We start from the raw sequence: 72089 nt of genomic DNA on the forward strand, positions 1-72089 counted from the left end.
TTGTTCAAAGTTAAAAACTGACCTGGCTGAAATTCTGTGACTCCAGGCCCAACACTCTCGACAATGCCGGCCGCCTCATGGCCGAGGACGACTGGGAAAAAATCCTTCTCCACAACCTTCAACAGGCAGTACAGGTCTGAATGGCACAGCGCTGTTGAAACAATCTGTAACCACGGGAATAATAATCAAATCCAAAGTCAGGGTTGTTTCTGGTGCATCTTCTGGTAAAACAGGAACTTTATGGAGGTACTACATCGCGCCAGGATAATTTCAGAGGATGAGAGGGCCTGCAAGTCTTGAAAGTGGATGTCTCACCTTGATGCGGACCTCATTGGCCTGGGGTGGTGCTACCTCTACCTCCTCAATCACCACAGGCTGCTGGGGCTCCCAGGCTACTACAGCCTTGCACTTGATAACCTAAAGGGGAAGTTGGAGGAAGAAGAAAATTCCAAGTCCAATGCATATGATTAAATTAGCCTTTTTCAGCCTTAATTTTGAGAAAAAAAAAAATTATAGAAGGAAATAAAAGAAAGGAAATGTTACACTTACATTACCAGCAGTGGTCATTTCTGTAACAAAAAGGTGGAGAGATGACTTGAAAATTCAAAACCAATCAATAACCCAGTTTTCATATCCGAGATCTTGTGATGCTTTCAAATGTTGTGAACGGTGTTCTTTTGAATGAAACTAGAAACTGGAGGGGGTGGGGCTTGTTTAGAGCTAGACTTTAACTCATTTACCCAACTACTACTATTAACCAGCAAACCAGTTAGGTTAAACAGACGCGGCTTCAAATACAAATGTTCCCCACATATGACATCCAAGCTTTACAATTAACCATTTTGTGTTTTGTAAACTAAACCATGCTGAAGTCAATAATTTGGTTCCAAACTTTAAAATGTGGATTTAAAAACAAAAACTCTTCAAACCATGTTTGCAACATTTGCAAACCAGTTCCATCTAAAGGTGAAATATAGGTGTTAAACCGAAAAGCTGAATTTTAAATGTAAGGTTAAATCTAAACTCTTTTGCGATAACGCGACTATTTGAGGGCCAGTCTGTAAATGAATGGTCTAATTTTAATCTTAAATTGATTTCAAAGATGTTTTGAATCCAGGGTGCAGAAAGGTTGATTTGGAGAGGTACAATATTGTGTCATCAAATCAGTCTAAAGCTTCAGATTTTCCACTGAGGGGTTAAAGGAGGCCTGACTGTGTCTGAACACCACACACGCATAAGTACACTGTAGCTTTGACTCAATCTGCAGTTGCTTTAATCCCAGTTACGTTAAAGGTGATTACATTTAATTTGATTCAATTTCTTTAAACTCAAATGTAATCATCAATCATATGGTTCTTTTATTTGTTAATGAAATTTAAAGTAGGGTAAATTATAACTGGGAAGACAAGGAATAACAAAAAGCTTTCCATTATCCCTCCAATTCTTTAAGTTAAAATGCTACATAGTCCACATTAAAAGGATACCATTTCACTTAGGATGGATTTGCTTTACTTATATCAGGAGGAACACAGGTGTTGAAACTCACTCTGATCAACCTTGCTAGAACAAGGTCACTTTTTTCAGAGTTGCTCGACTCCTCTTACTAGTTTATAATGAAACATGAGCTAGCTTGGGTTACCATGTTGAAACAATGATTCTGAGTTCCCATTGCTCAGAAAACCTCTAACATTACTGGCAGCATTTCAAAAATGCACAACAACACAGCAATGAAGGAGAGATCAGTTAAACGATTTTAAGTTTTGCTATTTCAGGGCAGAAGTGCAGAACGAGACCGTAAACACAATCACAAAGAAAGCAACTTGCACATACCTGGACGAAATAGCGGGTCTGCAACAGGTGGGAAACAGCTGATGCTCCAAGGTGCAGGGTGGTAATTAAGGGCTGGCCAATATTCGCTTTGCAGCTGCATTTTCCTTATAAGGAAAGTGGCTAATGAGGCATGCCTAAATGAGCTGACCTGGAACGTTAAAATGACTCAAAGTCCGACTGCAAATAATGTATAATGTATAATAATAACAACAACAACAACAACAACAACAGCAACAATAATAATAATAATTATAATAACAATAACAATAACATTAATAATAATCATCACCATCATCATAATTGATGGGAGTTTATTCTAAGCTAGGCTATCTATCAAGTACAAAAATAAAAATATAAAAATATAAATATAATATGAATTTAATATGAATCTACAGTGAAAGACAGTTTTGTTTGTTTTGTTTTTTCATCCAACAACCCCAGAAAAATGACTCAGGACAGTATTTCTGAATGCACAGTACGATGGTGGCTCAGTGATTAACTCAATCACCCAACAAGAAGTTGGCCCTGGGTTCAAACCTGTGGAAGACCCTTCTGCACATGTTCTCTTTGTGCTTCCTCTAGAACTCCAGGAACTGTTACTGAAAAGAAGGCTAAGTAATTCTGTCTGTAAATCTAAAGTGACTAGAAAGCTTGTGCCACACTAAAACCAGTGTAATAGTGAACTGAATTACAGCTTCTGTACTGACTTATAAAATAACACAACCAAATCTGATCAGAAGTGAGGAAACCAGTCATCTGTTAAAACCATTTATTTTGCTGCACAAACACTCCTCAGATTTTGATCATGTGAACACTGATGATAATTCTTACAAACACAATCTGCACATAATCTGCTGAATGGTGTTCACTGTAGAGCATGGCTTCAGATTACTGAGGAATGAAGTGGTCTTACTGTGGAGAAACACTCAGAACTGTCCGGATGCTGGGAAACAAATACAAAGCACAAATTAGAAGACTTGCACCTATTAGTTTTTCATTTTTGCATCTAGTTAGTAATAATTGAGAAAGTATGTACCATTTGCCGTGCTTCATCAGTTCAATGGCATCGTTGACCTGGTCCAAAGTCATTTTATGAGTGATGAACTCATCCAGCTTCACCTTCTTGTTCAGGTAGGCTTTAACCATCTCAGGGACGCCATCCTTACTCTTAAATCCTGAGCCCCAGATATAAAAAGCATATTATAACATCAATTAGTCTTTTCTCACTTCAAGCCTTCTGGCCACTGTCACAGCACAGGAGGTACTGTTCTTGGTAATTTGGTGTGTGAAACCAATTATGGAAAATGTGCAGATGTTTGAATGTGCTGAATACAACCTGGTGCTGCACTCAATGTGCTGATGTAAAGCTGAAGAAAGTTAGCTGCATATGGACACAGAAACACCCCCCAAAACTGGAAGCTGTGCTCAGTAATGCTGCGGTGGTGGTTAAATTAAATTACATTAGTTAGTGTGGATGATCACATGTGCCTCACCTCCAAACAAAGAGCCCTTCCATGTACGTCCAGCAATGAGCTGAATGGGTCGGGCTGCAAAGTCGTGGAGATCAGTCCAGCCAACCAGCACGCTGACACCCCAGCCTTTGATACAAGACTCCAAGGCACTGCGCTACATGATAAAACCAGCCAAATGTCAGCTGACTTGTAAACATGGGTTCTTGACTACATTTACAAACTGATCCAGTCTGTATTTGAATTTGTCAGTCTGCCTCACCATGACTGCCACGTTCCCGACACATTCCAGGGAGTAGTCCACACCTCCGTTTGTCATCTCAGCCAAAACTTCATTGATGGGTTTGTTGTGATCCTTTGGGTTCACAAACTCCGTGGCTCCAAACACTTTGGCCTTCTCAAACTTGTCTGGATTGATGTCAACAGCGATAATCCTTTTGGCTCCTGCAGCCTTGCAACCCATGACTGCAGCCAAACCCACAGCTCCCAGACCAAACACGGCACAGGTGGAGCCCGGCTCAACCTGGAGGAAAAAAAAATTAGTCAGTTTGGATACTCTGGACTTGTTAAGACTTCATACAGTAACAAACATCAATCTTCGCCTGCTGTCAAACCTACATACACACCTTAGCGGTATTAACAGCTGCCCCATATCCAGTGCAGACCCCACACCCAAGGAGGCAGACTTTATCCAGAGGAGCAGCCGGGTCGATCTTAGCCACAGCCATCTGGTTCATCACAGTGTACTCAGAGAAGGTGCTGGTCCCCATAAACTGCAGCACCTTCTTCCCCTTACAGGTGAACCTGGATTCTGCTAAAGCCATCACATCATGACTATCAGCAGCCCTGTACAGAAAACATTGGTTAAAAAATATAGTACTTTGTGGCAGAGGGTACATATAAAACAAATTCTACGATTAAGCGAAATTAAGAAAACTATTAACTCACCACCCTTTTTCACACTGATTGGTCTTAGGATTCTTACAGAAGCGACATTCCCGACACTGGGAGATGAACAGAGGGATCACCTTGTCTCCTAAAATTCAAAAACAAGGCTGAGAATGCTGCATCTTACAGAGACCACCTGGTGAACATGACAAGACAGACAAATGAAAGCTTTAACTGACCTGGCTGAAATTCAGTAACGCCGGAGCCAACGCTCTCTACTATGCCGGCTCCCTCATGTCCAAGCACTGCTGGGAAGCCATCTTTGTGCATGCCCTCAAAAAGGTGGTACAGGTCAGTGTGGCACACTCCAGTTGCAACGATCTGCATGAGAACACAGATGCTTGTTTCTTTTGGACACTTGAAGAGTTTGGCTTGTGGTTTTATCTGTGCAGTTTGCTAAGCTTTTTACCTGACATAGCAAGAATGTGAAAGAAATGGAAACGCAAGGGAATGGATAAAACTCTGTCTTTTGCTATACACATACCAGAAATACACCCAAAATGAGGAAGCATTTTGTTAAAGAAGAACATTTCTGGGGTTAAAAATTTCCCCGGATGTTATTAGGTCTTTATCTGAGTCCAGTGGCTAACATCTCTTTTTCATGGACTTTTAGAGATTAAATACAGTGGCTACACCCCATCAAACCTGGTCACACATGGTTATTCTTTGTGGTAAAAGGTGTCCAAGTCCCACAGTTTCTTTTGTCATACTGTGTGGATAGTGTACTGCAATTCCATAATGACTAGTTAAAAAAAACTGCTCACTGTCGCCTACAGCTTTTAGCCTTAGAATCATTTTGAACAGTATTAAATGGTATAGAACCAACAAGTACTACTGAAAGACAATATTTTTCATATCTGCTCCCAACAGAGACTCAGTTTTTAGATAACTAATGGAGATAATGATAGCCTCATTTGCTAGCTAATGATAGCTGATAAAAAGCTGCATTAGTATACTTTATTAGAGCTAAAGGCAAGATATACTGTGTGACATGTAGGTCTCATCTCTGTAACTCGGTGCCTCTTGTCAGTCAACTGGACATGAAATCTTGGAGAAGATGAGCCTGGAATTACTTTAAGATCCTAAAAAGGAGCTAAGAGTTATTTTACAAACAGTCTGCAGAGCACCTGATGGTATTCTGACTGCATTTCACATTGAAATGTGCTGACATGTCACTAAGCAACGTAGTTTCACTGGGTCTGACTGATATCATACGTCCGCAAGTAAACACTGTCTTATTTGTTTGATCTACAGGGTGGGCCATTTATATGGATACACCGCAATAAAATGGGAATGGTTGGTGCTCATGAAAGAAGAAAGTTACGTTGAAACCAAGCACACCATTGTTTTTCTTGTGACATTACCAATAAGTTTGATGTGTCACATGGCCCTCTTCCTATTGAAAAAACAAAAGTTGTATCCAAGATGGCCGACTTCTAAATGGCCACCATGGTCACCACCCATCTTGAGGAGTTTGCCCCCTCACAAATACTAATGTGCTACAAACAGGACTTTAATATCACCAACCATTCCCATGTTATTACGGTGTATCCATATAAATGGCCCACCCTGTATATTTCTTTATGTCTATTTTTGTCACTTGCACTTTGTCCTTGACAGGTTACAGCTGAAGAATTACATTTAAATATCAAATTGAATATTAGCTAAGAAGTGGAGATTCTGCTCTTTAGTTATCCGAGTTTTTATCTTTCAGATTTTTCACTTTTGCCTTATTACCCATTTTTTGTGTTTCACCATGAGAAACAGTTTCCTGCAACTTTTGCTTAGATTAGAACCCACTATTATGATTACTTTCATTCACCAACACAAGTGCACTAAGAGATCTCTGTGAATGTGTGTGTGTCGATTCTCACCTTGATCCGGACCTCATTGGCCTGAGGTGGGGCTACCTCAATCTCCTCAATCACCATAGGCTTGTTTGGCTCCCAGGCCACTGCTGCCTTGCACTTGATGACCTAAAGTTGCAGTGTGAAATGTCACATTTTTGGGGTGCTGCTGAACTATACCAAGATGGGTTTCTGGAGAGTTATGACAAGCACCTACTCATGTAGCATTTGTCATTTGAAGTGCATTAATGCCTGCCTGGCACAGCTCGAGAAATTTCAAACATCTTTAAATTATACTATTCAACTGGTGCAAGCAAGAGTTTGTGCAAAAGAGCCACTGTTTAACAGCAGATTGGTTTTAATAGTTCAGATAAGGCTTTTCCTGCAGAAGGGCAAACATCATATGACAAGGAACAGTCTAAAGTCCATGTCTCATTTAGCAAATGTAGTAAATGTAGACTCTGGAAATTGAATAACACAAAATAAACCATTCACTAAATCACATGTTGTTACATTACATAAATAAAGGGGCTTTTTGGTCATTATTTTTGAATTCCTTGCACTAAATTCTTGGGCATGCGCCACACTTTTCTTTTGGCCTTCCACAGCAGCATCCTTGCCAAAATTTGCAGTTGCACAAAACTGTCTCGATGGCTTGAAAGTGCATTCCAAGTCAAAATAGGAAACGCAATATTTCACAGATGTATTTCATCACAGTTTTATTGCAATCAAAGTAGTAACTCTAGGCTGGGCTTAGTGGAATAAACATGCATGTGTAAAAGGATATAGGTTAACAACTGCTCAATTGCCCTGAAACCCTTATCTGTAACACTTTCGGCTATTACAGTGTTCATGACACACCCACCCACACTTAGACACAGAGGTACAGCAAAATACATTTCAACTAAGTACAATATTTTAATTTGAGGTTTGCAACAAAAACTTTTGAAACATCAAAACAAAAACAAAAAAAACAAACAAAAAACCCCACATTAAAACATTAAAGCTGTAAATGAGGCCTCCCATGTGGAATTATGTACCTACCTTACCAGCGGTGGACATTTCTGCAACTATGACAGAGTCACCAAAAAGTTGAAAGCAACAGGAGCTGCAGGACTGGAGTCAGAGAAACTCGCTTGGACTTGCTGCTAAAATACTACAGCTGGAGAGGGAGTTACGCAACCACCAGATGGGCAGGGAATTTTCAGTGATTGCAAACTGAAAACGGTTTTTCTTCTTCCCTTGCTTAAACTCATATGGAGAATAGATATGGAGGCTGCTGTGTTTTTTATAATTACGCAGTTTATGACACTCAACAACAATCATCACAATTGTTCTATAATTTTGAAAACTTTATATAGTATGTCAAGGAGGTGACAAAGATTTCGGTGGCACTCAGGCTTCGCATTCACAGTTTGGAAATTTGACAGATGAATTCTTAGTCAACTGTACAATCAGAGTAACAGTAAGTTGGCACATTAGAAATGTTAACTTTTGGATTTGTGTACAATGTAACTGGACTTTAGTAACAGTTCTAGACATTGCATCAGACCTTTAGTCTTATATAGATAAAGGTCAATATGCAAGTCTGTGAGAGAACTGCCATCATAAACTTTATAATTATCAACTACCCTTCTCAAGACCATGAAATAAAACTTGCTACAAACTCTCAAGTTCATATGGTTAAAGATTAAGAGTACAAAGAGACCACGTCATGTTGGCTCATCTCTGCTAATATTATTTTGACACATGAACTCAGGACAGCACTTGCAGAATCAGATCAATTCACCAGGGAATTTCTAGCTACTAAAGGATAAGGATAAGCTTTATTTGTCGGTTGCAGTTGCCTGCTGCTGAAATGACAGACCTAGTCGACCATACATACAATACAGGGAGTGCAGAATTATTAGGCAAATGAGTATTTTGTCTACATCATCCTCTTCATGCATGTTGTCTTACTCCAAGCTGTATAGGCTCGAAAGCCTACTACCAATTAAGCATATTAGGTGATGTGCATCTCTGTAATGAGAAGGGGTGTGGTCTAATGACATCAACACCCTATATCAGGTGTGCATAATTATTAGGCAACGTCCTTTCCTTTGGCAAAATGGGTCAAAAGAAGGACTTGACCGTCTCAGAAAAGTCCAAAATAGTGAGATATCTTGCAGAGGGATGCAGCAGTCTCAAAATTGCAAAGCTTCTGAAGTGTGATCATCGAACAATCAAGCGTTTCATTCAAAATAGTCAACAGGGTCGCAAGAAGCATGTGGAAAAACCAAGGCGCAAAATAACTGCCCATGAACTGAGAAAAGTCAAGCGTGCAGCTGCCAAGATGCCACTTGCCACCAGTTTGGCCATATTTCAGAGCTGCAACATCACTGGAGTGCCCAAAAGCACAAGGTGTGCAATACTCAGAGACATGGCCAAGGTAAGAAAGGCTGAAAGACGACCACCACTGAACAAGACACACAAGCTGAAACGTCAAGACTGGGCCAAGAAATATCTCAAGACTGATTTTTCTAAGGTTTTATGGACTGATGAAATGAGAGTGAGTCTTGATGGGCCAGATGGATGGGCCCGTGGCTGGATTGGTAAAGGGCAGAGAGCTCCAGTCCGACTCAGACGCCAGTAAGGTGGAGGTGGAGTACTGGTTTGGGCTGGTATCATCAAAGATGAGCTTGTGGGGCCTTTTCGGGTTGAGGATGGAGTCAAGCTCAACTCCCAGTCCTACTGCCAGTTTCTGGAAGACACCTTCTTCAAGCAGTGGTACAGGAAGAAGTCTGCATCCTTCAAGAAAAACATGATTTTCATGCAGGACAATGCTCCATCACACGCGTCCAAGTACTCCACAGCGTGGCTGGCAAGAAAGGGTATAAAAGAAGAAAAACTAATGACATGGCCTCCTTGTTCACCTGATCTGAACCCCATTGAGAACCTGTGGTCCATCATCAAATGTGAGATTTACAAGGAGGGAAAACAGTACACCTCTCTGAACAGTGTCTGGGAGGCTGTGGTTGCTGCTGCACGCAATGTTGATGGTGAACAGATCAAAACACTGACAGAATCCGTGGATGGCAGGCTTTTGAGTGTCCTTGCAAAGAAAGGTGGCTATATTGGTCGCTGATTTGTTTTTGTTTTGTTTTTGAATGTCAGAAATGTATATTTGTGAATGTGGAGATGTTATATTGGTTTCACTGGTAAAAATAAATAATTGAAATGGGTAAATATTTGTTTTTTGTTAAGTTGCCTAATAATTATGCACAGTAATAGTCACCTGCACACACAGATATCCCCCTAAAATAGCTAAAACTAAAAACTACTTCCAAAAACATTCAGCTTTGATATTAATGAGTTTTTTGGGTTCATTGAGAACATGGTTGTTGTTCAATAATAAAATTATTCCTCAAAAATACAACTTGCCTAATAATTCTGCACTCCCTGTACATACAAAGAGCTGGAATGGGTCAAATATGGGGGGGCATAAAAGATATGTAGTCCTTTACCAACTTCTCGAAGTTCTTCATCATTATGGGAGTTCGTGCAGCAGGGTTGTAGTCATTAAAACATGTGATGGGCACAGGGATGATGGTGGCAGACTTGAAACATGATGGAACCACAGTCTGCTCCAAGGAGTTGTTAAAGATATCTAAGGACGTTTGCTAGCTGGTCACCGCACTCCCTGAGTACTGTTGGGGTTTTTATTATGAGAGACAAGACAAATATGTTCCAATTATAAGTTTTCACAGTTAATTAATAAAACATTTAAAATTTTAAATTAGTTTTACATGGCGTTGTGGACCACCTCTCTCAGGCTCAGAGTCAAAGGCCGCCGCACCCAGGCAGTATACACTTTTTTACTGCTGGTCACAGAAACTGAATGTTGACATGATTGGTCGAAAGAGCTGAGATGGCCTTAGGTCGCATACCAGCTCACGGCCAATCACCAGCACTGCAGCTTTCTGGCCCTCTCTTTATTTGGGCACGCCCTTTTGCAGGCAACACTCCCGTTACGATGAAACCACGTTTTGTCCTCCGGTCAGGCCCGTAGAGTTAAAGAAGGGGTGTAAAGTGCATACCATAACAGCAGATTTATGATCAAGGCGGCATTCCTGTGAGGGGGTTGTGAGGAAGTGTTGTCTCTGTTAGTATCAGAGTAAACAGTGGCGGTCCTAGCCTGTTTGGCGCCCCGGGCGAACGCTCCCTCTGCCCCCCCCCCCTCGTACACACACACACACACACATATGAAGAGAGCGAGAGAGTATGCATAATATGCAAACAGCCATCATAATTCGTCATACAATGAGAACAGGACGGATCAACAATTAACAATGACTAATTAATATTAAAATCTGTAACATAATGTATTATTTGGAGTTTAATCTGTTACTGTTACTATTTTTACCATTTCTTCTTGGAGCAACTGTAACCCACATTATTTCCTTAGGGATTAATAAAGTATTCTGATTATGATAGTTTCAGGATGACCTGCCATTATCCAATCACACATCTGCTTACCTGTATCTTTTGCTCATTTCTCCTCCTCTTCTTTTCTATTTTTTCTAAACTGAGGACCTGATGGTTTTGAACTTTTCTTGTCCATCTTCCATTGGTTTTAATTTTGCACTCCAGTATGAACACAAATCCCCCAACTCTTGGATCACCACAACATAACCTAATAGACCTGCACCTTAGTTCACAGATTCACTTTGTCTAGGGTGTATTTCTGGGATTTCACACAACCCAGGATTCAAATCATGAATAGATAATGGGCTTGGATTTACAACATTATGAATGAAATGTGCTCTATTTGGAAGCAGCCGCCCCCCCCTCCCCTTTCGACGGGTTGTGTGTGAGACTTTAAATCACCAAACTGTAAATTAGGAATTTTAAATTGTTATTGATCCCTTTACCCCCGGTCCTAAAGTGTATATTTATTTTCTTACTCGTCTTATATTTATTGTTTGTTTACTTGCACTGCTGTAACTGGAGCCTCGTCGTCTCGTCTCTCTATATACTGGACTGTAGCGGAGATGACAATAAAGTTTACTTTGACTTCAGCAGCGAGCCGGCGCACCGAGGGCTCTCGCGCTCACTTTTCGCGTATAGAATTTTGAAAAAAACATTGGTGCAAATTATAAGTCTGTATCATAATGTCTGGTGTTTTCGTGTTTGTTGTTTTGTTTTTATTTTTGTTTTATTTTGCACCTCGCAAACGGAGGGCGCCCTTACTCCCAGCAAATGGGCGATAGAAAACCGATCGGTGCCTATGCCATTCCCAATATGCGCTGGCATGATGTCGGGGCAGCATGAGTACGAGCAATTTTTTTTTTGCCGATGCCCGTGATGCCGCCCCGGGCAACCGCCCATGTCGCCGTATCAAAAACCGCTACTGAGAGTAAAAGTCTACTTCCAAAACTCCTACATTACACTGTGTGCAACAAAGGACAAAACACAAATATGTGATACTAATTATAAGATATTAGCCTTAAAGATCAAAATAAATTCCAACAGTACCCATCCTGGAATGTTTTCCGTACATTCACTTTCCCCAGTGTTTTCCAGACATCATCCGCATTGAAATTCGGCGCTTTCTCATCCGTGTGAAGACTGGCTTTTATTGCAGGGGTGTTGTCTGTTGCAAATCTACAGAAAAATTTGTTGAGGTCGTTGAGGAGGTGTGGGTTGTCTTCATACAGTGTAGGAGTAGCCTTATAAGCTATTATTGCTTGAATCTCCTGCCACATGCACCTGGTGTTATAGGGTCACAGAAGAAACTGAACCTTCCAGCATAAATGCACAGTTCAGGCTGGCTCTAGCTGTCTTGAACACAGCCTCATCACTAGACTTAAAAGCAGCATTCTGTACTTTTAGCTTTTTGCGTGCCTCCTGTGTCATCCATGACATCATCCAAAAAAAACCCCAAACAAACCCTAAATTGGACATTATATCTAGAAAAGTTCAGGATCACCTCACAAACAGCTGGCAACTTAAAAAGATACAGTTATGATAAAGTTTAACAGCAAGCAAAATGCAAATAAAGCCATTTCACCCAACAGCATACTGTGGGTTTGGCACAAAGTTTTCCAAATAGTTTCTTTTTGCACCTGAACAGGATCTTTTGTAAATATGAGCTCTAACTGTTCACCTGGTGGAATGAAGAAACAAACAGCAGCTGGTCATTAGGAATCAAACAACAAATACATTACTGTGAGCTAATGTCATTTCGTTATTTCTAATGTGTGACTTGTGATGACCTTCCCACTATCAAGAAAGTCCTGACCTGCTTTTATTGGTGATTGGCCGGCATGAGAGCATAGTCAGCTAATGCAGCTCACATGGGTCTTCCAGGCTATAAAAGCTGGTCTAGATGTACTATCCAGTCTCTACTCTACCCTACCTGGAAGCACCCAAATTGCCACTTGGTTATATTATGATAGGTTTTTATGTGAACTATGGGAAATTGCCCTTTGTCACCCACTTTGAGTGAGGTTGTGACAAATGGGAGATGTTCAATCCATTGGTAAGGTTAAAGTTTGGGTCAGTGCTAACTTGTTTGCTAACATAGCTTAAAGCTGTTCTGCTTTTTGAGTACAGCCTGAATGTATGGTATTCAGCACTGTGACCAATATCTTAATAAGTTCCGCATAAGATAACATTTGGATTGGTTACATTAAGGTTGAGCTGTTATGTGGTTTATGCTGGAGGAGAACAATAGTCTCCATTTTGCATGGCCATTAAACACCTGTATTTTGGGATGAGTTTAGCTTCATGAGCCATGCATCCCCTTTAATAGGCTTAAGTGGCTGACCTCAATAGAGGAGCATGCTTTCTCTTTAGTCTGGCAGAAAATGTGGTTGAAGTCATTTTCTTGTGGTTTGTGGCCTTATGAAACACATGGCTTGAGTTTTCACAATTGGTTGTGGCATAACTGTGCCACAAGTGTAACTGGTATGACTTGAATAATATGTTTTAAATTTGGTAGTTTGGTCTGGCAGCTTTGGTGTAGACAACATTGACTGAGTTTTGAATTAGCGTGAATTTGGTTGGTTCCCTCTTTGTTGGCAGCTTGGATGTTTTGGTTGTTTTGCTACTACGGCTGATTCTCATGCTTTAATTTGATTTTTGATTGCTGACTACTAGAGATTTTGCGAAGCGGTGTGGTGTGTTTGTTGCTGCAGGCCATGTGATGAGGTCGGGTGTACATTTAAGTAACAACACTTTGATTTTTACTTGTTGTAAGGTCAAATGATTTCCTGTTGACCCCATTTGCAAGAATGGATTTGCTATTTGGCGCAGATAATACTTGCATGCGCTGCTTTCTTAGTTGCAGCCTACTGTTATTGATTTGCTGCCAAAGGAAGATCAGCACTTGATGCAGCTTACCTCTTACTTCTTGGCAGTAAAGGCTGCCCCAGATTAACTGCTCCATCTCTGTTTCACTTCACTGGCCACCAACTGATCAGTGATGTTTGTCTCCTGATGGGGTAGTTTTAATAAACTATCTTTTAAGTAAACTTGTCTCCCTTCCTTAAGACTAGCATCTTGACAGCCAACCATCCACTGAGACGATTTCTGATAAGGCTTCAGTCAATAACAGCTTGATCAAATGAAGGATCAGATGCATCAGCTCCTATATCCAGTCTTTGCTTTCAGACTTCCAGATACACTCCATTGACTGGAGGTAATTTTTAACCCTGCCACTACCAACTTCTTCAAATTTGCACTGCAAATCATGCTGAAATACACCAGGATTTGGACTAAAAACACATTGGTAATCACTTTGTTACGGCAAAGAATACTATCGTTATGCCTGTCAAACAGTTGTCTTTGGCATTGTTTTTTGCTGATCTGACAAAAAGAAAAACTGGAATGGGTTAAGTGGCTTAAACAAAATGCTCTTCTGAAAATGGTCAAGCACTAGGACTGAAAATGAGTGAAAAAGCCACCAGTGTCCAAAAGAACAACTTAAAAAGGTTTTCAGGAAACCTGCAGAACTATTGACAAAAACACTTAAAAAAATAAAAAGTCTGCCCTCCAAATGAATCGAGACAAATTAACACACAATCATGACACACTGCATTGGGGTATTTAAAAAAAATGAAGAAAATTCCAAATATTTTAAACTCTTTTATTCATCTACTCGTGTAACTGACAAGGGTGAAACATTACGTTTTAATATTTTACCGATATGTTGAAATAGTGCATTTTCTATGATGAAATGCAGAGAAATTAGTTAACATGGATATCACACAGTGCTAATCATACAGTTGAGTACTGCTGAAGACTAAGTAGTTGAAGAGAACAATTAAGATGGTCAAAGATGAACAACTGAAGTTATGACACGAGAACCAGAATTCTTAGAAAGGAAATCTGCGTCAAAGGCACTACTTTATATCAGAGAACAGCGATCTCTGATGTGTGGTCACACACACACACACACACACACACACACACACACACACACACACGCGCACACACACACACGCACACACACGCTCCATAATAAACAAAATCGTCCCAACAGCTAATTTTTAATGAAACAATATAAACTTTGTAGCGAGCCATCATCCATAACAGCATTTCATGCCGTTTTACCAAAACAAAGAATAAAAACAACGAGGTTATTTTGCTTTTATGTAGTTTTTTTCTAAATAAAGTGGATTTTATGGTTCAAACCAGATACCGTCTTTGCAGAGAACTACTGAGATGAATGAACTGAAGGGAAACTGATCTAATTAATGTTCAGAAACTCCTTAGTAAAATGTCAGGACATAAAATCTTTACATAACATGAACATATGTTTAAATATTTGCTGTGAGTGTAACGGTACAGCTTCTCTCGGTTCATAATTAAAAATACATAGATACATTCTGTATTTGTATGAACAACATTGCAACCAAACTTTCAGCTCACGAACGATCATCTGTGATCCATTTTCTGCAGAAAGAAAGCCAAATGGATTACATAAGACGTGTTACACAAGTATCCCACACTACACATCAGAAGATCCGCAAAGATGGACCAAAAAATAAAAAAATAAAACAACCCAGCAACCCCAGAAAGACATGAAGACAGAACGTAGTAGGTTACAAAAAAACAACAACGTTTCACTTTGAGCACCACCAGCTCTGGTGCAGAGCAGCTTCTGGGATGAATTTTTCCTGTGCGTGCATTAGTATGAAGGACGAGCACTTGCACAGCACTCGTCAGTGTGCACACATGCAAGCGGTAGCATATACACGTGGGACATGAGCTGCCTTCACTAAGGAGTGCTGCTGTCCCAAAGCTCAGTAGTACAATGTAAATGCCCACATTTCCAAATACAGCTGCTGTTTATGTGGAAGAACGTAAAAGCAAAACACACTCGCCGATCCTAAGAAGACTGTTAACATCATTATTGACTCATTAGTCTCACCACAAAGAAAGCATTTTGTTTTTCAAGGCAATAAAACAATTATCAGGCACAAAGCAGCAAAGAGCTGGATCCTGTCCACACTAGTTTACCTGGGCTAATAGATATTCTTCAGTTTGAACCTCGTCACATGACTTAAGAGGAACCCCCCCGTAACAAACAGGAAGACAAACACAGTCCCAGTAACTCTGGTCTTGGTGGGGGAAAAGACGCTGACTTTGTAACAGTATAATGTGTATTATGTCTTAGGGTTAAATTTCCAGTTTTTCTTTCTTTCTTTTTTTTTTCTCCAGTAGCAGCACTCAAGTGTATTTAAATCTCAACATGGCTTTTTAAATGTTTTTTTTCTGAAATAGAAAGTGGTAGTTCTGTCAGTGAAAGAAATCATGTTTATAGTTTTGCAACAGAAACCTGATTATTATAAAAGTGCTATTCACTTAATGCGGCGTGTTTAAGCTTTTCCTTTTTTTTTTGTATATATAAAATAGCTACAGCAGTGGATATTTATAATAATTCTGCCCAAAGTTTCAAATAAAAAGGTCAGTGAATGCAAACGTCATCTCTGTGAGCCAAAACCTCAGCGTTACACTGCTCTGAATGTTCAGTTATCAACAGGATTTTCTACTCCTGGGGCTTGTCTCATTTAGAGAAGATGTCTTTGTTATAATCATCACGAGTGTCGCTCTGAGTGAAGAAACCATGCCCACTTGTTATCAGCAAACACTTAGGGAGGTGTGACCAATCAGAAGAAAGTCAGTTTCAATGAAAGGGTGCTAAAAATGGGTCATTTTCTTTCTTTTTCTTTTTTTGTTGTTGTTGTGTCTCGTTTGGATCTTTAGCCATCAGAATTGTTGTCTTAAGGCCAAGAAAGATGCCAAGCGGATTTATTTTACCAAGTGGATCATCATGGCCTTGCCATATTGGTCATTTGATTGACCTTTATTATAATTATGAATTTATTTTATTTTCGGTTGCTACAAACGGGACAGACATGACTGGGGGATAGGACAGGGAGAAAGAATGAAAGAAAGAGAGGGAGAGAAAGAAAACCAAAGGGGAGAAGAGACGGTGAGAAGGGGGGGAAGAAAGAAAGAAAAACAAACAAAACACCTGGATCACCTGTATGGAGAAAAAAAAAAAAAAAACAGAAGAGAAAGCAAACAAAAAAAGAGCAACATAATAAAAACAGCACCATCACAATAAACTAGCTACGGGTCATTTTCTAACAAATTGAGATGAACTGAGAGGCGGCTCCAAGGCTCAGTATCACACAAATAAAGATTATTTTGAACTCTGAATAATGCAAAGCTACTCTATAAGAGTTTAACAGTAACAATACAGAGAGCAGGTCCTCCTTAAGGAAAATGAAAAACAACATGTAATATCATTGCAATCATTTCATTACTGAAAAAAGATAAAATCAAATGTTTGGAAGGGTAATTAGTTTTTGATTTCTATTTTGACTTGTGATTTTTACTGAAGCCTTGAACAGGATATTAATCATTTATTCTTTTGAGCCATGCGGCCCATTCAGGAACATTTCCTCACACATACAAACATCACAGATAATCTGTTCTGTTCACTTTGGCACTGTTCTACTGACCCAGAGCTGATCTCAGTGGAGGCAAATAAAATTCTCAAACGCGAAATTATGGCAATACCTTCATCTTACTACTGAAGACAGATATTGAACTTTACTGGAGATACATAAAAGACAGTATTTGGGATTTTGGGAAATGTGCTCATCTGCTTTGTTGCTTAAATTCAGATCTATGCCATGCAGCAGGAAAAATATGAAGTGAAAGTTAGCAAACGGTGAGCTTAGCTTTAAGACTTGAGGCTGACTTTGTCCATCTAATCTTCTAAATAATAGCAATAAAGTGATCAAAATGTTCTTCTTTTTTTTTTTTTTTTTTTTTTTTTTTTTTTTTTTTAAATGGAAAGCTGTCAGGTAATTAGCTCTAAACTGACAGATTCCCTGTTACATTACTCGAAAAAAACGGAAGGAACTGGCTGTAAGTCATGTCATGTTTGCACGCTAACAGGCTCCTGGTGGTGACGAATTAGGTCTTGTGGAAATGCATCTAGTGATTTCTACTTATGACAATAACGGCTCCTTTCAAAGGAGTGGAAGAAAGGACCGTTCATTGATAGATGGTAACAATGTTCTCCTTACATTTTCGAAAGATTCATGTCATAAAAGAAGAAAAAACAAAAAGATGACGTGCACACTGGATCTGTAATTACAAGCTTAACAAAGGCCAAAACCACAAATACTAAAGACACAACCAAACAAACAAAAAAATCTTTAAAAAAAAAAAAAAAAAAAGTGAAAAAAGACGCAGGAAGAAGCAGAGGTGCCATTTTCACTGTTCACAATCTCTGCATGTGTAGTAAGGCAAAATAAAATCTGAGGGTATTTTTAAGCGTTTTGCTTTCGTCTGGGGAGGTTACGAGTTGGCAACATGATGGCAGGGGGCACGTACGCACATGTCGCTCCTTAAGGAAGACTTGTGATCCATCTTGACCGACCCGCTCTGTATTTTCCGGGGTTGTTCTGGTTCAAGCCACTTAAGCAGCAGAGTGATTCATCAGTCGTCAATGTCCTCATACACATCATCATCAAAAGGCCGCGCAGAAGACGGCTGCAGTCTGTGACGGGAGTACTTGAGCTGAAGGAGGTCTCCAACCTCACTGATGACGTTCAGCGCCTGTGGAGACATTTATGCAATGAAGAAGAAAAAAAAAAATGCTGTCAGTCTGAAGGCCAACATGAAGAGCGAGGACGTTTACAGATGCAGAGACACCAGCCTCATAAAACCAAATTGCAAACTGGGGCCGAAGCAGGAAAGATCTCTGGTTTGAACTTTTACATTTTTCACTTCTATTACCTGGGTGTTAGAGCAAAGTGATGAGTTCATACAGACACGTCTTCCAAACAGCAGCAAATCGTCATTCTATCTAAAGCTCTTCAACCAAGGGGGACATATTCAGCCTCTGAGTGCATGAGCTCTGGTTAATGCAACTGAAGTGCTACAGTTCAAGCTGTTATAGCATAAGGTCGACAATAATTACACAATGTAGGGATGAGTATATATTGCTGAAATGAGTCCTTAAATTTTAATGTGGTTTTGCTTTGTTGCATCATGCATGTTTGTTTCATCAGTTTTAACTTTAAGCTTCATCTGTAGATTTCTGCTCACTTGAGGTCAGAGCAACAAGCTGCAGAACAAACAACCTTTTAAAAAGTTTTAAGATTCAATACTGTCAGCTCAACAGCACATTAATGGATTTAATTGGCATAGATCTGGACTCCCGTTTTTATGAATCTACAGTTTCCTTTTTAAAATTAATATTTCTCTCTCAAGATTGCAAATGCTACATTTTGTTCACCAGCTATTTGTTAAATCCCTCAGTCCTGCAGCACACAGCTGCTTTTCTGAAATAGGAAATGAGATTTATCGTCGCACATCTCACACTGGTGACATTAACCGGGAATAATAAAGTAACAGGCTGGAAAAGAAATGCAAGAGAAAAAAAAAAAAAAAAAAAAAGAGCGGAGAATTTCCAAAAATTCAGAGTAAAGTTAGGTTTCTCCCAGTGCGTCAAAACCTTATAAAATGTGTTTTTGTTCTGAAATTAGAGCTCTGGAGTAACATGCATGCGTGGAGTACATTGTTCCCGTTACACCAGATGTTTATTCACCAATTCCTGGACTTATGCAACTTTGGATAAGTGACTATTTATGGGGCTTGAGGAGTTTTTCAATGTTTCAATGTGTGTAGGTTGCCAGTAAAGCAATATATACCTTCTGTTTATGGTAAAGCTTTGTGAGGATGACAGATGGGCTTTGTATCACATCTTAAAGTATAAAAGGAACTGAAATGCTTTATTGCAGTCAAATCATGAGTATCTTTCTGTGTCGTTTCGGCCAAATATTAAGTTGGTTCATCTCCTTAATCAAGTAAGGCTTTTCAGGTAGGCTAAAAAAATAAAATGAAAAAAAAAAAAAATATATATATCACTATTCTACCTCTGATGCGTTTAACATTTTGAGCCATCAGATGTCGAAGTAGCTCCTCCAAATCAACACTAGGTGGACAATTTTGTAACCGTCTCCACATTTTCAGATACATTAGTTATAACCTGACATTTAAGGTTGACAGATTATTGCGGTCAGTAGAATGAAATAACGATGGCAATAAAAGGATTTAGGTCGAGATGTAAGTGTGGGTGTGAGAGAGTGAAAAGATAATACTCTGAAAGCTCGCCAGCAGATAAAAGAAACACAAACCAAGATGACACTTCAAAGTGCATGAGAATAATACAGAGAGGAAGGCTAACGGAGACAGATTTTACACCATGACAGATAAAAGCACTACGGTACAGTACTCCCACTCCTTGTCTTCAGCTTATTTTGTTCAATTTTTTGAAGTGCACCGAGAATAATAGGAAGAGATACCATAACCCTGGATATACAAAACTTCCTGGAGACACAGTTTGTATCTGCGCCAACTGAGCTACACACATTAGACAGGAAGCACAGGAGAAAGCTCAACCTCTGTGTGAGAGGATTTACATTAGTGTCAAAATAAGAAAAGAACCGTGGAGGATCTAAGACGGTGGCCCGTAGTGAAGAGCAAACAGGTCTGCAGTGAGCTCATTTCAGCAACGCAGAAGAGCCCTCGCTGTGAAGAGTGGGCGGTTTTAGATGTGTTGTAATCAAAGCTGAACTGTCTGCACTTACACAGGCCAACACAAAGAGCAATGTTGAGGTCTACACTCAAAACACAGGGAACAAACAGTACGTTAACCTGCAGAGTGATACGGCTGACACTTTATTTTTATATGGAGCCTCTTCTGGGAGACTTTTCCTGACACTCTCTAAATCCAAGTGAGGCATTCTTGTCCTTTGATGGATTTCTGGCAATGGGATGTCAGACATTAAGCTGCAAGGGACTCGGCATGCTCTAAGTTACTCAAGGCATCCTGCAAAGGTAGACATTTGAGGTCAAAAGAGATCATATCAGTGTCCCTCAAATTGCAGACAGTGTTTGCCCCTGTTAGACTGCTCCACTTTATTTAATGCCAACTAGATTTCTCCACTTAGTTTCAAACAGCTCGAAGGTCATTACACTGCTGTGAAACAGGAATGAACAAACTTTAGAGAGTATAACTAAACAAATCAGGCCTGGCTAGTAGCAGCCAGCACCACTCACATAAGCCTGCCACTGGTAGACTATTAGTAATTGCACCCTTCTCCTCCTTGTGAACTCCTGCCGGCAAATCTAGCTAACAAGCTACATGCTGGAAAAACTTTGACAAAAACCTGATCTGTGTGCAGGCCCAGTAATTAGCCATAACCCCTGTGGAAGTACACTTAGCAAAACACCAGTGTGAGCTTAGTTCAGAGAGGCTCGGGTCTAACAATTCTGAGTAATTAGAGGAATTCGGGGAATGTTTTTCACTGAAATGTAATGGCTTCAGCCTGACCGTTCGCCTATGTGGACAGTGAGAAGTGGATACGCAAGACTAGTCAACATCAATACATCTGCAGCTGTAGGTGCTGCAGTCTTTCTTTAAAGAGAAAAAAAAAAAAAACCTGACAGCTTTTGCATACTAAGTACAAGCTGCAGAATATTACATCCAATTAACTGCCATCATCAGACATCAGAACAGAGCAGAACAGTATTTTTAGTGGTCATTATTTAGCAGGATTTAATGACACGCAGTGGTGTGTAACAGCTTCTTCTTCTTGGTCTTAAAGACCGAAAAAAAGAAAGAAATTGTCCCATTTTGAGAAATCATTGTCGACTTTTACCTATCAGTATTACCATAAAAGAATATTGTATCTAGAATGTGCTAAATGAGACATGCTGAATACTAAACACGTGTTAAGATATTTTTAAGTGTGTGTTTACCTGGTCGAGCATGTTTTTCGAGTGGCCGGCAGAGATGCAGAAGCGTGCTCGCGACTCGATGATGGGTGTAGCAGGGAAGCCCACGACCACCACGCCAATGTTCCTCTTCAGCATCTCCCTACCAAACGCTCTGGTGGGAGAGACAAAGCTGGCTGGATCAGGTGACCCTGAATCCTCCCTTAGTTATGCTGCTGGGGGAATCCCAGCATTGAGTGTTTCTTCTTCAGTCCCCTTTCTCACTCACTATGTGTTCATAGACCTCTCTGCATTGAATCGTACTGGTTATTAACCTCTGTCTCTCTTCCACAGCATGTCTTTTGTCCTGTCTTCCTTCTCTCACCCAACTGGTCAGGGCAGATGGCCCCGCCCCTCCCTGAGCCTGGTTCTGCCCGAGGTTTCTTCCTGTTAAAAGGGAGTTTTTCCTTCTCACCATCATCGAAGTGCTTGCTCATAGGGGGTCATATGATTATTGGGTTTTTCCTCTGTACGTATTATTGTAGGGTCTACCATATAACATAAAGCGCCTTGAGGCAACTGTTGTGATTTGGTGCAGTATAAATAAAACTGAATTGAAAAAACTGAATAGCAAAAATAACCGCAGAGGTTTAATAAAGAGTATGACAGACAAAAAAAATGGGTAAAGTCTTCTATGAAAACATGTCTGCAGAAGCTTTACGAAGACAGACAAATTCTTCATTAGAAGAAAAAAGGAATGGTCCCAAACCTGCTTTGGTCCCAGTGTTTTGCTTGATATTTACAGCAGGATTAATTAAAGCTGCAGAGATACAGTCATTGTACTGATACTAAAGAAGCATGTGTGCACTGAGACTCAGTTTCTGCAGTCAGTTTAACACCTTGAGCTCTTGTGATGTGACGTTGGGACACTGTCTACGGTCCACTGCTATAACAGAGTTTTTAAACTTTTTACCTTAATAATATTTTAGGGGAAAAAACAAATGATATAATTGATCACACTGTATTGCTCTAAGGCTCCAATTAAGAGTTCCAGCAATCAGCGCAGTAGTAAACAGCAAAGATGGAGGCTCACCCTATCTTGGCGGGCATGTAGAGCATCATGGGTACGACGGGAGAGTCGTTGTTGCCGTAGATAATGAAGCCCATTTCTCGAAGCCTCTTGCGGAAATAGACCGTGTTCTCTGCCAGCTGCTGCACACGCTCACTGCCTAAGGATGATGAAGAAATTTGGAGACAGAGTTGATAGGAAGCACGATGGAAGTTAATCACACGGATGTCCCGCGTTCTAAGATCATCTATATTTAATCATCTAGGTTTTGTTTTTTGCAGTGTGATGACAGCCGTTTGCTTTGCCACTTTAACGTGTTAGACACACAAGTCATCACATGTTGATGTGTTAATGGACAATATGTGAATATTCACAGAGCGCTGTGATATCCACTCATCTCTGCTTAGTGTAATTTGTTACTCACACTCACTGGATATAGCAAACTCATTAATGAAGCCTGGCTTCATTTACTGCTTTATCAGTTAAATGTTTTTGTTTTTATTGTTGTTCTGGGTTTGTTAACAAACAAGTTTATTATTTGTTTATAATAACGAGTTTGTTTGGTGTAAATCTGCATTTGCATTATTTAAATTGTGTCATGCTTGTATCATTCATCTTTAAACTACCCATATTTATTTTCGTCTGCATTGATTTTTTTCTTGTGGGTTTTTAATAATTTTTCTTTACATCCACATTTTGTCAGTCACTGGTTGCAACTGATTGCAACTCAATTTCAGAGCTACACAAAGGTGATTCTCTTACCGAGGGCTGTTTATTCTTTACTAAATCTGACTTTCCTGAAGTGCAAAAAATAAAATGAGCTCTTAATGATGCTTTCCAAAGATGAAAAAGAAACGTTCTGCACATCTACATTTGAATCAAATTGTGTACTGTGGACTTTAGATTTCGCTTAGCGACATCTTGAACTGTTCTAGCAAAATGGTTGAGGTTAGGTCCATGTAGAGGAGATAGAATTGCCTCGTCTATAAACATCATCATAAAATATTCCTTAACCTCTTTAAATCAAGTAACCATTATAAAAAAAAAAAAAAAAAAAAAAAAAATACATACATACATATTTATAACTGGACATCGTTCTTTTTTCCCCTTCTACTCCTTTTCTTTATGTAACATCTGGTGAAAAAGACCAGATGCTGGCTCCAGTCGTACAATTCTTAACTTTGCAGTGACACCTGGTGGCCCATCATAACAATTACTGCTGACATAAAATCATCAGAAGTGGAGACGTCACCAAATTATAAACACAATGCAACAAAACAAATAACCAAGGACCTGCACCATTATGCACTATAGTAAATATGCAAGAATAGCCTGAAGTTTGCTGAAACTGGCTGTTTAACTTTTACATTTTTAATCCAAAACTGTTTAGTAGCTTGACGTTGCTGCAGAGTTTAGCTGTTTATCACTCTGATCGATCTATAGAGGAAATTTTCTGACCTCAACGTAACATCTTTGTGTGCCTATATACCAATCAGATTCAGATGTGGTCATGGACTGCAGTGCATGTGGAATGCACTATATGTAAGTGGAAAGTGAGATTTGTCTCAACATCTAATATAATGACTCCTTAAAAGCAAAACATTTTTACACTTTATCTTGAAATGCAGTTTTCTCACATATAAAAAAGTGAACAATCTGGACTGAGGCTTACCTATTGTTGTGCCATCCTCTCCCATAATGCACTTCATAGAAGTGATGATTTGCTCCACCACAGGAGGAGACATGGAGGTGGCGTAGACCGCACTGTGGGAATGGGAGCGCAGGTATTCGATGAGCTCCTAAACCCAGGAGACACACAGAAGACATAAGCAGATACGCATGAACAGCTGCAGTCTCTCAGTCCCTCAAAACGTTGCTTGTTGCTTCCTTCTTTCATGAATATGTGAAAATGTTTTTATTTTATTTTTAGAAGCACCAGATTTACATTAAAAACCTCAACAGTCTGATAAGCACAAAGTGAGAACTGAATTTCGCTTTGCGCTCTCAAACCTGTCAATCTGCCCGTTACATTTTTAGAAGGATATGAAAGTCATTAAAAGCATAATGTGAGCTACATCCTGTAACCTGTTAACACATTCCTAAGTGATTCATGACCAATTTTCTCCGACTCCTTTGTTCTGCTTGAGGGCTTCGGCAATTCTAAGACGCCACTACATGATGATTTAGACAAAGTGTCTTATCTTGATAAGCAAGCTTTGCTAAGTTTTGATGGATGTCGTGCTGAAATGTCAAGAATGCAACACGCACTGTTGCAATGACTAGCACTCGTTTCTGCAACAAGTGACGCTTAGAGAGTCCATGCATCAGTGCACTCTTGAAAAACTGAGTGAGTTTAAACTGATGTTATGCTGGAAAATGCACTCTTTTCCCCCCTTTTTTTTCCTTCAAAAAATAAAAAATAAACAAAGAGATAAAGCTCACCCTTTTCCCTGCGATGTATCCACCTGCAGCACCAAAGCTTTTGGTAAAAGTGCCCATCATGACATCCACGTCACATGGGTCGAGGCCAAAGTAATCCACCACACCTCTTCCTCTTGGACCCAGGGCCCCTATACTGTGGGCTTCATCCAAGTAAAGGTAGGCCCGGTAGCGCTTCTTTAAGGCAATCACTTCTGGCAGGCGCACTATGCTGCCCTCCATGCTGCAGGGAGGAAACAGGCAGAGTGGAAGGTGCATTACATCTCCTGAGGTGTTACAGCTTTGTTTTTCCCAACAAATTCAGCTTTTGCACCAGAAACTATCCATCAAACAGCTGTCAACATAGAATAAACAGCAGAAATGACTTTTGACTCAAATAAAAAAAGTTAAACTTATTAAAAAACAAAAAAGACAGCAGAAACTGTCTTGCACGTTGCAAATGCTTTTTGTAGCACATGTCAGACAGAATCAGGTTAGCTAACTAAGCACTGACACATTCTCAGTACAGTTTAAAGTACTGAACCTGAATGAACCATCAGAGGAAGCTGAACCTGTTCTTGCATGTGCTTAATGCATGTATGTCTTTGCACCAGAAATACATCAACAATCATTCTTAATAATCCAGCTAGGGGCATTGGCCACAGATGGAATTGCTGCTTATGCAATAAAGTTTTTAGGTCTTGCTCAACCTGAAACTAGGAAGGAAAATAAAGGGAATTTTAAAAGTGGGCAACTCCTTTTTTTTCTACTGCATAAGGCCAAAGACACTTTCAGTACAGTTGCAAAAAATTGTATAAATTCAGCGCTGAGACTTTCTCCTACCAAAGACAAGATTTAAATGTACTCCCAATAGATTAAATACGCACATCTAACAGACTCAAAAGTTCTAAATATTTATTTTCCCCATGAAGTCATGTATGACATAAACGGGAAATCAAAGCAGTACCTGTAAATGCCTTCAACCACTATTAGGATCTTCTTCCATGGTCTGTGAGTCCTGGGTTGGCCATGAACAATGGCTTCTCTCAACAGTTTTTCAAGGCTCTGCATATCTGACAGGAAAAAACAAAAATCTGAAGTGTTAACATTCAAAATGAAAGCTGTGGTTTTAGCAGTGGTCTTCCTTTCTATGCTACATCAAAATGCTTTCTCTTTTGTACTGACGTTGTTTTAAAGCTGGCAAACATTAGATCAGACAATCAAACTAATAAAAAGCGCTATAATTACAGACCTTAAGAAGCAATGGAAGTTTTACGACATGGCTAATGCATGGGAATAAATGCAAATAGGAGGCAGAAGGATAAGAACCAATACGAGACTCACTGTTGTGTTTAAAGACTCTGATGGTGGACCCAGATAGTCTGGCTCCCAGGACCAGAGAGGCATGGTTCAGCTCATCACTCAGGATTAGACAACCCTGCAGAAGATTAATTAGCATTAATATTTCACACATATAGGATTTGTTGCACACAATAGCAGATGGACTGCTATGTTTTTTAGTCAACATTGTTTTTATTGGCTGGTGAGAGGGTGGAGAATCCTTTTTTACAATTATACAGAACAACCTCTGCTGAGAGAATTACACTGAGAATGCAGCTTGCTTTGTAGAACTGCATCGTTTCATACCTCGCTGCTCTGAGTCTAACCCTACGCCTTTATACCAGCAGGTCTGAATCATTTTATTAGAGCAGAAGTCTTTAGCAGTCTCACCACTGTTGGCTTTCACTTCCTTAGTTTGCTCCTTTTTCACTTTAACACACACAACCAGCCAGTCACCAGCAAGTGTTTCTTCCTGATATAAGATAAGGTGCTTGGTGTAACTGGTGACCTACAATAGCGTACTATTAAGTAAACATACTTAGAAAAGACCCATGAACATCCAGGATATCTTGCTAAAAATAAGCTCATCCTTGTCCCATGTGTCACTTGGGGTCTTACCTTGCCAACGAGTGCTGGTATGTTCATTGAGTTAGTTGCAAATCCCATGCCGAACGCCATGGCTGATTCCACACCCAGGAACCTAGCCACCTGTTTCTCCATCTCCTCGTGTCTGTCCAGGTTACCTGAGGAACAAAAAATAAATACATACATGAATTAAAAGAAAAAAAACCCACAAAAAACATGGGAGCTTAAAATAAACGGATACCACTGAACACCTTGAAGTTCTAAAACTGACATAGATTTTTTTAGTATTATTTATTTACTTGCTTCTCCTGGGAGATGATACCACAGAAGATCAATAAAATAAGCATAAAGACTGGAAATGGAGGGAAACAGCTACCCCAGCTTTGTTCAAGTTAAATAAAACAAGAGAACTCAAGGATCCACCGCCAAAGCCAATTCCCTATTTCACGGTTAAGATGGTGAGACAGATATTCACCAAGTAGAACAGCTTCCTCCTTTGCCCATGCTTCTCCTCTCCACCAAGTTTAATCACTTTCACCTTGAGCTTTTTTGCATAATTGTACTGACTGACAAACTGCACTGATCGCATTCTGCTCCAATCAATTTGCGCTTCTGTCTGGGGAGTTAAAAAAGGAAACTTGCCGATACTCAGATACTTAAAGTTCACATGATATATCTTGTTTGTCCAGTTCATATAACATCCAAGTGTAAAGACATCAAGTTGTGGATTTTATCATGATACATGTAGTATTTCCCACATAGGGGCACAGACTTCTTCACATCCTGTGAGGTTATCAAAACTTTAAATATTGTCTGTTTGCTTTTGTATGAATTAAACAAACAGGATACAACATGTTTACAACATTAAACAGTAACTGTTATATTTTGTGTTTCGCTCCATTTCCAGTATTTGTACAAATCCAAGATCCAAGCTCTAATTAAGTGGTCAATTATAACTAAATATTTTTCACCAAACAATATAATATGTTGGACATAAACTCCTATAGTGTACATAAGCATTACAGCCATCTACACTCACCAACCACTTTATTAGGGACGTGTTCAACTATATTAAATCAGTTATTTAAATGGCAACGATAACACATTTAGGCATGTAAACATAGTCAAGATAAAATGAGCATTAGAAAGGGGAAGAAAGGTGAGTTCAGTGACTTTGAATGTGGCATGGTGTCCAATGCATTTCAGAACCTGCTAATCTACTGGGATTTTCCCACACAACAAGAGAAGAGATCTAGTGAGAGCAGCAGTTCACTGGTTGTGGTTTGTAGGAGGTTAGAGGAGCATGCTTCAAGCTGATAAGAAGGCAACAGTAACTCAAATAACTACTCGTTACAACTAAGGGAGAGATTTGCATCATAGATGTGTTTGGATGTTTCCAGCATGTTGCTGAATCTATGCCAAGAAGAATTAAAACCTTTCTTAAGGTTAAAGGTGCTCCAACACCAGACTAATGCCTAAAATGTACTTTACAAAGTGGTCCGTGAGACTTATTTGAAAGCATTTCTAAAGACAGAAAATTCACGGTAATTTGGAATTGGCTCAAACACCGCGCACAGATGATCATCATACTAGTTCCCACAGCTTTACTAAACTAACTGGTTTATGACATTTTGTTTACCGAGGTGAATTCAGCTGTGCTCAGTCTTGCCATTTAAGACCCAGCAGTGATAGCAAAGGTAGCGGGTGTGTCTGTGTTTTGCCATGTGTTTGTACCAATCTCCTGCCTCGTGCTCGCAACTCCAACACCGTACTTCATGGTGACTTCAGCTGCGGAGTCAGCACATGGACCTGTATTCTCAGCGAAGCCGAGGTAATTATACGAGCCCAAGTTAATCACATCCTGCACTACCCGACCTGTGTATCTGCAAGAGAGGATGAGAGAAGATAAACAGACACAGGAAACAATCAATGAGAAGAAACTAATGATTTGGGAAACAGATTGGTATAATTAATAGTAATGATTGGTAGAAGTAATTAAAAACTAGACTGAAAGGTTGGATAGCATCAGCGTGCTCTTTGTTTTTCCAATCTTTCTGGTCTCTGTCTCTCCCACATCTTCTCACTTGTGTGTTTTGTCTGACTTCACAAACATTATAGATCTTAAGTTGGACCGATTTTAATATGAGATAGATTTGGGTCCACTGGGTTTATCAGAGGTTAAATATTAGCCCGATTTGCATTTCAAACCTCGATAAATTTACACCTACACCTCTGAGACTAAATTTACATCAGAAAATATTCTATTCTAGATCTGAATTAGCTTGCAGGATGACTGAACCACAGCATCATTGAAATGCATAAGCAAGATTAAAGAAAAAGACAAAACTGCTACATATACAATTCTGTACTAAAGTCTTAGAGCCATTCAACATGTTTTTATATTTTGCAGCCAAGAACCAGAAAAACTGCAATTTTTAAAGTTGTCTTGAGGAACAATTCTCCAGGCTTCCTGAAAGTCTTTCAGTGGTTTTTATTTCCAGTCCAGTCTTTGTACCTGAACATTTTCAGACACATGCCTTCTTTGTTAAGCCACTTAACACTGAAATATAAACACTTAAGCATAAAAAAGGCACCTAACTCGCTGGATGAGCCAGTGTTGTGTCTCCACAAACAGACAACTTGGCAAAGAGCCAACTTTAAACTATTAAACTGTAGCTTTGTTATTAGCACCGTGCTGCAAAACCACAGAATTTGTTCACATCTCTTTAGTTAAATCTACAAAAAGGTCAAAGGTAACACAGTCTGGCGAGCAGAAAATAGCATTTTTTTTTCTTTTGCATCAACAGGATGATTTCCAAAGCACACCACGAGACAAATTAAAAACGCAATCCAACGTTCCCTGTCCACCTTAACTGTTCATGTGCATGCAACCAAACCCTACTTAAGGATTAGTGATCAATGGAAACTAAACAACAAGCTTCTGGTATCAAGGTCTTGTCTCATGTTATGTCATGTCTGTCTGTTCATAGAATTTACATACTACACACAGAGGTAAACAAGGTGAGAATCGTACCTGCTCTATGCAATATAATGCTGTAATAAATGTGTTCAAGATTTCTCTAGTTTTATTAGGATCTAGAGAAATAAACTTTATTAGGAACAACTCTACACCTTCTCAGTCACTTATCCAATCAGCTATAACAGGACTTTCACCACAACAGCCTTTAGTGTAGTAGTGGCTCAAGAGCTGGGAGTTCGCCTTGTAATCGGAAGGTTCGAGCCCCGGCTTGGACAGTCTCGGTCGTTGTGTCCTTGGGCAAGACACTTCACCCGTTGCCTACTGGTGGTGGTCAGATGGCCTGGTGGCGCCAGTGTTCGGCAGCCTCCCCTCTGTCAGTGCGCCCCAGGGTGGCTGTGGCTACAATGTAGCACACATCACCAGTGTGTGAATGTGTGTGTGAATGGGTGGATGACTGAAGCGCTTTGGGGTCCTTAGGGACCAGTAAAGCGCTATACAAATACAGGCCATTTACCATTTAGTGTAAAACAAAAGTAAAAAACCTCCAGTGAGCAGCTTCTTTTATTACTTGCTGCTGAAAAAAAGAGAAATTCAACAGAAAGCTAAGGCTGGAATGGGCACAGACTCTGTCAAAAGAGGATAGTTCAAAAGGAAAAGCAACCTGGTCTTATAAATCTTGAATTCTGTTTCGAATTAATGCACCAAGTCACAAACCAAAACTCCTATTATAGTCATACAGTCGTATCATATCAGACTTTGGGGATGTGTATTAATATTAACGTCCAGGTGAAAAATTTCTATGAAAACCACGTCAATCTCAAAGGCAGGTTTCCAGCATCTTTTGAATTCCGCAACTCAGTTAAGGTAGTTTTGTGTCTATTATGCAAACACATTAAGCAAATGTCACCTGATATGAGCCTGGCTGATTTATCAGTCTAGTGCTATTGTACTGTACATTAGTTTTCGTGTTTTATTTAATCATGGGTAATGGAAAGGTGTGCCGGAGCTTTTAAAAAGCCGTGTCCAGTGAGAGACGTCTGGAACCTGACCAACTTTGTGTGATGTTGGTAACATAGCAGTTATAAAGCATACTTCCCATTGCTATTGTGTGCCTGAAAACCTTAAGGTTAGCTTAATGATAACAATATTTGTGCTCTTGAATGAAAGCTACATTAATCTCACTCAAAAGTCCAGTTGTAGTCGTAGGTGGCTCGTTCCATCAGATCCATCTTGGCTCCCGGGACGCTGCATATAGGCCTGTTCCAGTTGTCTCTTATCCGCATATAAAGGTTTCTGGTGTAAAAGTTCTCAAAATCCTGGTAGAGCGGTACAAAATCCTACACATGGATGGAAAGGTAGATAATAAAGGAAAGTAAAAAGCAGCACAACATATAGTAATTTTCTCCTACATCACTGGTATTTCCTGTAACGATATCTAGATCTTCACAGTTTCAAGTTTCTTCAAAAGCTCACAAGGAAAGAATTTAATCTCATCCAGTTTAAGCATTACAACAACATTTAAAAGAACACACATGATCATGGAGGAAAACATCCGTCCGATATCGTCGGGCCCATTTAATGATTTCCCCACGAAAGGCTTCCTTTCCTTGACATAACTAAATTCTGAGAACAATGGGCTTTACTTTCACACATTACATAAGATGTTGGAAACAAAGTGAGTGACACAGAAGACATTCTAAACATGTTCCACCTCTAACAAAAATGCAATCTTAAGCATGCACACTAGACTATTTTGGATTAAAGGCAACAAAGAATATTTCTATGTAAAGTTCCCCATAGCTGGACATAATTACAGCTGACAGGTTCATTTCAAACAACTGATGCTTGCTTTCTTTAAAAAACACCAAGCTTCAAGCAATCCTGATTAAAATGTTTGCAATATGACAACCTACATTGCAGATTCTAGTGATTGGGATGGATGCTTGCTTTGTAGTGTGCAAATATCACATTGGCTTACTTTGATTAATGAAACTACAAAAGTCCCCCCCCCCCCCCTCCCCCCTTTTGTTATCATTACTGTTCCCGCACAAACACTGCAACAATTTGGTCACCAGGCAACATGTAATTAGAGCTCAGTCTCCCAGATAAGAACTATTCAACACCTGAAATGCGAGATGAATCCCTGTCAGAAGCAATCATAACGCTACAGCTACTGCGTTTAGGTAAAGGGCAACCAAGTTTCTCAACTGCTGCCTTTATCTGGAATTTCTTAGCATGAGCCATAACTTTGATTACCACCTCTTAGATCAATTGATTTTGTGTTCCTGCAAATTTACTGTTGCATTTGTTTTTCATCTTACCTTTTGCTCCTCTTTTTCTCTGGCGATGTGGCACCTTTCAATCTTCCAGTGACGAAGGAAGTCACGGAGGTAGCCAAAGATGGTCAGGATGCCGTAGCCCATGTATGTGAGCACTGCCACCATCATGGGGGTCTCTTCAAAGTACTCGATGAAGGGCCGGCTGTACAGCCTACTGTTGTATGACGCTGCATAGACCTATGTAAATCAGAAAATGTACAGAATTGAAGCAAGTGGTTTACTTATTTTAATGAAAGACATGAAATAATATCTGCCATGCAAACTAGGAATCACAAAATAACTTAAAACAATACAAACAATACAATCACAACAATTTTCCAACACTAAATTAACTTCAAGACTCATGAAACATTATCATCTGCATTGCTGAACAGAGAAAAATGGTAAAGTAGTACAAAAAAAATGCTGAAATTTTGGTTGAATTATTCCCTTTTTAAATAAAATATATACAAGTTTGGCATAATGATGATTGTGTTGCAAGTGGCAGCAATGTGACTTATCAATATGTAGTACTAGCATGTTTCACATCACGCTGTGTTACTATTTGTGCATAACTGGAGCCAATGCAAAAAACAAAAACAAAAAAACAGCTTAAATTTCTTCACTAAAGTAGTTTATTGTCAGTAAATGTAACAGGACGTTTCTTAAGTCCAAGCTATAGAACAAGGCTCACACTGCGGCCCACAGTGCATCCACGGCTTCCATGGTTTACATTTGGTCATACAAGTTATGCAATGAAATGTGACAACTGATTCAAAACTTTGCTGAATAAAAATAACTTTTAATAATTTAATCTGTTATAATAATCTTGTGGCAAAAAGCATCTTTCAATGTGTATGGGTGCTTAAGAAGCTGTGAAAAATTGTGTTTATACTTGAATCTGTCGCATTCAAACAGCACATTTAAAAAATAACAACTTTAAATATAAGTGGGAGCATGTGCTCAGAGGTGAGTCAAGCAGGAAAAAGAGCTTAAAACGCTTCAGTTTTCAAGAGGAGTTCATACAAGCAAAGCGCAGGTACCGTATACACTACACTTTGTAATTATAGTACAAAGAAAGGTCGCTTCACTTTTAACACTCCATAATGTTGAATGCAGCCATTTCTGTCACTCACGTAGCAGGTTGCTCTCATTGCATGTATATAATGTGTTCCACATTGAGATAACATCTCTTTTTGTTCACTGTGATGTGCTGTGATCTGAGCTTGAAGCCTCCGCTCGGTGTTTCAAAGTCGTAAAATCAAACAAATTCTGAGCAGCTCTGACAGCAGTGAGTCCCTATTTCAGTTTGATTGGTTATTTCTGCAATAAGCCCTGCTTCTCTTAGCTACCATGGTGGAACAGCTTCTCACTGATAAGATATCAGTCTGCATTAATATGGAGAATTACCACTGAATTATTTCAGAATTAGGTTTGCCTGTCATATTGGCTCATCTTTCCCTGCCATGTCACTGTAATTTTATCTTTGAAAGTCTTTTTAACTCAGCTCTGCACAATGTTGTTCATTGTGAATGGTGTTTTTTATCATCAGTTTGTATGGATGCTGGGAAACAGACTTACATTTTTGACAGTTAGTATACGAGACTAGCGTTGCTAGCTTGCAGGGTGTCTACCTGATGATACTCTGAAAGCCAAAGTGTCAGTAAAAAACAAAGTGAAAAGAAATGAGGAAATCAAACTGCAACAATATGTTTGACAAATCTGCTGATCTAGCTGAAATTAACCTGGGAGTGCTCTGATAATCGAAACATATTTTGAGTAGAGATGCACCGATTTATCCACCTTCTTCACTAAAATTAGCTCGCTAGTATCTTAATAATGTCAGTGGCTGATATTTTGTGCTGTGTAACATCAAAAAGCTGAAAATTAAAACAAACAAAAAAAAATACACAAACTTGATTTGCTGCTCTTCAAATATAGTTGTCTTTGTCATATGGTGCTAAACTACATTTTATTCAATTTCTTCACCATTTTCCAATTTATATGAAACCTTTGAGTAAAAAATATCCTTTGATTACTTAAAAAAAGTCAGTAGCTGAAGCCATACTACGCAGGATTATGTTACAGTGATACCCAACCGCTCCTACCTGCATTTATGCAAACCTAGCCTAAAAAGAGATTCACAACATTTCCTAACTAAGACTTTAAAAGGAATAAACTTCCATGTCATTGTGCATACAATATACTTCGCCTCTTCCTTTGTCTTATTTACGAAAAAGTGGTTTAACTTTTGTTTTTATTGGCTGACATTTATATGGTTCACTTAGAGGTACTTATTTAAAGCCAGACTGTATGAAAAAGGAAGATAAGACCAAACTATTACGTTCTGGTTCAGCTCTGTACTCAGGGAAGTAAACAGGGAGAGCGATGATTTGACTGCCAAATAAGGGAGGAGAAGGTTGTGTTGATAAACTTGAGCAGATAGAATTTGCTTTCTAATGTTTTTTCTTCTACATCTTGATAAGTAATCGGATAGACAACGAAACCTAACGGGCACTGTGCAGTTCGCTTCACTATCGCGCTCATGGCTATTAGGGCATTGCATGTGACCGGTCATGCCTTTCCCTCAAATTCCTTACAGAATAGCAACGCTGACATCTGCATGAACCCTAATCAGCTGAGGTTTAGTCAGCAGGCACTCAGTTTCTTAGCCTGAAAAGCAAGTGTGGCAGAAACCCTCTGTGCAATTTGCACCAAATTCTTTAGTGACTAGAATAATCAGATAATAAACAGCAACGAGCTTCACGTTATTTTACTTAAGAACCACACGCTGGAGAAAACTGGGATTACTTTCCTCTCAAGAAATATTAATCTGACTCAAACAACAGGGGGAAAAAATTATCTGCATTTTCAATGCCAATATGTGTAGCAGCACCTAATCAGTCAGAGGAGGCCCATTAATTGGGCCAGCTACAGAAGATGCACCCAAGGGTGGAAATTTCATTAGCCTATTTGGGAAGAGCTGTTTTGCAGCATGCACTCAAGTCTCAGCGGACAGCTTGAAGTGAACAGGTGCACTGGTTCAGTGTCTCCCTAATCACTAACTCATCACAGTTTCAGTGTGGATTGCAGATGGAAGCCAACCGCTTCATGAAAGAGAAATGTTTCCAGACTTTTACTGCCAAACATTTGCAAGTGAGAGAAAAGTGCAGCCAAGATGAACAGAGCCAAAGAACGAGATTTAAAACTAAAACAGAAAGAAAAAGCTGACATATTGCACGAAATAAACACAATCTCCCTAAAGAACAATCAACTGAGTGGATGAGTTTTAGATTTGTTTCACATTGTCTGGAGTTGTTCCATTCCCAGTTTGAGCCTCTGATCAAAGTCACAAACCTGGACTCCTCTTAAAATGGGTTGGAGAGCATCAATGAGCCATTCACAAAGTTTAGTCTTTGATTTAAAAAATAAAAAGTCTGCTTGGCGCAAATATTATAATTGGGAATTAAAACGCTGCTGTAAGTCATTGAGAAAAAATAGCATTCACAGTCCAACGAGGTATCTAACCTGACAAATAAGCTGAAACTTTTTAAAGTGGACTTTAAAAAATGGAGCTCGGCGTTTACTTTGTACAGGAGCCGGGAAACATCAGAACTCGATGACAGCATGCTGTGAGACTGCTGTCAGCAGCAGGACTCGGTCAGCTGTCATACCCGAACACCACAGGACTTTATCATAATAACAGGAATTTAACAGCATCTTTCGGTGTCACGAGTCCACAGAGTGGATGCTTTCCCCGGCTTCACCAACCCATCCGACCCGTCCCATCCCGGGCCTCACCTCCTCGGCGGTGTGGCAGCGGTTCTTGGGCGGCCGCTCATGGCAGGGGCGGGGGTAGAGGCTCTTTGCCAAACCGTTTCTCTCCGGCTTCAGCCCGTTCTTCACCCGCCGACACACTTCGTCGTCGGCTGCTTTGGTCTCGGGGCTTTCGGTCATTGCTGGGCAGGAATGGTGGAGCTGCCACAGTAACTTGCATGTAGGAACACGGAGCCTGCCCGCGGTGCAAAGCGGTGACAGTATCCGAGCAGTGAACGTTTACAAACACACGCACACGCACTACAAACTCCCTGACACGCTCACATCCACGAACAGCAATCACACGCACAGCCCACTCCCTGTGTAACCTGAAAATCTAGATACTCAATACCGGAAAACAACGCCCCGTAAACCGAAGCCTGTCCTGGTGGGGGCGGGGCCATAATGTCTACAGAGAGGCGTGGCTTAAATTATGTACATTTGATTACAACTCATTACAGATGTTTTTGATGTCATTTAAAATAAATAAATAAAATATTACAAATTAGTCATAAGTACATGAGGTTCAGGAGGATTAACAGAAATTATATACAATTAAAAACTAAACTAAAGTGTTAATATTTCACAATAAATTTGAAATGATTAGACTCCCCGCAAAAAAACATGAGGGGGTCAAATCGCCATAGTTTCATCACGTTTCGTCAGTACTTCCAAACAGGGAAAGAAAAACTGAAAACTTCAAAGCAGCTTTAAAACACTAACAGCAGTTAAGAAGCTAATCAAGGGTGATTTTAACCCCCTAACCCTACCCTCAAAACTTATTATTCTCAATATTCTAATATAAAGTCCACACATGTGAAGGCACTTTATTTTCTGGAAATAGTACTGCACTTTGAATATAAACATTATGTAGATAATAGGTATTGATTTGCAAATAACTGTAAATGAATAACTTGAGGTTATGATATAATGATATACTACTATTCTATAGTGTTATCTTATGTTATGTGTTATCTTTAAAGATATAGATATGTACTTTCCAGGTCAACTTCACAGAAAAGCAAGGTGAAATGTAAATGTTAACTCAAAGGTCAAATGTGAGATGATATTTAAAGGCAGTAGAATTGTGAGCATAGTCTTGAAGATAAAAAGACATTTTATGAAAGCTTCACTAGAATCCCCACAAATTATTCCCCGTATGCCTATATGCAAGAAACATAGTTTTAAATAGTTGTGTGTGTGTGTGTGTGTGTGTGTGTATATATATATATATATATATATATATATATATATATATATATATATATATATGTGTGTGTGTGTTTAATATCAATTTGACATTGAAATCAATCTATTGACCTTGAAGGAGAGGTCAGAGGTCAAATGTGACCTAATATTTTAAACCTTTATACGGTGCACTTGTAAAAATCACAGTTTATAGTTATAAGACTTTTTTTGGGATCAATTTTCTTCCAATAAATCATAGATTTGACCTTAAAGACCCTGGTGGATGTAAGCCAGATTTCAGTGGTTTGTTAACATGACTCTACTTTACACTCCTACCAGGTTTTATCAGAATTCATTCAAAACCTCTCACGCTGTTGTATTTACAGACAGAATGACACACCTGCACCCATGCACGTACGCAAATGCTACCAGAAAAATACATCCCCCCTTAGTGGAGGTACTTATTATGGCGTCGCAAGCGCAAGATGGTTTGATATCAAATGGCACCACATTCTTTAAACAATAAAAAAACTCTCAGTGTTTGACGGAAAAAAGAACAGAACACTAGACTTCAATTTGAATCTTGGCCATGTTTATCCTTCCTTCACGTGTCACATCTGTCTGTAGTCCATCACACACAGTGACAAACAGAAAAATCTGAAAACACTTCCCAGTCGTCTGAGTTCAGGTTGAACAGCATATCTTCAGGCACATATTCTGTTTGTTGGCACAGGAGCAAAAATTCCCATTAAGTAAGCTGCTTATTATTCCACTGCAGCCCCAGATTTTATAAACACAATTATAAATTTCAGAGAAATCTTTAATAAGCTTGATAAATGATATGGAGCAATCTTCTTATGTGTCGTATCAGATTTTTAACTAATTATGGAACTGTAGCTTGTCATATGTGTGCAAATAGAAACACGAACACGAACATGCTCACAAGTCTTAAAAAAAATCATCCACTTAATATGAGATAAAAGGTGGTGCAAGTTTTTGGAGTCTCTCATATGTCTTTGTGGATTCATGTCTTTGCACTGCCCTGTTAAAGGCTTTCAGAACACATTCTACAAGATCACGAGTTAAACATCAAACCACCTTTCTGACTCACTGTCCTTGTGACTGCGATCATTTCTGCTGAAAATACAGTCTAGCTACCCCCTCTTGTGGCGCAAGGTTGGAATGGCAACAAGTGAAAATTGCTGTGTAAAAATAAAGACTGAAGACCTGAGACTGATGGCCTCAGGAACACATAGTAAAGGGTCAGGAAAACAAATGTCAGTGAAAATGTTGATAGAGTTTGGGTGCTGCTAATTGAAGAGCCAGACAATATAATGATATTAATAATAATAATAATTTGATATCTTTCATTTACTTTGAAATCTGCCCAGTCTCTAATTATAAGTGTTCGGACAAGGAGTGATGGTTACAAGGAAACAACACATGGCTTTAATTAAATGCTCATTATTATTATGTTCTCTGTCAGTCATTTGTCTCTCCCCAATGATTTCATTTGGACAAACATGGCGCCAAGGCCCTGACACTGGTATACCATTTAGACTATCACTCTGCATTGCACTATTGATGTCAGTAACTGCATGTACCTGCAAAAAATAATCAAAATAAGTTCCAAATACGTGATTACAATGATTCCTCTATGGTAGTGGAGCATTTGTCATTCCTCTGGTTCGGCTGCCACACACCAGCAACTGCAGTGAGCCTGTGATGGCTATGTATTACAACAGAAACTGTGATTTCCTCACTATTTTCTTCTCTGAAATGAGCTCCCGTGCCAGTGGGAAATAAGCAGCATGCATTACACTGAACGTTTGACCTAATCTGTGTCATTTCAACTTGATGGCCATTTTGCTATTCTCCCTGTCTGATAGGTTACGATGACGCATCCTATCACATTCTTTTACTGCTTCCTCGTCATGAGTGAAGGGCTTGCATCAAGCAACACACCCCGCAGGAGTGTTCCCTTCCAAGGTAAGACATCTTATTTACATGATAGTTTGAAAGAGAGCCTAACAGCAGTACACAGTGACTAAATGAAGAGCAAAGTATTTTATATACTATGCAGTGATATATATATATATATATATATATATATATATATAGTGACCCCCCCCCTGAATATAAAATATTTTAAATAATTCATTATTATTATTATTATTATTAGTATTTTTAGCTATCCTGATCCTAAACCTTTGGTACTTCAACACTAAAGGAGCTCTGCTGGAGAGATGGAAGATATTAACAGAAGATATTGGTGTTTTAAAGTTGGTGGCAGAGATCACTGCCTAACATTTCAGTCCAGGTCTAGATTTAGTGATTGGATAAGTAGGTATGAAAAATGTGTTATTCCCATTCCTGATTTCCTTTTATTGTATGTTTGTCACACAGATTTAAATAACTTTAAAAATTAATTTAAAAATGAAAATATTAGACAAATATAACATAACATAACATATATTAGACAAATATATTCTACTCCAGATGTTATTGGAGACACACCTTTTAAAAGTTCAACTTTTGTCTGGTCAGTCCACAGAGTATTCTCCCAAGTCTTGGGGATCATCAAGATGTTTTCTGGCAAAACTGAGATGAGCCTTTACCCGTATGTTCCTTTTGCTTAGCAGTGGTTTTTGTCTTGACTGACTTTAACTGAGGCAAGCGCGACCTGCAGTTCCTTGGATGTTGTTATAAACACCTTCATTAAAGAAAAACTTGCTTGTGTTATCTTTGTGTAATATTTACATTTGTTTGATGATCTAAAACATTTAAGTGTGACAAACATACAAAAAAACAGGAAATCAGAAAGGGGGCGAACACTTTTTCCACAGCACTTTAATAACCTGAAGCGCTGTGTCTATAGACTGTCATCTTGCTAGACACCAGTTCTATCACGATTGTAATATTTCATCACATGATGAAAGGTTATCACAGAATAATCCTGTATTGTTATGCAGTGACCTTTTATTTTTGGTAACAGTGCACCCACATCATGCCAGAGCATATCAGAGCCACTGGATCCCCTCACTTTAGGTGTCAAGGGTTCTTGTTTCTCCTTCAAATCCATTGCATACACCATCATGCTTTAACAGTCATGCTAATTGGTTTCTGGAGCAATGCCACTATTATTATTATTATTATAACCATTATTATGCAGCCAAATTTCAGCTTTTTGACCTAACCTAGGCAAATATTTGTAGGGTCACCTTCGACAAAGCATTGATATACATATATATTAATATACAGAAAAATTAGCTAATTGAATATGATTAAGAATATTCTAAATCAAAGCACACAGTTATAATAAAACAGGCATTTATGCATTTTTTGTTGAAAACTTGATAGCCTACGCAGCATAACACATCAAAGTGGACATTATTAAAATGCATGGGTTTGAATGATAACCTCAAGCTCCTTGTCCACCTGTCTGCCCTAGACATAAACTTGAAACAGTTCAAAGAGTCTGGCTTTGACAGTTTGAGCTCTTTGATGGTAAGAGAAGACATTGGTCAGCTTGTCCTTGGTGCCAGAGGGAAAGTGCTCACCCTTAGCTTGGATGACATCACCAAACAGACCAGCGAGGTATGACCTTTGTTTGTCTGAGTAGACCGCTGTGCTCTATTTCAGAATGGCGACCCCTTTTTAATGTGAAAGAATTAATCTGCATGTTTCAAAATACTCAAACAGAGAACCATAAGAAGCTTGTCAAACATAAAAGAGTCTTGGTCATTACCAATAGTTTTTTCTTCCAGAATATATGGGCTGTGAGCTCTGCAGATAAAGACCTCTGTCAGTTGAAGGGCAAGAGTGCTGAGGTATAGTAAAAAGTTAGCAAATATTATCAGCTCTAAGTGCAGGTTTTCACTCCCAAACACAACTTACAGTTTGGGACTTTATTCCTTTATTTTTGTATGGTCTTCCAACAGGAATGTGATAACTTTATCAGGACCCTGCACACAATGGAGGACAGTAAAATGCTTGTGTGTGGGACAAATGCTTTCAACCCTGTGTGTGACTATATGGTAAGTATCTTTGTAAAAGCAAACTTAGAATACACAGGACCAAACGTTGGATATGTCACTAAATCAGGAAAATAAAATATCTTAAATGGAAAAAGAGATGATGAATATATTTCCAAAGACAAGCATTGGCTTGTGTTTCAATTTGTAGCTGGAGCAACAGAGCAAAAAATATATAAAATTAACAATTTAGTAGAAATAACGCATAATATTCAAACAGACACCGTTTTATATAGTGTGGGATTTATTTTATTACTGTACATCTTCAACAATAAAATATTAAACTTCAGGGACTGAACTGTCATCTATGGTTGCTAAATAGCTTTATAGATAATCTTAGCCTAACTGTTTGTACCATCATTGTAAACAGTCATATTGTTTGCAGCATTATATTTATTTATTTATTTATTAAGGAAATATAAAATAAAGTGCTAGTTGGTGATCTTTAGATGAAATCGGAGGCTATTAAAAAAAAGTTTGGCAGAACAAGGTTATTTAACCTTATTACAGTTCATAATCAGGTATTTTAGTAATAGAGAGTCAGAGATATTGTTTTGATTTTTTTATTTACCTTTTGGCATGAAAATGAATAAGGCATGCTAGTTCACTTGGCATGAAATTAATTACTTTTGTTACTTACAATCACACACAGAGAAAGTGCAGGACACATGAGGAAACCAGCAGGACAAATACTATACACAGGGGAGACTAGAACAATTGTGTGCACCTGAACAACAACACAAAAACTCAGCTTGAAAAAATAAAAATGAAAACAAGAAACAAAAGTCAAAAATATGACAAGAAAATTCAATACTACACCAAACCCTGCCATTACTGTAACAGCTTATAGTATTTTGTAAAGTTTAGCATGTAGTGAAAACACTGTCCACACTGATTAATAAAGTGAGACCCTTAAACATGATTTAATCTTTTAACAGACTTTAACAAACGGAACTTTCTCCTTGGAAAGAAAAACACAAACAGGTCGGGGGAAAATTCCTTTTGACCCCTACCAACGCTTTGCGACCTTTATGGATGGTGAGTAGCTGTATGTATTCTTCTTCCTTTGATGAGATTCCAGAAAGCTAAAGCTTTTTCCTCTCCACTCAAAAGGTGATACGTTGTACTCTGCCGCTTCGACAAACTTTCTGGGTACAGAATCGGTGTTCCAGAGATTCGGACTAAACCCTGTCAAGACTGAATTAAAACGCTCCTGGTTAAATGGTAATTTCATCTTTCTGGACACGTAACCCAATTATGCACCTCATCATAAGGTGTCAGATACCTGAGACAGACCTTAATATCTCCACCTTGTAAAACTCTTAACCCTTTGATCTCATATTGTAAATGGTTTGACCCAGATCCCGCCATGATTTCCATAAGCCTCATTGAAGCAAGCAAAAATAGCAGGAAGGGTGAAGATGGCAACGTGTTTCTGTTCTTCTATGAAAATGCTGTGGAGGAACTTCACGGCAGCATCCCAGTGTCCAGGATTGCTCGTGTGTGTAAGGTAGCCACTGTAAACTCATCTGATAAAGAAAATATCAAGGCCATGTTCGTGTGCAGTAAATGTCTTTGTAACGTGGCACAAATGTTACAATTGTTTATGTGTTTGGTTTTAGAGCGACTTGGGGGGCAAAAGGACTCTACAGCAAAAGTGGACTTCTTTCCTGAAAGCCAGACTGAACTGTCCATTTGGAGATGTTGGCTCACCATCTTTGGTCCAGGATGTTTTTCTCCTCTCAGACGAGAATGACTGGAGGAACAGCGTCTTCTATGCCACATTCATCTCCAACTCGTAAGCTCTGTTAATTTGTATTATAGCATCATTATTTTGCATGTACAGTACTGATAAAACTAAAGCAACAGTACTGTAATGACTTAATGAGCCTTTCTTTAATGTTCCAGTGTAGTTTGATTAAATGATTTTGGCGACTGGGTGATGGATGTCCAGATAAATATATAAATGGCGCCATTTTTAGGTCAAAGTGAATTAATTTAATCAAAATCTTGCATGACAGCTCAGGTCATCTCATCATAGCTTGCAGCAATTGTTCACTGCTAGAAATATGGTGGTGCACCATGTTTCTCTTAGAACTTTCTTTAGTTTGTCACAAAGCCACCTAGTAAATAATCTCAGGATTAAATCACAAGGCAGAGTAAAAGTGAACAAACACAAGAGACAATGAACAACAACAGATACCACAAGCTGGCTGATAATTATCTCAGAGGTGTAGTATCTCTAAACTAGCTAGCAGAAAAGGAAACAAGTCCAGTGGGTGAAGGTGTATCTCCATTCACAGCGGATCATAGGAAACCCTACTTACTGATGAATCAGGGTTAGAGATTTAAGAAAAGGGTGCATGTAAAGAGATGAAGAAGAGAGAATGACACCACAGTGGAACTACTGAAGAGGGATAATTGGCCCAACCACACCTAACAGCTTCAAAGAACATTTCTGTAGCACTAAATTAAGGCGGCCAAGCATTCCTGACATTACAAGAGTCTGTTTGGAACATTTTCCAATTCTGCAGGGAAAATGTGGTTAATATGAATAATAATAATATAAAACAGCTCAAGTACATGCTGTCATTACATGACAAAATGAGACATACCAAAATAAATTTAATTCAGCTTTTTCAAGTGAAATATTAGAATCATTTTCTGAGATAAAACATTTTGTGTTAAGTTGCAAACAAATGCCAAGTACAGGTATAAGCAGTGTATCAGCAGTCATATATATACTGTAGGGATTTTTTTGTATCTGTTGCAGGGAGCCCTCCTGTGATTGCAGTCACTCTGCTGTCTGTGCATACAAGCTGTCAGACATCAGCCAGGTGTTTAGTGGGAGGTTTCTGACTGAGTTGGATACTGGGAACTGGGACATATACACAGGAGAGGAGCCATCCCCCTACCCTGGTTCAGTGAGTATTAAGCCAAACTTTATATATTAACTGACTTTTCCTTTTAAACAAAGAACAACATAATCTGACTTGCTTTCTGTCATATACTCAGTGCATTGATGACGAAATGCGTGCCAGCGGCCTGACGAGCTCTTTGAACCTCTCAGACACAACGCTGTTGTTTGTAAAGAGCCACCCTCTGATGGAGGGCGTGGTTACACCAATGACTGGCAAGCCTCTGCTTTTCAAGCCAATGACGCATTTTTCGAACATTGTAGTGGACCAAGTCACGTCACTGGATGGACAACAGCACCTGATTATGTTCGTCGGCACAGGTGCACATTCATCCATGCCAGTAACAAAATCACACAAGACAGATGAAGCTCCATGATGGATTCATTTCTCTTTCCCACAGATACTGGTTGGCTGCAGAAGGCGGTGAAGTTTGAAGGTGAAGACGGGCGTATCATTGAGGAGCTGCAGCTGTTTAAAGAGCCTCAGCCTGTGGATTTCCTGCAGCTTTCCTCCAAGACTGTAAGGTTCACTAATTTTGTCCAAATGCAAAACTAAGCTGGGAAATCTTTAACTTGAGTTTAATGGCTGTCTTACTCAGCTCTGAGCAGTAGTAATTTAAATATGCTTGTAGAGAGATGGCTGTAAACTCGTTTTGCTTGTTTGTTTTTTCCCCTGTAGGGCCATCTGTACAGTGGCACCAGTAATGCAGTTGTTCAAATTTATGTTAGAGACTGTAGCCGCTACACATCATGTGATGACTGCCTTCTTGCCAGAGATCCATACTGTGGCTGGGACCAGATCAGAAGCCAGTGTGCATCGGTTTTTGGTGCATCAAACTCATCAATGTAAGCCAAATTACTGACCATGCTAAAGAGGGAGAGTGCTAAGCTTTGGACTAAATGAAATTTTTCCCTCCTTCTAGGATTCAGAGTCTCAGTAATGGAGACATCACGATGTGCCCACCTTCTGAGTGTAAGTGCAGCATTCATGGAATTCTCTTGCAGTGCAAGCAAGTGCAGGCTGAGAAAAACAGATCACTAATTTTTCACCATTTACAACAACATAGAGATATAAAAAGCTTTTGTTTTGTTTGATCTGTCCCTCAGCAAAAAAGAAACCTGTCACTGTCTACTTCAACGTCAACATATCTCAGCTCCTCCCATGTTCCCCTGACACCAACCTACCAATCATCTGGTACTTTTCTCATAACGTCCTTCATTTTGGTCCACAATTCACTGTATTGAGTCTGGGTCTCATCATCAGACCTTCCTATTCTGATGCTGGACTGTACAGATGTGAGACAGTAGAAGCAGTGAAGGGCAGAGTCCACAGAAAAACCATTGCTCAGTACCTTGTTAAGGTTCACGACACTGATGCCATTATGACGAACCTGAGGGCTGCTGTTTGCATAATGGCTGCTGTTGTTTCCTTGGTCTCATTTTCCAAAGTTGTGTTTATGGTGATTGGATACCTAAAGTCAAAAAAGGAAACACTCGACGTGGCAACGAGAATTGCAACAACCACCAAATGAGGCCTTGTAATTATAAGGAACCAAGCACGTTAAAGATGCATGGAGGAAGGCCCGCTTCAAAGTGGGAAGGATGCTAGCACGAAAGGACACCGGCAATAGCATCAGTGTTTGTGAGATCTCAGACCGGTCTCTTCTTCTACTCCTCTACCTTTGTTACATTTAATGCAAAAAAAGGAAATAAAAAATATGAAAACAGTCATGGAATTCCAAACTCAGCATCATTACACCCACTGAAATTGTTACCTCTTCCAAAATACAGTGATTCAATAAAATGATTGGACATTATATTTTGTTGTCATATTTGTGAGCCAAACAGTGCCAGTGTCGACCTATGGACTTTGGAGTTTGTGTATTTTATCTATTAGGCACAATGTTATGTAATTTATCTTGACTTTTATCTGTTTTTTTTTTAAATTTCACAGCTTTTGCTACATTTATACTAAACCAAAGTAATTAAATAATAGAAAAACAATTAAATTGTTTTTGCTTTTTTCCAGTAAGAAAAACAAGTCTGCATAATGACCTACGTGAAAATTTTCCTGCAATTTTGCTTATCACAGTTTAAGCCCAAAGAGTCATGTTGGCATATTTTTTTTCATTTAATACAGCAGCATTTGTTTATAATGTAGAAAAACTAAGACCTGTGGCTGAAAGTTCATTTTGCTTTCTTATTTGAAGATATGTCAGAATTAAATTTATACTTAAGCTTTACACTGACAGAAAGAGGAGTTTCACTGGTTGAGCATTGATGCAACAGCTGTGATATGATGCTATATAAATAAAATTGAATCTAATTGGTCCAACTTGACATCAAAGTGGGTCTTATGTGGCCCACAATGTCAAATGAGTTTGACATCTCTGCCTTATGATATTTAAGGACTCCACTGTAGATAAGAGACATTAAAATGTTTTTTTCAATTAAAAACCTTCAAAAATAAAAATAAAGCACATGTTTCTATGATTTTGTATCTTTGAATTTTTGACTTTAACCAGTGTGCAGGCCTCTTGTATCACCACAAAGTCCATTCTAATCATATGTATGTTGGAAGCTGCTACCATATCGCATTTCTTTTTAAAGGCTCAATTAAGGATGATGAGGAAAGCTTTAAGTACATTTTACATTTCCTCTCACCTGCAATGATTGGCTGAGCTGTTTGATGGCATCATGTATAAAGGAGTAGGCTGCACTGGTTGCTAGCACAGCATAATTCAGGGCACCCTCAGCTTTGTGTGCTCAGTCTGTAGCACAGCATTCAGAAATAATGGCAGCTAGTCCATCCAGCTTCTCACTGTCTGCAGTGATTATTACTGCAGCTATTGGATGACATATAGCTGTCACTGTGATTATGGCTCCAGTCATTGCTGTGCTTTGGCTGTTACAATTTTGGCTTTGACACAGGAGTTAATGGGTGTGTGCATATGCAGTGATGGTTGGGTTGGGTGAGTGTTAGATTGAAACAGCTGTGTGTGCGCTCTTCTACTGTGCATTGCTAACACACCTGTCACAGAAGCGCTGTAGGTTCAGATAGCAGTACGGGTAGGCATGCATACAACAGAACTACAAGAAACAACAGCCAGGAAGAACTGCTGTGCTCTCATGCAGCAGCTTTTACAATGAGAAATAAATGCCACATTATCTTACCACATAACTTGTAACACACATGTGGATCAGAATCCCAGTAAAAGTCCAGATGAATATTGCCATTCGTGATTCCTAAAGGTCAACTATTAATTTTTTAAAAACTTTCTGCCATGTATGTATACGGCTACAATAGTAGCAGTTCATATGAAACATGGCTAAAGTTTCAAATAATGAGCTCAACATTTGTACATGAGCCAAAAAGCTCAGGCTTCACACTGCTTTAAACACTTTTTTTTTATCTTGGATTTTTATCTTGTATAATCATCATGTCAGCTCATTGATCTGCCAAGGGCGCCTAACATTACAAGTGCTAGTAGCAGCAGAATTGTTTATTTCCTTGCATGTTGGCACCACACGCCTGTCTGAAATGGGGTTAAGCATCACTCCATCAGCGACTGGATTGGACTACAGCCACTATACGGGTATTCATTTTCTACATCAGTATAGTGCAGTACCACCAGCAATGCTGATCCACATGGCTGCCCTCTATGTTGCTTGTTTACATCTTCCTGTCACAAGCAGAGAGGAATTGAGATGTTGGAGCTGGGAATAAGCACTATAGGTCCTCTTTAAGGGGCTTTGTAATTACAGGGACTGGCTTCCAAAATATTTGTCCTTGCATCATCAGTATCCTCTAAAATGAGTGTAAAGGCGAGTCCACCCACCCCAGTAGATCAATGTGAAAACAACCTTCTGGGTTTAGATAACAGAAAGCACTTGAGGACATGTACCAGACTCACTTTGCTTCATTAATCCTTCTGTAAGCTGTTCAAATCCATGCTTCTCACTAGATGGCAGCATGGGATGTATTTGGAGAAGCTGTGTGTTTTTTATCTGCAGCCGCTGAGGAAAAAGGGGGAGGAAAAAAGAAACAACATTAGTTTTTTAAAGTGGCCTTGAACTGAGCTCTGTGGTGATGGTGTAATTAGTTCTCAGGGGAATGAAAACTGCTCTCTAAATGTCGGCTGGTTCTCCCTTTTCTGTCTGTCTTTTTACACTCCTTCCCATGTGCCTCTGTCATTCTCTCTTCCACGTCTATACCCAGTGCTTTTTCTATTCCTTCGTCATCGCTTTTCCCGTGCCTCTTGTAGACTTTCTCCACTCAACTCGAAGGCAGAAATGTGACCGGAATAGTTACTTTTTCCTTTGGGAGCATTTTGTGAAAAGTTAACTCACATATGTGAATAAGTAAATAGAAATATGTTGAAATCTGGAGATGAGAGGAAACATAAACCGGAAAACATTGATTGTTGTCTGTAATTAGACAGAAGTGACTAAACTGGATCTATAAAGGGAAAGATAATTAAATGCCATTGCAAGCACATACATGAAAGACACATTTAGGGACTGCATCTGGGTATGTGCGATTTAGGATTCAATTATACAGCTGTTGTAATCAGATAACTTCACAAGAAGTTTTAAGAGAGAACCTGCTGCTGCATCTGTATAACTGTATCTGTAAGTGTGTCCAGTGTTTATGCCTTGAAAAACATCACTGAAGATGGGAGGTTTCCTGTTGGCCACCAGCCTAGCATTGATTATTCACAAGTGAAAGCAGATAAGCACTGCATAGATCAGTAGAAGTTCAGATGATACCATTTCCACAGTCAGAGACATTGGCCTGTAAACCACAGTCCCACTCTGATTTCCTCAACACACAAAATGAAGAAATGATAACCCCACTTAACATTCTTGGTATACTGCACATATCACTATCGTGTGTTAGTATCATTTGCTGCCACAAGATGGCAGTCATGGATAACTATAATGTCCAGTTAAGGCGTAAACCCGAGGGTTTGGAAATAATTATTTGGAAAGTATTGAAATCTGCCAACTACTTTTTTTTTTTAAAGGTGTGTAGTTGGTCAACTCCACACTATGTTATCTAAAGGTTCAGTTGTCTGCCAAGGAAATATGGGAGTCTTTTAGTTTACTGAGTGCGCTATCGTTTGAATAGTTTTGAAAACTGCTCTGAGATCACAGCTACTGCCTTAAAAATAAAATAATAAAAAACACTATGAACAGCTCTCTGTTCTCTGTGTGACATCTTGTTATACTTCCACAGAGTAGAAAGATCTGCACCTCTGTTAGTTGAGTAACACACCTCTTTGATCTTGGTTTCCAACCTTCTTCTCCATGGGGGGCTCTCTCTGCATGTAGCATTCTTGATCTTGAGGATTGCTGTTGCAGTGGCACATGCCATTTCACTGGTTTCTGTGATGCTGGTCGTGGGGATGGTGTGCAGGGCTGTGATAATGTCTGTAAGCATTGTGTTGGAACTTTGTCACTGAGCTGGCGGATGTTTGTGTGTTTAGTCTGGCTGCAGTCTTCATCCTCAGCTCACTTGTGTTCCCATTGTGGTTTGAGTCTTCAGCTTTAATGGTCGATCCCTTTTTTTGATGCCGGACCACTGAGGTCCCAGCTGCTTTTTGGTTAGATTGGATGTTGTTCTTTAGCCCATCCACAGTTTTGCTGTTTAAAAGGTGGATCCAAATCCAGCTGCTGTGGATGTGCCAAACAAAGGGGTTACTTTGTTAGGGACTGGCTGCACTACTTGAAGCTGATAGGAAGGCAAACATAACCTGAATAACAACTTGTAACTGAGCTCCACAGAAGAGCATCTGAACACAGAACCTGGTGAACCTTGATAGAGATGAGCAGCAGAAGACCACACAGTGTGCCATTCCTTTCAGGTAAGAACACGAAACTGAGCTAATGCTAGCATGCTAGCATGGGCTCAGCTAAACTGGACAATAGGAGATTGTAAAAACATTGGTCAAAAGAGTTAAATTAAAGTACAAATGCTTTCAAACATTCAGATGTGCAATCAAGAGTTCTATTTGAAGCACTGTTCAAGTTTTCTTCAGTTTGTAGGGACTTTGCACATGAGCATGCCATGCAAAAACTTTATTCGGGTTTGATGTGAACACATTGTATAGCCTAAGAAATCATCACTAAAATAGGGTATGTTTCGGGGGGTGACAAGGCACATGATCATGCATACCCTCATTCATGACATCAGGTTTCAAAGTCCAAGATGGAGGCAAGTGTTGGGTGTAATGTATTCCACAATAACACATTACTATTATCACTTATATTGAGAATATAAGTTACTGAACTAAATTCAGTAATTATATTGCAGTTACAATTTCATCATTACTTGGATTCCAAAGATTCTTTAGTTGTCTGCATACCAGGTGGACAGAAAAAAAATTTTTTTTTCTTCCATCTAATTTCACTTTGTATGGAGGAAGTTGGTCTAAAAGTCATATGGGGTGGACACGTGGACATTACTTCACTTTTATTGTATGACCGGATGAGAGTGTGATGGTAAAATGCAATCTGGGTCCAGGACAGAAACAAAAATGTCTATTACGACTCAACACCGATGGCAGTGGTCAGAATGGTCAAGCTGAGGATTCAGAAGGGTAATCCACAAACCAGTGGGTGACATACTGTATTCACTGATAACATAATGACATAATAGCCCACTCTTTGCAGTTTTAGTTTAAAATCACCCTGGTGTTGAAGATGAACGGAGAGGGATAGGCTACTATGTGAGAAAACAATATATTCTATTTAAGCACAACTGCTTTATGTCACCCACTGCCTTTGTTGGAACTTGAAACAGTGATTCTGCTGCTTTTATCTTTAGCCGTTAACTATAATTCATTAAAAGCAATCATGTATCCTCATATTCTTGCTTATTTTTCTTATTATTTGAAATGTCTTCTAGTAAAGTCTTGAATAATAAAAAGAACACCCACAATTTTAGCAGAATAAGTGAGACTGACAAAATCCCTGTCTGTATTCACTTTGTGTTTTCCTCACAACTCGGGACCTTTTATTTCCTGTAACCTTAAAGATGACAGTAAGTGAGCAAACACATGAAACAACCCGTTCTGATACATGTTGTTCACTCCAGCAGTTCACACTGCTGCCGTTGGCTTTCTTCCAAACATTTTTAAAACTGAAGCAGATGACTAAATCCATGTATTTCCACATGTCAGAGAGATTTTCCAGTTACTGTTATTTTAAAATTTTCAGTTGTTTCTGGTTTCTGTGTAGGGACAGGAGTCAAGAGAGACTTGTTAGCATGCTAACAGTTCTGTGTATTGGTTCCAATTTGTGGAGCAGTGCAGTCTATAGCGTGGATACGGAGATGTCTTTTATTTTTATTGCACAAAAGAATGGGAAACTGCATAAAGTAAAGTAAAGTGGAAACAGCTGCATTACGCTGCTAACACAACTTCGCCTCTTTGCAAGCACCTGCACAAACAGCGTGCTAATGCTCAGCTAGCCAAAAACCCAGGCTGAAAGCAAAGTGAATGCCAACCCCAGCCCAGCAGCCAGACCCTGAACTTCAACAGGTAACAAACTGATGCTTTGTGTTTTTGGCTTTGTGATCATACCTAAATACCAAGAGAAAGATCACGCGCGTCCTGATCAGGATAGGGATTTGTGTTGGTGTGTGGGGCTGCAGCTTCAGATTTGTATTGTTAAATGGTAGTTATGAGACAGTGTGTTTCAGCTATTTTACAGAGTAACATGAAAGTACTGTAATGAGTAGTACAGTGAATTACTTTTTTGTTGGAGTAATTAAGTAACATACAACATTTTTTTTGAAAAGTGTTCTGTGTTATATGTTAAACTATTACTTTTTTGAGGAACAACCCCAATACTTATCCCAACAAAGAGGGGAAATACCTCCAACGTGCAAAAACAATTGACCACACAGCATGCAATTAATTTGTCAAAGACATTACGTACATGTAAAGTGGAGACAATGAACCCAATGAGGATGGATAACAGAACTGACAGGGAGTTGAATCAATGAGTGATATCAATAATGGAATCAGAATCTCTAAATTATTATCGATTCTCATCCTTTTTCTTGCATAAGAAGAATTTGTAAATTTGTGCTTCACTGATTTTTTTGCTCAGTATTCCTTCACAGCAGGCTGTAAAAGGCAATTTTACCCGATATCTACCTCAGCCAAAATAAGCCAAAATAAGCCAAAGCAGCTCTATCTGGTTTACCCGTCACAGTGTACGAGTGTTGTGGATAAAATGTTTTTAGTTTGCTTTGTTAATATTAGAGGCAGAATTTAAACTACTGCTGTTTTGTAGCTGACATGTGTGTTCTTATGATACTTTATACAGCAAATAATTTGAACTAAACAAGAGTCAGCAAAGAAACAAGGCCTTTAAAATGTTAGTCAAGTTCAGCACACAGAAATAAGCTAATAAATGCTTTTTCACAGTCTACACTACCTCTCATCCTTCCTGCTCATTTGATGACTTTCTGCTTTCTTCTGCTTTCTCTCACCATCTGCCCAGCCCCCCTTTACTCTCATATCCTGCATGTCCCTCTGAAGACCCTTAACTTCACATTTAAGGTGGGTCCATAATGTCTGTTTTCCATCAATGATAGATTACAGTGATAACTTAAAATTAATTTTAATAGTCAGCACCCCTGAGACCACCCATTCAGCTCCAGGAATGGAGAAAAATGGAGAGATACAAGTATAAAGACCTTTACTGTGCCTAGTTGTCTCTTTCTTTTTCCTGTTCATTTTTAGCCCACAGTGGGCCTTGTATGAAAGATGTTATATTAATTAGAACCTGGTGGGCCCCATAGGCAGTTCAACACATCCTCTGGATAGTAAAATCTCTAGAATGACTCTTCCTATAGGTATTACCCTAGGCCTGTCCCTGGATGATAAACCCAGGCTTCCCTCAAAATGATCCTTCTGGACATTAAATCAGTTTTATCCAGCAGTGCTGTAGGTGGCCTCTGTATGACCCCTTAGAAACTGTGCCTAGGACATCCCTTGTCTGATTACAGACCATAGCATTAATAGTTTGTGTGTTTTTGGGAACCTGGGATGATCACTGTGGATGTTAAACAAACTGACATCCGGTGTTTCCAATTCCAGGCTTTCTTTGCTTATAGTAAAGGTATCAGACCTTGAATTTTATTTCAATTTGCCCTAAATGACCAGGTTTTAATCTGAATGCTTCCCTCAGGATGGCACATTAATCAAATGCAAAATATGTCCCATGGCTATATAAAGTACTTATTTATTCCTTTTAAATGTAATTTGTTACACAGATTACTCCTTATATTACTTTTGCTTTAGTCCTAAGATGCTTTGTCAAAAATTACCCACTAACACTTTCGACCTTAGGCCACATACCCACACACTGACACAAATCCCTATCCTACTGAGGACACACACACAGAAGAGTGTTTAAGTGTTTTAACAAAGCCAAGAGCAAAAGTGGTGAAAATCAGCCAGTTACAGAGCACAGAAATGTGATTCTGCTGTAAAAACTGCTATGGAGGCTTGTTTGGAACAGGCTGGGCTGCTCAGCCCTGCTTTTACTGAATACTGAAAATTAAACTTTGGCTGTTTGACTGGGATCAAAATACACTTATTGTCACCTCATTCTGCATTTCCTGCTCTTTGCTTTATATTCTGCAGCTGCTTTGAAAGATTTGATGTGGTGTTAGCAGCACTGGCGTAGGCGAGGTTGAACTTTATCGTCACTTTGTGTTCATATTATGGCTATCACAAGACTAGAATACCAAACCGGACACCAATAGCCAGGAAAATATTACATAATGCCTTTTTGACACCAAGGGGGGAAAAATTACAAAATTAAGGGGCATACATTTTTAAAAATAGAGATTCAAACAATACTGCCTCATGCAAATGTATTCAGCTACAGGCTGCCATTGTTTCTGTCAAGTTGCTTTTTCTCAGCTCCTTTCAGGGATTTTAAGAAAAAAAAAAACACCTTTTAAATACAAATAATTGTGTTGTCCTGTTACATTAACACTTTCTTTTAACATAAGAGAGGTATGATTGACAACACTTAACAGAAAATATAAAACTAAAATGATACTATTATGATTTTATAAGCCATAGCTGTTAAAACCCTAAACAAACAAAAAGAAAGATGGGAAAACATTGATACATTATTTTTAATGCCAAAACTGAAAGATGAAAACTGCTCCCAGGCTTTAACCATGTTTAAACATGAGAGGCTATGGGTACAAGATATCACCCTGGTCTGGAGCTACATTTGCATTTTAAGGATAAATGTTCTTACACACAGTCCCAATCAGGCCACCATCAGCTTGTAATTTTCAAGAGTGCCCCTTTGGGAATGTCATCCTAGCAGAGGTGCCTTTCTTCACTTTGCCAAGTGAGGGACAGGAAATATGAGGGAAGTAGCAGTGACAGTAATAGAGAGAAAAATAGAAGAGCAGGGTGTCTGAAACCTAGAAGAAGAAATGTGACAGAAAGGGAGATAAAAATAAGAGAGAGGAAGGCATGCTATCAAACATCTGCCTGTTCTTCTCTATAGGGAACTGTTTGTCTCCTTGAAACGAGGAGAAAAACTGAAAAATAGTTTTAAAAATGAAATAGGATGACCATGTGCAGCAGTATTGACCATATGAGCATATGAAGCAGTGTTGTGTCTACGCATAACAGACAACTTAGCAAATCCACAAAAAGGCTGAAGATAACACAGTTTGACAGGAATAAAATAGCATTTTCCCAAAGAGCTATTAGATGAAAACTTGGCATATCTTAGTGTGGTGTCCACTGTGTCCTCAAAAAGCACAATAAATAAACTGGACAAGTGGAGGACAAATGAAGAAGTGTCAGGCCTAAAGAACTATCTACAGCAGATGAACTATATCTGAAAGGAATGCCCTTCAGAAATAGCTGAGCATCACAGTGACAATGATCCCAAACTCACTGACAGTATAATAAAAACACACAATTGAACACTATCATAGATTAGTCCCCCAGAGCCCAGACCTCAATATTACTGAATCAGTGTGGGATCATTAGCAGTGTAGGAAATTAAAAGGTTTGCCGAAGAGAGTTCAGGCTGTGTTGGAGAATAAAGGTGGCCAAAACAAATATTGACTTTCAAGCTCACTGATATATAAAAAAAATCTGTTTTTGTCTTATATGCTGCATTTACATTTATATCTACTTTATTTCTCTAGTTTTCTTTGTGAGCCACATGTTGTGCTGATGCTGCTCCTGTGTGAAGCATGAGCGCTGTCCAAGGTGCTGAACCCAGTTTGGCGAACCTTAAATTATTTGGCAGTAGAATTAGCTTCCCAGTAAATGACAATGACAGTTTAAAAACCACATTTTATTGTAGTTATTCACTTGCTTTCTTCCCTTTGCACTATAGGCTCCATTCGTGGTCTTCTGGAGTCAATGCTTCCATGGTAGCACAAGGTGAGGTTTCTTGTGCTTTGGGGTGCTTAGTTGCAATTAAAGGAAACCCCTTAGAAAATAACCAGAACAAAGTCTGAAGTGGAGAATGTTACCAGATTGAAGTCTTTGGTTTGAGGATTAGATGTTCTACAATAATTAGTTTGTAGAATGGCCAATTGTCCGCACACTATGACCATCTACTGACCATTTATGAAAGCACTCAAATTACACAAGCGTGACACTCATTTCTGCTCAGGCTAGACTGAAACCATTGTTACAGTCTCACATTTTGTCCCTTTCATTTCATTTCTCTTTCTTGCCTCAGTCTTCGTCTTCTTTCTTTGATTACACTGCTCTCTGTGACTGTGCAACATTCTGCCTCTTCATTTCAGAAAGAGACACGTCCATGACTTTGATCCTGCATTTACAGCCTTTATGTTCTTTCACTTTAATCAAGGGCTCTCTCAAACCTGCTTCCTTCTTAAGTGATACTCTTAATTCCCCAAAGAATGTGTGCTCACCTTCTTCCCACAGGAGGCTGTAGGTCAAGAGTTGCAACAAAGACATCCCGCAGAACAGTCAAGGCTAAGTTTTTATGTCAAGAGCATGTCAGGACAGGGAAACTTGGACAAACAATATGGTGTTTGGTTTGGGCTTGGTAACTGAAAGTGCTTATTGCAGCCCTTATTAGTAGTTGCACTTTTTTTTTTCATGAATGAGATGCACTAGCTGATGTACCGTTATAGGGCTAAGTACACCCAATGATATTAAGCCATGCAGATAGTTGTAGTTTATAATATAGAGTTGTCTGTCACAAGCATGGGACAAACAGTCCTTACCCATGAACACAACCATCCTTTTCCACCTATCCAATTCTGGGTCCTGGGGGTGGACCCTAACCCAGCCACCATAGGGCGAGAGCCTGGGTATACCTGGACTGGTCATTAATTTGTCACAAGGCTAACACAGAGAGACAGACAGCCAATTAGACCTACATGCACAACTATGGATAATTTAGAACGACCAACTAACCGAGTAAGTGCATGTCCCAGTATTTACTTGGTTTCGATCTGTATAACTATGTTTTGCGGAAACCTGGAATGTGCCTATTTATAAAGGACTTTGAGTCTACTTCTGTTGTTAAAATGTGCCACAGGCTATAAATAAAAGAGCTATGACAGTCAATACAAAAAGGCTCAGATAGATATTTTTGAGGTATAGTTTTTGTTTCCCCCAAAAAGACAGTACCACAATTCAGTGGACTGCATATTGAACTTAGAGGCTAGAAACAAAGTCTCAACTATTAAGCAATCCAATACCAATAAAAGCTATTGATATCTGGATTGATCTGCCTACCTCAAGAATCACGGTAGACCAGAATATTTTGATGGGATGATTTTTCCCATTGGGATATGTATAAACAACGTTTTTCTTTGATGAACTATAACATAATACAAATTTTAGAAATATAATGCATTCTCATAGAAAATGAATACATTTATTCACATCATTTGACAGTTTGTGCAGCACATAGAGCCAAAAAGACGTTAACAGCTGGCGGAGCTCAGGAAATACTATGATAAAAAGCATATTGCTTTTTCCCTTAATGATGAATATGGATCCATATAGTGGTCCTGTTGGCTTCACCAGACTAACAGTAGGCATATGATGATGATGATAATGATGTTGGCACTATCATAGAATGTGAACATGTTTCAACTATTTAAGACCTCTTAAAAATACAAGTGGTACAAACAGCTCAATAAAAGAACCCACTTGACATCCTGGAGATTAAACTTTAATAGATGTGAGTATAGAAAGAGATGTGGTGAGTCTATACTAGCACACACTCATGGCTCTGTGTGTGTGTCTGTTTGTGAATCCATTGGACACTGTATGTATTAAACTTTCATGGCCGCTTGGTTTGAGCTGGTTCTTTCTCTTGCAGCATGTAAATTACAGGCACCACTGTACGTATATGTGTGAACGTGTGCGCTGAAGTGCATAAGACAGAGTGGGCGAGGGTGAGCTTGCTTGAAGTTCGTTTGTTAAAAGTCCATATGGAAGCCTGTGTGTGTGTGTGTGTGCGCGCCCCAGTGCGTGGCTGATTGTGTGTTGTGTGCTATGAATATTTGATGTGCTGCTCAGTATTCATGAGGGAGAAAGACAGAGAGAAGCAAAGAAACAGGAGGAGACAAGAGGGGTAGGGGAAATGGGGATGAAGGGAGATTTAAATCAAATCACGACAACATATGTTTACTATGACCATAAAACTGTTGTCCTTTAATGTGATTATAGCTTTGGTTGCGTGTGGTTGTTCCAGCACTGTAAAATACAGCAACAACATGATAAAGAAAGACAAAATATGTTCTTCTAAAACTGTCATGGTCCTGGGTTGTTGACCCAGCGTTTTGTGTTTTGTGATTATTTTCCTCTGTTCTAGTTATTCTGTGTCCTCCCCCCTTGTGTCCGGTTCGGGTTCTAGATTTCCTGTTTTGTTCTGAAGGTCTGTGTCTGTTGTCATTGTGTTCAGCTTGTCTCCTCCAGTCCTCATATGTATTGGGTTCAGCTGTTCTTCCCTCCTGTGTGTGATTAACCGATTACCGTGTGTGTGTATATTTAGTGGGTGTCGGTCTGTGTTCGTTGTCGGCTCGTCTGCGTTCTATGGTGTTCCTGTTCCTTAGTCTGCGTCTCTCTGCTCTGCTCCCCGTTTCGTTAAGATTTCAGGTTTGCTCTTTAGTTTCTCCCAGTTTAGGTTTCCGTTTGTACTTACTCACGCTTCTTTGCCTGTTTCTGCCACTGCCACCTTCTTAATAAACGTCACTCGAAACATCAGTCACTGCCGCATTTTGGGTCCTCCTTTTCTCCAACACCACACGGCTCACCCTGCCAGCCGTGACAGTACGAGCCGACCAAACATGGACCCAGCAGCATCCGCACCTTCCCAGGAGTTTCGGGAGGAAGTCATTGACTCTGTTTCAAGGTTGGTTAACCTGTGGCTCGAACGTGAGGGAGAGGAATTTCACCGCGCTGTAGAAGCCAGGCTACAGCAATTACTGTCTGCTCACTCCTGGCTACTGGACTCTCTTCACCCGCTCGCACAGGACTTCATTCTGAATGAACTGCACCTTCACCCTCCAGCCGCTACCCGACCCAGCCCGGTGGTGAATGTTTTGCACTGCCCGCCGGGCAATCTGCGGCCCGGCCCGCCGGAGGTGGAATTACCCGGCCGGTCGGAGCTATCCCCGAGAAGGAAGCGATGTTCACGCCGCCGACGCCCATCGCCACAGCCGGGTCCCGAGACTTCTGAGATGCCGGCTGTGGTGAGTGGAAAAGACACTTTTTCTGTTTCGCTAGACCGTGTGACTGTTTATACTGGGGCTGTGTTTTTTGAGTCAGCTGCCCAGCCGGTAGCTCAGTTAGCTGCCCAGCAGCCGCTAGCTCAGTTAGCCGCTCAGTCGTCACCTCCATCACATTCAGCCTCACGACCCATAGCCCAGTTACAGTCACAGCCGGACTTATTGGACACTATGTTACAATCCATAGCCCAGTCAATAGCTCAGTTGGTAGAAGACTCATCAGCCTTATTATCAGCTCAGCCGCCTATTCAGCCATTATCTTCACCAACTCCTCCTGTACAACAAGTTAAGTCAGTCCAACCCGAAAAGAACTATTTTTCATCTGTCCATTCCAAGCAGAGAGACAAACCGCACAATATTGTAATCAGTCCTCAAAAGCTGGCCAGTTCAGAGACTGTGACGCACTCCAGGGCCTCCCCAGAGGCTGGGTTTCAGCCCCCAGCCGACTCTGGACCCCTGGAGGTTAAGAAGCCAGCTGAGGACCGCACCCGGCTGTCGCTGCCTGAGCTGAGTCAATGCTCTGTGCAGCTGCAGTCTGCTTTGTGTTTGCCAGAGGCCACCGTGCCTGCTGGTTCTGATTTGTTCCTGCCAGAGGCCCGTGCGCCTGCTGGTTCTGACCTTTTCCTGCCAGAGGCCCGTACGCCTGCTGGTTCTGATCCGTCCCTGCCAGAGGCCACCGTGCCTGCTGGTTCTGATTTGTTCCTGCCAGAGGCCCGTGCGCCTGCTGGTTCTGATCTGTCCCTGCCAGAGGCCACCGTGCGCCTACTGGTTCTGATCTGTCCCTGCCAGAGGCCCGTGCGCCTACTGGTTCTGATTTGTCCCTGCCAGAGGCCCGTGCGCCTGCTGGTTCTGTTCTGTCTCTGCCAGAGGTCTCTGCACCTGCTGGTTCTGTCCTGTGTGTGCCATGGGCTCCGGTGCCCACTGGTTTTGAGACTTTTTTCGCTGGGGGGCCCGAGGAGCCTGTCCAGCTTCCTGCCTCGTCAGCTGGAAGGCCCGAGGAGCCCGTCCAGCCCCAAGACTCGTCAGCTGGAGGTTCAGGAGAACCTAGCCAGCTTCCTGCCTCGTCAGCTGGAGGGCCCGAGGAGCCCGTCCAGCTTCCTGCCTCGTCAGCTGGAGGGCCCGAGGAGCCCGTCCAGCCGCCAGCTGCAGCCTCATCATCCTCGCCGGCTGCAGCTTCATCCACGCCGCCGGCAGCAGCAGCGGCTTCATCTTCGCCTGGTCCGGCTTCATCTTCGCCTGGTCCGGCCTCCGTCTCAGCCTCGCCTGGTCCGGCCTCCGTCTCACCTGGTGCTGCGGGGGCCACGCAGCCTTCGGGTTCCGAACCGCCGCCTCGACATCGGCAGTCATCTGCCAGGCCGCTTGTTGGGCGTCATCGCCAATATGGACGACCTCCCAAATGCCGCCGCTGCTTTTCGCGCGGCCGGCCTCCGGACTTGTGTCACCGCCGCCGTTGCCGTCCGCACGGTCGGTCGCCTGAACGGTTTCCCCGTCGCCGCCGTTGCCGTCCGCACGGTCGGCCGCCTGAACGGTTTCCCCGCCGTTGCCGTCCGCACGGTCGGCCGCCTGAACGGTTTCCCCGCCGTTGCCGTCCGCACGGTCGGCCGCCTGAACTGTTTCCCTGTCGCCGCCATTGCTGTCCGCACGGTCGGCCGCCTGAACTGTTTCCACTTCGCCACCGCTGCCTTCCGCGCGGTCGGCTTTTGGATCTGTGTCGCCAACGTGGCCGGCCTCAGAAGTTAAATTGTCCTGGACTTCTGAGTTGTCAGCCTCCGGGCCGGCCTCCTGTACTGTGTTTTGTTCTTGAACTCCAGCATGTGTGTTTTTGTTTTGGACAAGTCCCTTGGTTTGCTGGAGCTTGTTTTTGTTCGGTGTTGGTCCCTCCGTCCTGGACCCCCCGCCACCCGCCCTGGGTTGGTCGTTTGTTTTTGTTTTGGGCTGTCTGGAGCCAGCCCTTGGTGGGGGGGTACTGTCATGGTCCTGGGTTGTTGACCCAGCGTTTTGTGTTTTGTGATTATTTTCCTCTGTTCTAGTTATTCTGTGTCCTCTCCCCTTGTGTCCGGTTCGGGTTCTAGATTTCCTGTTTTGTTCTGAAGGTCTGTGTCTGTTGTCATTGTGTTCAGCTTGTCTCCTCCGGTCCTCATATGTATTGGGTTAAGCTGTTCTTCCCTCCTGTGTGTGATTAACCGATTACCGTGTGTGTGTGTATATTTAGTGGGTGTCGGTCTGTGTTCGTTGTCGGCTCGTCTGCGTTCTATGGTGTTCCTGTTCCTTAGTCTGCGTCTCTCTGCTCTGCTCCCCGTTTCGTTAAGATTTCAGGTTTGCTCTTTAGTTTCTCCCAGTTTAGGTTTCCGTTTGTACTTACTCACGCTTCTTTGCCTGTTTCTGCCACTGCCACCTTCTTAATAAACGTCACTCGAAACATCAGTCACTGCCGCATTTTGGGTCCTCCTTTTCTCCAACACCACACGGCTCACCCTGCCAGCCGTGACAGTACGAGCCGACCAAACATGGACCCAGCAGCATCCGCACCTTCCCAGGAGTTTCGGGAGGAAGTCATTGACTCTGTTTCAAGGTTGGTTAACCTGTGGCTCGAACGTGAGGGAGAGGAATTTCACCGCGCTGTAGAAGCCAGGCTACAGCAATTACTGTCTGCTCACTCCTGGCTACTGGACTCTCTTCACCCGCTCGCACAGGACTTCATTCTGAATGAACTGCACCTTCACCCTCTAGCCGCTACCGCTTCCCGACCCAGCCCGGTGGTGAATGTTTTGCACTGCCCGCCGGGCAATCTGCGGCCCGGCCCGCCGGAGGTGGAATTACCCGGCCGGTCGGAGCTATCCCCGAGAAGGAAGCGATGTTCACGCCGCCGACGCCCATCGCCACAGCCGGGTCCCGAGACTTCTGAGATGCCGGCTGTGGTGAGTGGAAAAGACACTTTTTCTGTTTCGCCAGATCGTGTGACTGTTTATACTGGGGCTGTGTTTTTTGAGTCAGCTGCCCAGCCGGTAGCTCAGTTAGCTGCCCAGCAGCCGCTAGCTCAGTTAGCCGCTCAGTCGTCACCTCCATCACATTCAGCCTCACGACCCATAGCCCAGTTACAGTCACAGCCAGACTTATTGGACACTATGTTACAATCCATAGCCCAGTCAATAGCTCAGTTGGTAGAAGACTCATCAGCCTTATTATCAGCTCAGCCGCCTATTCAGCCATTATCTTCACCAACTCCTCCTGTACAACAAGTTAAGTCAGTCCAACCCGAAAAGAACTATTTTTCATCTGTCCATTCCAAGCAGAGAGACAAACCGCACAATATTGTAATCAGTCTTCAAAAGCTGGCCAGTTCAGAGACTGTGACGCACTCCAGGGCCTCCCCAGAGGCTGGGTTTCAGCCCCCAGCCGACTCTGGACCCCTGGAGGTTAAGAAGCCAGCTGAGGACCGCACCTGGCTGTCGCTGCCTGAGCTGAGTCAATGCTCTGTGCAGCTGCAGTCTGCTTTGTGTTTGCCAGAGGCCACCGTGCCTGCTGGTTCTGATTTGTTCCTGCCAGAGGCCCGTGCACCTGCTGGTTCTGACCTTTTCCTGCCAGAGGCCCGTGCGCCTGCTGGTTCTGATCTGTTTCTGCCAGAGGCCCGTGCGCCTGCTGGTTCTGATCCGTCCCTGCCAGAGGCCACCGTGCCTGCTGGTTCTGATCTGTCCCTGCCAGAGGCCCGTGCGCCTACTGGTTCTGATTTGTCCCTGCCAGAGGCCCGTGCGCCTGCTGGTTCTGTTCTGTCTCTGCCAGAGGTCTCTGCACCTGCTGGTTCTGTCCTGTGTGTGCCAGGGGCTCCGGTGCCCACTGGTTTTGAGACTCCAACACCACACGGCTCACCCCGCCAGCCGTGACAAAAACAGAGATTTTCTCTGTTTGCTGTATGAATGTGTACGTATGTGAAGTTGAACTGATCAGTTTAAAACAGGAATAAAATGGTCATGACTGAGCAGGATATTGTAAATGAAGAACAGTGAATGTGTCTTAAACAAATGGCGGCAATCTGCTTAATGAGTCATTCAGTCTCTTTAGAGAAAACTTAAGTGGTAGCTTGTGACACTCATTGTAGCTAAATCAACTAGACTTTGTACTAGACCCTACCAGATGCTCAAAATGGACCTTTGGGGGGCAATTGTGACAGGTTTGCATATTTACCTTACTAAGCAATAGTATATACGTTTTCTTATGCATTTGTTATGTATACCTACTTGCTTTTTAATATCCTTGAGTAAATAAAACTGGCTTTAAAAAAAAACCTTTGAGGCCTCTCTTTTTTGTATTCAGGAGAAACCTATGGTAAAATAAACAAACAAAAACAAATGAGCTTAATCATGATCTCTCAAATCTTTGCTTTTCATGTTTTTGGTTTTTTTTGCTCCTAAAACTCATTATTAAAGGGTACCTGTTATGCAAACTCCCAAATCTGTATTTTTATAGAGCTACTAGAGTAGCTTTGGATGATTCACAGAACAGTATAATCTTTATCTTAGGACTCAGTCACACAGACCCAGAGACTTGTTGCCAGCTCCCTGGAAATCCCCGCTCACTAGGGAAAATGTGCATTCCCTGAATACATGGTGAGTCAGTGGTGGAGGCTCCAAAGAGGTTTTTGCACCAAAAGTCTTCTAGTGATTGTTTTGGTTTCAGCAGATTGTTGTGCTCACCTGTAGTTTGCGAGGAAGATGTTGACATGTCTACAAACACTTGTCAACTGCTCATCCTGCAGAGGTGAAAGTACATTGTGCCTGTTGGTTGCTGCAATAAAAACTTTACTTTTGCTTACCTTTACTATATATCGTGTGTGTGTGTGACACACTATGGCAGCCAATCTTGTACAACAAGTTAAACACTTTGTGTTTTCCTGTTAGAAAGACAAACACAAGGTCACCAACATGGAGACACTTGCCAGAACATCCACTAACATCCACGTACTCAGTAAATGGATCCCAAAAGACCTTTACTATTGAGATCTAAAAAAAGGCAAGTGCCTAACTGGACAGGCAAAGTAGTCATTCACGTTATACTTTGACAGCCACTTAAAGTCTGCTGCCTGGGGAGCTTGCATAGTTGGTGCATTGTAATGGAAATTATCTGTAGTCCACGTGGTCAGAAAAGAAAGGCAGGCCCGTGGACTTCCTTATGGACAACAGTATTTACATCAGTGTAAATAGGAAATTTCCTCCCAACAGTAAGTGGGTATATCAGTGCTCCTTATGTCTCTTTTAAAAACACACTTAAAGCTCAGCTTCGAATGTCCAGTTGGGCATTTGCCTTTTTTCAGTTGTCCATGTCTGTATCTGCAAATGAGCATAATCTAGGTTTAAGAGTGAGATAGACCAAAAGTTTTACAAAGATGTTTTCATGCAGTGACACAGAGATTACACAGAGCCAAGAGTAGAAAAAAACTTTTTTTTTTTTGACTTGCAGTTATTCTTTAAGCATAGGCTGACCTCAGTATGTGAATCTTTGGGCATAGTTTATATGAGCATCCACCATTACAAGTACAAAAAATGAAGAAAAAACCTTTAATGAAACCTCAAAAGCACAATACAGTAAATTAACTTGAGTAGAAATACAATATTTCAATAATACAACAGATATGTTTCATCCTTTATTTCCTCTCTCTGCTTGTTTTTTCTGACCTTTCATTATAGCAAGTCTAGTTTTGTGTGCTAAGATAACCAGTAATGACTATTGAATGGGCCATAGTATCTGTTTACAGAAATAAATACTCGTTTAGTCAAAAGCACCAATTTTGCCCACTTACTCATTTAGTCACAGATTTTCTTGTTGCGCTGACAGCATTTTATTGCACAGCTTACTCCTGTGGGATAAATACACAGTTTCAGGTCCAACTTATCTTCTCTTGAACCAGTAAATGAGCTCAGCAGCAAAAGAAAACAAAAACAAACAAAACATAGATAAAGGAATCAAAGACTTGAATATATTTTCTGTTACTTTCCAGGAGTCCTCTTCATCATTAAAGCAGGTTATTTTTTAAATGTTAAATAGACTGGTACGCACACAGGGGGCTGTCATGTGAAAACTAAGTTGAACAAGCAAACAGTTGATTCTCTTTGAAGAGCCTATCAATAAAGGTGTTAATCATGCAAAATTAAAATTTGGTAGTCATCTTCACAAGTGAGTACAACCCTAAATCCTTCGTAGGGTGCTATTCTTCAAGCCTGTCATCTTTACCATCTGGCATCTAGGGCCTGGTGTCTGCTGTTGGAATGTGTTGAAGTGTGTGTGATCATCATGCCAACACCCTCTAAAGAGGATTCCTGTAAGTTTTGCAGGCTTTCTGAAAATGATTTACAGATTATTTTTAAAACATTTTAAACAATTTCACTGCAAGGGGAAAAAAAACACTTAAACCCAGGTAACGCTTAAAACCTCTGGATCTGCATAGCAGCTGTGCTGAAATAAAGCTTTTGCTGTTCACAGAGAAAATTAGAGCTAAACTACAGTCTGCTAGTGAAATACAGCCAAACATTTGCACAATCAAATCAAAGTTAGAACTGTTTGGCAATAATAGTAGACATGCAGACTAAAGACAGCGAGAGCTTGCAATTCTCAGGGAATCCACAGCCTTCAGTCTTTGATTCATCTACAAATACCGCATAATATCAAAGAGTGCTTGAAGATAATGAGAGGCCATCTGTCTGAAGTTGACCTTTCAACATGGTAATGATCACGTGCACTAGTAAATCCATCATGGAATGACTCAAAAAGAATACGTATGAGCTTGTGGAACATTAGAAACAGGCAGTCTTATGCAAGAAAACATCTCGACACTGAAGGAGTTTTGCAGGGGAGATTAGTCACAAAAATTACAGCAAATCAGTGCCAGAGACTGATGGACAATTATGCAAAACACCCACAAGAAGTAAGAAGCAACAGTAGTTTCTGAGGCTGTTTCCATGAAAAGACATTGCTTCACTTGATAGTTTTGTTAAATAAATGATAGAAAAAGCAAATTTTCCTTGTGGTGCTGTTGAAGTAAATCTACCGATTCTTTTTCAGAGAATGTTTCCTTGGTCAACTATGTTGAAATGATTTTCTATGGAAAGGTTTTTTTCCTCCACAACAGTAAAAAAAATATACTTCAGGATTAATAATCATCCTCTTGGAGTCCACAGCCATGCCTGTGGCCCTGCAGGAGGGTAGTTGTGCATAATTTCTGTTGCAAGAGTTTTTGTTTATATGCCTACACTGACAATGCTATTTTGCTGATTTTAAGTGGGTGTAATGTTTAATTTGTTCACGGTCTTTGTTCAGGAAGGTAACATGCTGAAATTAGATAGCAAAAAGAAAGTATAGCTTAGTGGGATGATAATTTAGAATGTAGATTCAATGGACACTGAAAAAATTAATACTTTTTGCATGGTAATCCTTGTATAACACTGAAGTTATTATAATGAATCAACCTAGTACCTATTATACTCAGTAGCACTTCATAAAGTGGATCTTCCAGGGAACATGTTACAGGGATATGACAGAGAGCTGTTCTAGCCACTCAACAACCACCCCAAACAATAACAGGACACTTTCTACAAACAATAATAGGACGTTTACATTGAGCATTAGCATATAAATGTTAATACTTTCCATAGAAAAGTCAAGAAATGACATGCTTGATGAGCTTTTTGGTGTTATAGATCCTTGTGATTACAACAATATATTGAGACTGATTCAAACTGATGCACACACACACTGAATTCAGTAGCTGTATTGGATTTAACTCACTCAAACATTTAAGAACCTCTTAGAGCTCTGCTTTAATGTAACTGCAGTAACTGTCGTGCTGCCATTAGTGCTGCTGTCTGGTTTCATTATGCAAACGAGAAAGGAGACTCACCATCACTGCAGCAAGCTGTTCACAAAGTTTCTGAGAGAACAAGACCCGACTTTGGTCTGCATCCATACTTGTGCAATCTGGTACTAAAGGTAAAATTACATGAACATTTTGTGCAATAAGCAAAATGTACACTTTGCATTTCTTTTGTGGCTTATTTTTACCTGAACCTCAGTAATTAAACTGCACAGCCAAACAAAATGAACTTCTATATGCTGGTTCAAGTTCCAGCTGAAATATGTTTTGTCATAGCTCCACTTAACTAAATACATTTATGAGTCTTGGCTGAGCTTTAGTTAATTCCTAAATTCCTCTAAAGAAATGATGATCATTTTGCTTCACAAACAAGTAAAAGAGAAGACCAGATAATGTGGATGTATTTATTATTTATTTACTAAGTGTCACTTGACAATAAAATACAATATCTTGCAATATAAAATGCAAGTTGTAAATGCAATATTATAAGAGAGAATCCCAGCATCAGAACAATCCCCTATGATCAAACATTTTATGATAAGTTAAACTTTAAGACCATTACAGTACACCCGAATCACATTTTCATATATTGCAGTGTTTTCCTACACATAGACTGTATTTGGGTAAGCTGACCAAGTTAGCACCAGCACCCAATGGCACGAGTGTCCTGGATCCTGGATAAACCTCTATTCAGCTGCTTTTTTGTTGGCCAGTAGAAGTTGGGTTTACAGGCACCATATCAAAGGAAAAAAATATGTTGAAGTTGATTCAAAAGAAAGGCTGATAGATGAAGGATCTTGCGCCCCTCTTAGTTCTGGAAACTTTTGTAACCACCAATAAGCTTACGCGCTCCATTAGGATAATTTAATACTATGAGGGCTTTAAGATATCATGACAATTTAGGACTCTACAGAAAAGTGGATTATTTCTGGAGCCTGAGTAAAGACAGCTATAGAGCAATAGCCACGTGCTTACGCACATCCTCTTGTTATTTTTGCTATACAACTGTGTGAACAAATTGTGTTAAACATGAAAAAAAAGCAACAAATGGAATTTTAACGAGATTATGTTAATAAAAAGTAAAGTAAACAGCGTGACAGCAAGGGATATTAATTGACTATAAATAAGGGCAAACTGGTGTTAAGTATAAATATGAGGAAAAAATGAATACATTTTCACCAACCATGTATGAAGAATTATACAAACACTGGCAAAATAATAAGACGCTGAAATAGGAATAAATGTTTTAATTTCAGTGACTAAGCTGTGTCATTGAGCTCAATAGTCATTATCACAAGCTGAAACCCAGCTAACCGAATCGACTGATGCAAAGTGGACCTCTTCGCCCTGAGCAGCAGCTGCCTGTACATCATCCTGCTCATTACTAATCAAAAACATTCATCTTTTGGCACAAAAATATTGACCTCAGTACAAGCTAAAGTTATTTGCAAACTTTTGCCAACAAGCTAATTTAACAAGCCTACAATCATGCAAACGTTTGTAGCCAAAACCCAGGGCTTCGCTGTGGCTGATGGCTTTTTGGTGCACTTCTCCTGACTATCAGACTGCTGGGTCCCATTTTCTGCAGTGCCCCTGATGTTGATGAGCTGCGGGTGAGAGGTGTTCTGCTTTAGGAGGCACACTTAACTTGAGTGGGTCTTGACACATCTTGGGTGAATTAATCGCCTCTTTGGAGTGTCCTGTTGCACTTGTTTCCGTGTCTCCTTCCCCCCAGCAGGTACATTGCAGGACAGAGGCACAGACTGAAACATGCTGAAATAAAGCATCTCAGAAAAAAAAAAGCAAAAGGGACTTGGGGAGAAATTTCTTTCCTTTAAGAGTGCATTGCTGTAGCAGTAGTGCCTGCTACATTTTTAATGAAGCCAGCGCGCATGTTTTTTTGCCACTGGTCTCTAAAGACCGAAAAGACTTGTGTCATTGCTTGAGGTGAGGTTAATGTGATTGCTGTAGAGCAGATGAATTTTATGATTAAGGAGTCCGTGTACATGAGCATAGCACTGGATCTGATTCACTGATACTGATCAGTATCAGTGCAGCCTCATGAGAGAAATTTATTTGAAGCCAAGGTTGCAAAGATTTTAATTGCTTTAGGCAGTTAGATACACAAACGGCTAACTCTGAGTACATTTATGCAAATCTTCAACCTCTGACTTTTTTAAACTGAAAAAATGCAATATATATTGATGCAACACATTTTTAAAGGGAAACTTAATATATAAAACACAATGTATAGATCAGGAGCAGAGATGGGCAGTAACGCGTTACTTGTAACGCGTTACTGTAATCTGATTACTTTTTTCAAGTAACGAGTAAAGTAAGGGATTACTATTGCAAAAACGGTAATTAGATTACCCTTACTTTCCCGTAGGAACGCTGCGTTACTGCGTTACTAAAACTGTGATTTTTTTGCGAGAATGTCTCATGACAGTGATGTAAGCGAGTGCGACCTTCGTGACAACAGCTGTGTGCAGATCAACAGTGGATAATATATCGAGTGCAGGAGAGAGTATGAGCATGCAGCATTTAAAGCATGGAAGTACTGACCTTACTTTGAGTTTGATTCCATAAAAAGTGACAAAAACATTAGCGTCCGTTGTGGTGGGAAGAAAACTTCTTTTTACAGCGAAAAAAACCCTAAACAAGCTCTGAGTGCGCAACCACGTAATGGGAAATTCACAGAGAAACTCGCGGATTCTTCCACTGACCGCTGCGCCACACCGGCACCAGAGCACACCTCCGCCTACCCCACTCCTGCTTTACAGGTGAAAATAGAGCAACAGGACCACCAGTCTTTGATTTTATTTACTTTCTGCTGTGTTTTACTTGCATCTATTTGAAAGACTGAGTGTAAACACAAAAAATATTTTATTTTATGTGCTGGAATGTGCAGAAAATAGGTTTAAATGTTAAACTAATTTCTTCAAGTCAGTGAATGGTGCATATAATTTAATTTTTGCTTGATGCATAAAGTTAAAAGATTAAAACGGATAAAACAAGTTTAAAAAAAGAGACTTTTCCATTTGATTACATTTTGTATGATGGATTATGTAGAAAAAGTAGAATTGGGTTGACAGATCTATCGCTTTATCACCTATTCAGGTTGTAAATCGTGTTTTTAAAAAGTAACTAAGTAACTAAGTAATTAATTACTTTCGAAAATAAGTAATCAGTAAAGTAACGGGATTACTTTTTTGGGGAAGTAATCAGTAATTAGTTACTGATTACTTTTTTCAAGTAACTTGACCAACACTGATCAGGAGTGCAGGCAGGTGCGTGATGCTGTAGAAATGTTGAAAGAAAGTGCAGATGGAAAAGAAACCGATCCAGAGCATGGGTGTAAACATAACCACTGTCTACAGCTTTCCAGTACAGGCTTGGCTAAATATCATCCATTTACACTCCAGTACAGCAGATTTTCTTGATGTAATATTATATGAAGGCTTTCCTATTTTTTTCCCACCCTGTCAAACAGAAACATTGTTTAACGGCCCTCTCGTGTGAACTTCCAGGGCAAACAAACCATGATTACAGAGGCACGGCTTTGGACTCTGATACTGTTTGCGTCTTTATTCAATTAACTGATTTTTTAAATCAATTTGGCAGGCTCCTGGATCTTGGACAGGTAAGTGTAGTTGTGTAGCAGCACCACTTAGACTCAACAATAATAGCTGTCTTTTACCCCCCACCCCACAACACACACACACACACACACACACACACACACACACACACACACAGTAAACCAACTGCCGAAGTGAAGTTGCCAACCTTGTCTATGCAGGCAAAGAAAATGGACATTTAATTGTAGACCAATCAAGGCTGAGAGCTTAATGGGACTTTTATAGCTTTCTGTTGTGCAATCACTCTCCCTCCCTGCCTTCCACTCGTTTCCCTGTTTCCTCCTCTTCTGTACTCAGATTTTTTATTCTCTGTTCATCCAGCAGCTATAAAGATGTGAGCTCATTTTTGTACCGCTGCAAAAAAAGAAAAAGAAAAAAAGTAAAGTGATTTCTCCCACTTTTTCTCTCTCAACCTCCATATTTCTGTTTCTTTGCTTCTCAGATCCAATCTGCTAAGATCAAGGGCCACATTTGGCAATAAAGGCAACAGTTTCATCTCTTTGCTTGTTGGCTTTGGTTTTATGTTTGTGTGGTGTCTGCGATCTTGATGTTGTGCTGCTTGTGAACGCAGAAAGCACAATTTCTTTTTTCCAATTAAGCTCGTAGAACAAAGCCAATCACTTCAGACATAAGTGAGTAAAAGATCTTAGCTTTATACAAAACATTAAAAAGAAATGGAACATTTTGTGTTTGCTGACTAAATAACCTTTAACACCGACAGGCACTACACAGAACCCCACAGGGTTTTATGCACTTGGATGCATTTTATCACTACTGTTCCAAGTGTTTCTTTAATCACTGTTCTTTTACAACAACTGATCAAATGCATATATGCTATTCCAAGGGTGACACTTGCCGTATTAAATCCACATCTCATTATCAGCTTGAAGTGGAGTTTTTTTTTTCTCCATTTTTAATCACACCACAGATTTGCTGTTTTGATGCAGTGTGAGCAATTAATAGGTTAACACAGTGAAACATTTTACAACTGAAGATCCACATAACAGTTTCAATAGTAATAATGAACTTCATATAACACCTTAAAAACTCCCGTTATGAAGGGCTTCACAGGAGCAACAAAACAAAACAAAGAATTTGATTAAACATACTTTAAAATATAATATAGCACAGTTTAAGCATGTTTTTAGACTCGACTTAAAGACATTTGACTTTTCCAAAGTCATTTCCACAGGCAGATAATTCCAGAATACCTCCACCTGGAGGGGGAGGTGGGTGGAGGTGCCTGGAACATACCTTTTCTAGAGGATTTCTAGGTCTGTATTGATCCAAACGATACTAAATTGTCAGAGACATGCAGTTAAGTCTAAAAGGTTTTGATGACACAATTTTTGTTATTGCCTCAGTATACCACAGTATACATCCGGTGGATTTTAAATCAAATTGTCAAGATGTTATTGAAGTCTAGACTTTTATAAAGCTCATGGACTATCAGCAATTATTGGAATGATAAAATCTATTCTAAAAGACACCTGGGACCAGTATTAAAAGACATAAAGAGGAGCATATCATCTCTTAGTTCTGGTTAAACTTTTTACAAAACAGCTGAGAGCTGTATGTATAGGTTTGCTCTTAAGGCAGATGAAAGGGCTCTTGCAGTAGTCCAAGTGTAATAACATAAAAGTATCTGAAATGGTCTCTGAGTCTCTAACTTAGCTACACATTGTGCTACGAACTTATACACTAGTCTCCCAGTTCTTCTGCAAGATGCTTAATGTACGGTGCATACAATAATG

The 72089-nt window shown here is 40.2% G+C and overlaps 4 protein-coding genes across 4 annotated transcripts in view; 1 reads left to right on the forward strand and 3 right to left on the reverse strand.

Moving 5' to 3' along the window:
- LOC146365547 (alcohol dehydrogenase 1-like) overlaps positions 1-1930 on the reverse strand; it is a 4174-nt gene extending 2244 nt beyond the window's left edge. Inside the window, exons 1-4 of the mRNA XM_084914292.1 lie at positions 1831-1930; positions 550-569; positions 316-417; positions 23-164 (exon numbers count right to left, since the gene is read on the reverse strand). Coding sequence (XP_084770418.1) covers positions 23-164; positions 316-417; positions 550-569; positions 1831-1930 — 364 coding nt within the window. The remainder of the gene's footprint in view (positions 1-22; positions 165-315; positions 418-549; positions 570-1830) is intronic.
- Positions 1931-2585: 655 nt separating this feature from the next.
- Positions 2586-7255, reverse strand: LOC146365548 (alcohol dehydrogenase 1). Its single transcript, XM_084914295.1, has 9 exons — positions 7139-7255; positions 6122-6223; positions 4427-4568; positions 4248-4335; positions 3926-4145; positions 3562-3822; positions 3324-3456; positions 2867-3005; positions 2586-2773 (listed from the first exon to the last, which is right to left on the reverse strand). Exons 1-9 carry the CDS (start codon positions 7154-7156, stop codon positions 2740-2742), a joined length of 1137 nt encoding a protein of 378 aa, XP_084770421.1. The 5' UTR covers positions 7157-7255; the 3' UTR covers positions 2586-2739.
- A 6953-nt stretch (positions 7256-14208) lies between these two features.
- LOC146365549 (serine palmitoyltransferase 2-like) lies at positions 14209-36294 on the reverse strand. Its single transcript, XM_084914928.1, has 12 exons — positions 35895-36294; positions 32097-32291; positions 30958-31112; positions 28530-28678; positions 26829-26953; positions 26214-26307; positions 25837-25942; positions 24894-25113; positions 24124-24250; positions 22476-22611; positions 21428-21557; positions 14209-18217 (listed from the first exon to the last, which is right to left on the reverse strand). Exons 1-12 carry the CDS (start codon positions 36048-36050, stop codon positions 18098-18100), a joined length of 1713 nt encoding a protein of 570 aa, XP_084771054.1. The 5' UTR covers positions 36051-36294; the 3' UTR covers positions 14209-18097.
- On the forward strand, positions 33026-45855 carry LOC146365550 (semaphorin-4E-like). The gene is made up of 15 exons (XM_084914927.1): positions 33026-33132; positions 38987-39086; positions 40549-40694; positions 40865-40927; positions 41039-41134; positions 42070-42169; positions 42245-42355; positions 42493-42641; positions 42754-42929; positions 43905-44055; positions 44147-44369; positions 44450-44568; positions 44728-44894; positions 44972-45021; positions 45156-45855. The coding sequence occupies exons 2-15, from the start codon at positions 38993-38995 to the stop codon at positions 45578-45580; spliced, it is 2070 nt and encodes a 689-aa protein (XP_084771053.1). The 5' UTR covers positions 33026-33132; positions 38987-38992; the 3' UTR covers positions 45581-45855.
- Positions 45856-72089: the final 26234 nt, after the last annotated feature.

This window comes from Perissodus microlepis, chromosome 19 (genome assembly GCF_051167445.1).
Source record: "Perissodus microlepis isolate ML-2025 ecotype Zambia chromosome 19, ASM5116744v1, whole genome shotgun sequence".
Taxonomy (NCBI): domain Eukaryota; kingdom Metazoa; phylum Chordata; class Actinopteri; order Cichliformes; family Cichlidae; genus Perissodus; species Perissodus microlepis.

Coding starts and splice junctions, on each gene's coding strand:
- LOC146365549 (XM_084914928.1), bottom strand. CDS start 36,050: ATGACCGAAAGCCCCGAGACCAAAGCAGCCGACGACGAAGTGTGTCGG. Junction 26,308..26,828: donor TACCAGCACTCGTTGGCAAG/GTAAGACCCCAA, acceptor AATCTTCTGCAG/GGTTGTCTAATCCTGAGTGA. Junction 21,558..22,475: donor TACATGCCCGCCAAGATAGG/GTGAGCCTCCAT, acceptor CTCTCCCACCAG/AGCGTTTGGTAGGGAGATGC.
- LOC146365550 (XM_084914927.1), top strand. CDS start 38,993: ATGACGCATCCTATCACATTCTTTTACTGCTTCCTCGTCATGAGTGAA. Junction 42,642..42,753: donor GGATTGCTCGTGTGTGTAAG/GTAGCCACTGTA, acceptor GTTTGGTTTTAG/AGCGACTTGGGGGGCAAAAG. Junction 44,056..44,146: donor CATCCCCCTACCCTGGTTCA/GTGAGTATTAAG, acceptor TCATATACTCAG/TGCATTGATGACGAAATGCG.
- LOC146365548 (XM_084914295.1), bottom strand. Junction 4,336..4,426: donor CGTTACTGAATTTCAGCCAG/GTCAGTTAAAGC, acceptor TTTGAATTTTAG/GAGACAAGGTGATCCCTCTG. Junction 3,823..3,925: donor CAGCTGTTAATACCGCTAAG/GTGTGTATGTAG, acceptor TTTTTCCTCCAG/GTTGAGCCGGGCTCCACCTG.